Genomic DNA, 72,089 nt, shown 5'->3' on the forward strand with positions numbered 1-72,089 from the left:
TTTGGCATCAGATCACGTGTGCCACATGTTGGTGAGTAGTCATACATATTATGTCCTAATATTTGATATAAAGTATTTTCTGCTTGTCGTTATCGATCATGTTCAGTCACTGCATTGTATCTGTCATCATCTCCACTGAGGCTTTGCATTTCTTTGCTTTCTAAATAAACACACCTTGCTAATAGGGTAATTTAACACTGTCACGTGACGTGCTATAGACCTTTAAACAGTTGTTAATATTTAATAATAATTACTAGTGTAGTTCCAACGTGGCATTTGTAGTAGAAGCACAATAAAAAAAATAAAAAAACAACACTTGCCATGCGTTTACCACAGTATTGTTAGTTTTAATGTGATATTTGTTGTAAATAAACAGTAGCCACAACAATTACCATGCTTTAAATGCATTTGAATGTAAAATCCAAATAATGTTATTTAAATAGTATACTTTATAATGCTATATATTATATATTATGACTTTTTTCTCTCTTTCTTTTTTTTTTTTTTTTACCTGAAAAGACCAAAAGAGCCTCTCGGACTCAGTCAACCCATTCTTGTTTGTGGAGAAGTAACGGAGAAAACCGAAAGCTGCAACAGCAAATATTTGTAATGGTATGTATGAGTTGGTTTGAACCCTTTATCAAACATTTTATTTAGCATTTGTTGTTACTTATTCTTACAAATCCTATAGCTCAATCAGTAAGAACATATTCCCAAAGTCTTAATAATTCACAAGATTTAACAAGTTGTCAAATTCGTATGATTCTCGTACATATAGCTCTGAAAAAAATTAAGAGACCACTTAACATGGATTTCTAAATGTTAAGTGGTCTCTTAATTTTTTTTTCCAGAGCTGTATTTGTATATGAAGAGTTCAGATGCAAAAGCCTCAAAAAGCCACTTCGGTCACATGACATCAGATATTTGATTATTTTTTCTTAATCAGATCAGTTGCAATGTTTATAACGTCCCGTTTGCATGTAAATAATTTATGTGATCACAAAATCAAGTGAGTTATCTACATTTTCAAACAAATTCATATGATATAGCTTGCTATTATATACTTTTAATAATGGGAATGCACACATATCTGTGAACTTACTAAATAAATGTATTTAACATTTAATTATGCAACGTTTTTTACAGAAATAAATCCTACAGTTATGTATAAACTGAAAACATCATCATCATGTCCTGTCCTGGGCACATTGGGCAACATGTGTCCTCCAACATATTCGATCTGTGGCCACATTTTCACATCTTCTCATGGAACACCGGCATTGAGGTCTTCGTGAAACATCTGTCTCATATCTTCCTTGGTTTTCCCTATCTCGTGCGTCCTCCTGGTGGTGTCCACTTCATAAGTGTTTTTGGGTGTTGTTGTTTGGGCATACATGGAACATGTCCAGTGAAGTGCACCCTTTGCTCTGTCACAGTGTCTCAAATTCTTCACGTGGAGTCTGTAGAGTCTTATGATCTCTTTGATATATGCAGAACCAATATTCATAAACTGTTCTTGATGTCTGCCTATGCCTTTATCATCAGGAGTTTTAGTGAAGGACATATCTATTGCCATCCACTGGTTCTAGTCATGCATTGACTTCATGATGCTATAGTCCAATGTATATTTCTGCATTTGTTGTTTGTTTGAACAAATGAAGATAGTGAGAGTTAATACCTTTTGAAATCAATAATTATTCATTAAAACTTTTATTACAATGGTCACTAAAGTACATGTCCACCATAACTACCTCTATCATTATATCACTACCTTGTTAATGTAACTGTAACATGAATGTACTTTATAGAAGTATTTTCTTACTGAAAATGGTTAACATTTACAATAATCATCAACTATTTTAATTGGCATTTAATTTAGTTACAATAAAAGTGAACAATAATCGCAAATATATAGTATTAAAGTTTAGAATGTAAAATGTTCTTTTTTTGCCTATATATATATATATATATATATATATATATATATATATATATATATATATATATATATATATATATATATATATATGGGCACTACATTTGTATTTAAACTGTTTGACATTAAATATTGGAATATGCTTACAAAATTGTGTGCATTCATTGTGCTTTTGTTATATTTGTTTTAATTCCAAGAGTTCAGATTGTAAAGGATGGCTTAAAGAAGTTTATGCTTGTAGACCATTGCATAGAAAAAGGTTTCTCTTTCAAATATATTTATTATGCATCAGTTTAACCACACAAAGAAGACTTTCGTTTTAAAATGTGAGTTTTATTATTTAATTAGAATAAATAAATATTTAGCAGCCTAAATATTAAATATTTAAGGAATCTACCCCTTCAGTTGAACCGGATGAGATGTGATATAATTTACCATAAATGGACAAGGAAGTGTGACGCCTCTGTTCAGCTGGGTTGTCATTGGCTGTGACTTTATCGCAGAACGCGCTGTGATTGGACTATCTGTTTTAACCATATAAAACGGCGTTTCATGTTACAAAGTATGTTTTGGTGTTATTATTACGTCAGTTATACGTTAAGCTAACTATAAAGTGTCGCTATGTTGTGAGAAATGACTCCTTTACTGAGAACCCAACCCTAACGGCCGTTTCACACCGCAAGCGTGAGCGGCGCGTGAGCAGCGCGTATTTTTTTCGGCGCCCATGCTAATCAATGAGTGCATTCACACCGGGAGCAGGAGCAGCACGTGAGCGTCAAGCAGGAGCGTCGCGTGAGCAGCAGTGAAGCGGGGGTTTCGGCTGCGAGCCTATTTTTGCTGCGCTGCTGACGCTTCTGACGCTCAATTAAAGTGAAAGCACACTTTTGAAGGACAAAATAAATGTGATTTCACACAAAAAGTGCCTAAAATGCACGCAGGAAGCACGTGTAGTGTATTTGAACAAAAACTGGAGTATGTCAGAGAAGAACACGAAGAATAAAAATATCTGTGGAAGATTTTAGCAATTTAAACTTGTTTTGATAATTCAGTTTGGGTGAAAGTATGGTTATGATTATAAAAAATAAAGTAAACTAGCCAGAAAATGAAACAAACTTTTGTTTAGTTTAGTATTTAATATTCAGACAGGTAAAGGCTCTCGGTCTGCAGTTGCAGTCACGGGTGTAAAGCGAAAGCACACTTTTGATGGACAAAATAAATATAATACCACAAAAGCGCTCAAAATGCAGAAAAAGAAAACGAAGAATAAAAATCATCTGTAGAAGATTTACCCATTTAAATTTGTTTTAATTATTCAGTTTGGGTGAAAGTATTATAAAAAGTAAAGTAAACTAGCCAGAAAATATAATAATTTATTTTAGTTTAGTATTTAATACTCAGACAGCTATAGGCTCTATCATTGTGGGAGCCGCTGCTGTGACGCTGCACCAACGCTTCCAGTGTGAATACACTCGCGCGTCTGCAGCTGCAGTCACGGTGTAGTTACGCTGAAGTGCTGCTCACGCGCTGCTCACGCTTGCGGTGTGAAACAGGCGTAACCCTAAGCATTTCAGCACACTTCTATGAACTACAGCGCCATGTTTCCCATTGCATTGATACAATGACAGATATATGGGTAATGTAGTTTAAAAGGTTTCATAATGAAACAATAAATGTTAAGTAAATTACATATTTAATGGACATCTGGATATTAAAATATGTTCATTGTGTAAACCTTTAGGACATATATGAGGGCCAAGCTGAAATTGTATATTTTACTGTGAGCACTTTTAAATAAACCTTTATGGCAGCTTTCCATATATGTCTGAAAACTGTGGCCAACATTATTTAGTAAACATTGCATATGCAGTTGTCCTGCCAATTTTCTCTGTGATACGCTAACCAGACTTTGAGTTAAAGCCATTTGAAATATGCTTTTTTTTTGCTCTTCCAGGGGCCACTACTGGGTCCCTGGAGGTGTAAGGGCAGTACAACATACACAGATCTATTCTCCTCATCACGTACAACAAACTTTGAGTCACATTTAAATATCAGAGTATTTTGTCTTTTCTATTCTAACGTCATGCTTGTGTATAGGTTTTGATATTGTAAGACCATCTGATGAAATACAGAAATATTTGAAAGAAATGTTTTAAAATAATAATTATTAAGTTTTCTTTTCTTTTATGGATAAACACTAATAAATATAATGGATGAACCTGCAACAACTTGCCATTATCCACTTTCCAGAGTAAACAAAAACAATTTATATTATTTACACTTCATTATTACTATTAAATATAGGACCATGCACCATTAAGTAAAATAACAAGAGACATTGTCACAATTTCATCTACACCCTCTTCACGTACCTGGCATCGAAAATGTGCATGCTTTAATTCTTATTGCAGTAGTAGATGTACCAGAATGATCAACATGGATCATCTTCAGTTAAGCTTGAAGTGTTTGTAATCCTTCCCTTTATTTCACTAAAAACTGACATACTTGTCACAGCATGCAAGTATATACAACTTTTTGGAGCATTGTACCAAATATAATATAACCAGATAAAAAATGTTTACTTCTCAAGTAAAATATTCTTGGTAATTAATAAGATAACCTAAATAAACTGGTTGAATGTGTATTTACTGTACCAAACACCATACACATGTAGCGCCCCCTACCTGTCTCTAAGTAGAACAGCACTCCAGATTCATTAACTAAATGCCTACAGATGTTGTAGTTAGGCCCCTCTGAAGTCACAGTAAAATACTATCCTTTAAGAAAGTTACTCAAAATTAAACTCTACACGCCCTCCAGAATAACTAGTAACTATAGAAAGAATAAACTCTGGTAAAAGTACCAAAAATAGAAGTGATTTAATTAGAAAAATGGAAATTCAAGGATTGATCAAAAAGAAGGAATGTCAGGAAGTGAGTAATTCACACAATCACATATTCATGAATCATCAATACACACAATATCCCCCTAATAAGCAAGGATATAAGGAAATAATCACTAAAGTGGTCAATAAGTCACAAAACCCCACTTAAACTGTATCAACAGGGTTAATGCTAGGAATTAAATGCAGAAAAATTACTCTTTGTGTATCAAAACGTTACTCTGAATATTACCCATTTATCAGTGCACTGAATAAACTAAAATGAACCAATATTAAATGTTGTGGGCCCACACTCACACACAAAGCAGAAATACACACAGCAGTGTAACCCAACCCGTTGCAGGCCTGAATCGTTGCTTGTGTTCGTTGTGGCCGGGAAAATGAAAATGGCCTCTTCACTCTCCTGAGCACAAACAAAATCAACACAGATACCTAGATTTCCTCGCGCAGATCCTCCCTCTCTCTCTCTCTCGGCCTCGCGCCGCTCCGCTCTTTCTCTCTTGGCCTTGTCAGCGGACGAAACTCACCTCCCTCGCAGCCAGAGGAACCCCAAACAACGCGGGTATTTGGGGCGCTATCTGGTCCTCAAGGTCTCCCTCGTTGTGAAGGAAAACCACAACGTGAACAGTCTTTGGTCTATAGACCGTTATATATATATAACGTCCGCGATCGTCACCGCTAACCATATATAAAATGGCCGCGACCGACTGAAGCAAGACCGCGGTATAAAACAAACATACACTGAGAACCGAGTTATAAAACAACAACAATCAACACTTTGGTGTCTCACACAGGTCACTATATACAAATTAAGTGTTTCAATCTGATGAGTTATCGACTAAACACTTTTTCATTACCGCAATCTATCAGCGTCACTCTCCACAACCGCTGCACTTCTCACTCCTCTCTCTTGTCTCTCCCGCGCACCCCCTGTCCATCAACACCGCGTCATAGAGGCGGGACTTCAACTCTCACTGACCAATAAAATAAAGGAATACCTAACTTGTAGGTTAAAACCACGCTTTTCTATCTTATTTTACATGTGTGTATCCCAATCAAACTTGCTATATATGATTGCGTCCTTAAAGGCATACATACACATACAATCTCAATGTGAAATTCACTCACATATGATCTGGATTAAAACCATATGAAACCAAATAAATATGAAATAAACCCATTAACTGTAAAACTGTATTCTACTGGGTTACATGCTTCCCCTTCTAGACATCTCATGACCCCATGAGATTACTTCTCAAACTTTAAAGCTGACTTTAGGCTCAGTATTAAGTGTTTTCTTTAGCACACTGAGTACACTGTGCCATAGGGTGACACCACACTGTGTTACAGGGTTTCTTCTCTGACTCTTCCCCACCCTCAACATTTACGACCATCCCTCTACGAACCAGAGTTAAAGGTCGGTTAGTGGGCCGTCCTAGACTATCATAGCTCAGTCTGACTACTGGGCGTATGTCTCTTTTGGGTCGAGAATGGACAATCTCTACTACCTCTTTGGTAGAATTAGCTATGCTAGACTCTTCCCCTTCTAAATCAGGATCTCCCATTTCATCTGGACTTTGATCTGACAGTTCTCCATGGCCTTCCTCAGTGAACATTGGCTCTGCCATTTCTTCACGGGGTCCATCCATTTCACCTCCACAGCCAATAGTTTCCTCCTCCATCGCAGATTCCTCCAGTGGGATACACTCTGGTCTGTGCTGTCTCTCAACCCTTTGTGGGCAGTAATACCACAGGTCCTCCTCTTCACTTTCAGACTCATTGCTCAATTCACTTCTTGTTACGACCACATTCCTTTCTCCTAATCCTCGTCTCCGTTTTTTCTCCACAGATCTGGTCCTAATTTCTGGTGGTGCAGCAACTTTCTTTGGTTCCTCCGTGTCAGACAACCTCACATGGTCCCCAACTGGTAAGAGATGGTCGCGGTGTAATGTCCTTACACTTCCCATTCCCTTTTCAGGTTTCATGCGATACACAGGTAAGTTCTTTAGCTTTTCCACCACCAGGTAAGGAACAGAATTCCACTTGTCGCCCAGCTTGTTCTTTCCCGTCAAAGCCAGATTTCTTATCAGCACACGATCTCCCACAGTCAAATTCTGCTGTTTTACTCGCTTGTCATACAACCGTTTGTTCCGCTGCTGACTTTTCTGAGCAGTCTCATTGGCTAACTGATAGGCTCTCTCTAACTCTGATTTCATTCTTTCCACATACTGTTGATGGCTACCAGGTCCCTTTCCATCAGGGGAAGTCCCAAAACACACATCCACTGGCAGACGAGCCTCTCTTCCAAACAGAAGATAATACGGTGAGTACCCTGTTGCCTCGTTCTTGGTACAGTTGTAGGCGTGTACTAATCTGTTAATGTGCTGGCTCCATCTGTTTTTCTCCGCAGGATTCAGGGTTCCGAGCATGGAAAGCAGCGTTCGATTGAACCTTTCGGGCTGGGGGTCCCCTTGTGGATGATATGGCGATGTTCTGGATTTCTTGATTCCCAGCATACTCAGGAGCTCTTTTATGAGACCACTCTCAAAATCTCGTCCCTGATCTGAATGGATGCGGGAAGGTAAACCATAGTGAACGAAGAATTTGTCACACAGTATCTTGGCCACAGTCAGAGATTTCTGGTCTTTGGCATTGAACGCTTGGGCATAACGTGTGAAATGGTCAGTTATGACGAGAACATTGCCAATTCCTTGAGAGTCAGGCTCAATTGACAGGAAATCAATGCACACTAAGTCGAATGGCCCACTGCTGGTCATGTGATTCAGTGGTGCAACCTTCTTGGGTAACGTCTTTCTCGTTACGCACCGGCCACAATTCTTAACATACTGTTCTATGTATGTAGACATTCTGGGCCAATAGAAACGATCTTTCAAGAGTTCAGTCGTTTTCTCTACTCCCAAATGACCAGAGTCATCATGCAAGGAGTGCAGTACTTCAGACCAGTACCTCTCAGGTAAGACGAGCTGCATTTTTTCTCTACCACAGGAACTTTGGGTTACTCTGTACAGAAGTTGCCTCTTGATCTTTAACTTGGGCCCCTGTCGCTGTAACAGAGCAATGGTAGTATTGGAACTCCTCGCCGCTGTAAGTACTTTTCCTGACTCCACTTCGCGCTTCACTACACCAATCACAGGGTCCTCCTCTTGAGCTTTTCTTAACTCTGCATTAGTCAGCTGTTCCATGTGACCCAGACCCAACGCCGTGGGACAAGAGAATGCCTCTGGGATACTCTGAGGGGAAATGCCTAATTGCTCCACCAGTCTGGACGATGGCTCCTCACTTTCAGCAGTCACAGCTAACTGACAGATGGCTCTTACTCCTGACTTTGGAATTTCCTCCCATTCCGAGCAAGCAGTGGAGTCAAAGGGGTAGCGAGATAGTACATCTGCGTCAATGTTGTGACTTCCTGGCTTGTATTGTAAACTGAAGTTATAAGTAGCTAGGGCAGCTAACCAACGGTGACCAGTCGCACTCAACTTGGCACTTGACAACACATATGTAAGTGGATTGTTGTCGGTTTTCACCACAAACTGGGCCCCATATAGATAGTCATGGAACTTGTCCACAACTGCCCACTTGAGCGCCAAAAACTCTAGCTGATGAATGGGGTAACGGTGCTCAGATGCACTCAACTTCCTGCTTGCATAGGCCACGGGCCGCAGTCCACCAGAATGCTCCTGGTTCAGCACAGCTCCAAGTCCGCTCAGACTGGCATCTACATGCAGTACATATGATTTGTTGGGATCAGCGAAAGCGAGTACTGGGGCATGAGTGAGACAGTAAATGATTTTATGGAAAGCTGCTGTACAGATGTCATCCCAACGCTCTCCAAATGGCTCAGATGTTTTGTAGAATTTCTTGCCATCTGTCGTGTGTTTGTTTTGCCCAGATGTTGGTGGGTAACCCTTAGTGAGTTCTGTCAAAGGCCTCACAATGGTAGAGTAATCTTTTATGAATCGCCTGTAAAATCCACAAAACCCCAGAAATGACCTCAATGATTTTAGGTCGGTGGGCCTTTTCCAGCTGGTTACTGCTTCAATTTTGGCTGGGTCTGGTGATACTCCAGCAGCTGACACAATGTGCCCCACATACCTAACCTGAGACTGGCAAAACTGACACTTGTCAATTGATACTTTCAGGCCACACTCTCTCAGACGGTCTAGGACTTTCAACAGCCTCTCTTCATGCTCTTCAAGTGTGCGGCCGAACACGATGATGTCATCGAGGTATACGATGACTTGGAGGAGATGCATGTCACCAACGGCTTTCTCCATTAGCCGCTGGAATGTGGCTGGAGCTCCAGAAATTCCTTGAGGCATACGTTCAAACTGATAGAATCCCAGGGGACAGATAAATGCTGTCTTCTCTTTATCTTCCTCTGCCATGGCTATCTGATAATATCCACTACGTAGGTCCAGGACAGAAAACCATTTACTACCAGCCAAACAGTCCAGGGCATCATCAATCCTGGGAGTGGTGTACTGATCGGGGATGGTACGAGCATTTAGAGTTCGGTAATCGATGCACATCCTGATTGCCCCACTCTTCTTCCTTGCTATTACAATGGGCGACGCATACGGACTCCTTGACTCTTTAATGATTCCAGCCGCTAATAGTTCTTTGATATGACGTCGTACATCCTCGATGTCAGCAGGCGCGATGCGTCTGGAACGTTCTCTGAATGGTTTGATGTCAGTCATTCTAATAGGATGCTCAACCCCTCGAGCTAATCCCACATCCCATTCGTTGGTAGAAAACACATCACCTCTGGTGGATAATTTCTGACGCAGTCTCCTTTCCCAGGCCTCAGGAATGGATGACTCACCAAAATTAAACAAGCTAGGGTCTATTTCTTGGGAGGTCTGTTCTCCAGTAGATACGGTGACAGTGTCGGTGGGATACACATTGGCAATTACTGTGCCAGCAGGAATGGAAATGTCTTTAGATGTTTCATTATGGAGCAGAATTTTGATCTGTTGGCCTACAGCTGAAGATGGGAGTACCACTGGGGTTATGAATGTTCCAGCTGGAAGACAATCCTCCTCTGGCGTGTCTACCACAAATATCTCTCTTTGCAAAGGCAGGTCAGTCTCCACTTTACAGACAACACACCACTCTCCCCTTGGTGGAACTACACAATCACCAGGCCCTATCCATCTGATTTTTCCTTCAGGTTTGTCAGAACGAGTGTCTGTCTCTTGCTGTTGAGGCAGATAGATGGCAGAGTGTTGAGTCTGGATTCTCAAAGCACGTGCAACACCGGATTCATCAGTGTCATGGCTAAGAGCAGCAAGGCGTCTGAAGAAACTGGCATTGGTGCCAATAATAACTGGCAATTGGGAAGGGCCTTGGGGTTCAGGACATACAAGGGCCAAGATGGATATTGGCTCCTCCACACCCATGACAGAGGCTGGGAAAGTGACATCAACTATTATATATCCCTTATAAGGGTAACTGGAAGAACTGAGGCCCCATATGGACAATCCAGTCAAGGGATGAATGGGCACATCAGGCAGGTTCTTGGAATACCAGCTGTCAAACACAATGGTCACTTGTGATCCGCTGTCTAACAGTGCCTGACATTCTCGGCCATTCAGCTTCACTTCAACAGTCGATGCAGGTCCTACTAGTCCCTTTGGAAGACTGTTGGGCGTACAGATGTTTGTCTGGCTCCTTTTGGAAAAACAGGTGTGGTCTGGAACAGTTCTATTTTCATCTGTCTCATGCTTTCCACTCTTTGCCTGCCTCAAAGAGCGAATCAGCTTCTGAATCACTTGATCAGAATTTGGGGGATTTTGACACTTGGTGGCAATATGGCCATCTTCTCCACACCGGTAGCAGAAGTATTCGTCTCTGGATCTGGTTGACTGGTATCTCGATGTGGAAAGAGATCGTGAAGGTTTTGACCGCTGCTCTGGAACATGAGGTGGGCCTTGAGTGGAACTGACACTCAGAACTGCTAACTGCTGTTGTAAGTGTTGGACCTGTCTCTTTAACTCATGTATTTCTGAATTCTCTGTGTTTTCAATCTTCTTAAATGGTTTTTCTTTAGTTTTAATCACTAATGAAGAAGACAAGGCTTTGGGCTCACCTCCACTTATTTGGGCTCTCAATTCTTGAAGCTCCGCCTTGAGTTCCTGGAAGACAGAAATGCTGGTTTCTTCCTCTTTATGGAATTGTATGGCTTTTGCTTTAGCTGACATTCTGTGCCGGGATGCTTCACTCTCTTCTGCGTCACGTATTTCCTTTAACAGACTCAGAAAAGACGGTGGGTGACTTTTTCTTTCTCTCAGCCTCAGTTGGAGCAACATCATGTCGGAATTCACAGCCCCTCTAATCAGCTGTTCCACTCGTACTTTATCTACCAGTCTGCGGGACAGTCCATCTCTTTCCACTACTTTGCTGAGGGTCTTCTCCATCCTTCTTAGGAATTCAGACAGCGCCTCCCCTGTGCCCTGGCGCATAAGTCGAAAATTGAAATATAAATCCTCCCCAGACTCAGATGATCCAAAAGTGTCCTCCAATGCTTCCAAGCACTGCAAAGCACTCACTTCAGGATCGGAGAATCTGACCGCTCTTACAATGTCCAATGCAGGACCCTTGAGGCTTTCCACAATTCTGCGGCGTTTTTCCTTTTCGGAGCAGTCACACTCAGTTATCATCAGCCTGGCTTGATCAATCCAGTTTTCCAGGTTCTCCTCTCCCAGGGGGGTTGGAACTACAGCTGAAAAAGTGCGCAAACGTCTGTATGCATTGCTATCACTTGGGAGTTTTACCGTTTTTTCCAGGACTTCACCCATGGCACGTATTATGGATTCAGGGGAACAGTCAGCAGCACTGTGTGGAGAAAACAAAGCTTGAACATCACTGAGAGACTTTCCTTCTTCCTTCAGGAATTTTGTGAACTTGGCAGTGAAACCTCCAGCCGCTGTTTCAGATGCCGATCCCTGTGTCTGGATAACAATGACTGGCCATGGCTCTTTCTTTTCTCCCCATAACATTTCAGGAGGTATGCGCTTAGAGTCAATAGCGTGTCTGCACTCACACAACACCAGCAGAGACGTTGAGGTAGGTCCTTCTCTCGTGTCTCGTACACGAACTCTTCCTAGCGCTTTTACCGCTTCCATCACCTCTTCAATTTCGGCCACTTCTGTGTGAACAGGTACATTTAATAGCATTAAAGCATGAGTCTCATCAATGGCAACATCTTTGCACCAGCGGGTCAACTCTGCTTGGAGACAAGGGTCATTCGCTAGAGCCATGCTAACTCTTTATGTGGTTCACAATCACTTCGAATGAAAAGAGTGGTTATGTGAGCTTAACTTTTTCTTCTTTAGGATACGTATTTATGACTTGCCAGAGGGAGATCCCGGACGAGCCCCCACTTTATGTAGCGCCCCCTACCTGTCTCTAAGTAGAACAGCACTCCAGATTCATTAACTAAATGCCTACAGATGTTGTAGTTAGGCCCCTCTGAAGTCACAGTAAAATACTATCCTTTAAGAAAGTTACTCAAAATTAAACTCTACACGCCCTCCAGAATAACTAGTAACTATAGAAAGAATAAACTCTGGTAAAAGTACCAAAAATAGAAGTGATTTAATTAGAAAAATGGAAATTCAAGGATTGATCAAAAAGAAGGAATGTCAGGAAGTGAGTAATTCACACAATCACATATTCATGAATCATCAATACACACAATATCCCCCTAATAAGCAAGGATATAAGGAAATAATCACTAAAGTGGTCAATAAGTCACAAAACCCCACTTAAACTGTATCAACAGGGTTAATGCTAGGAATTAAATGCAGAAAAATTACTCTTTGTGTATCAAAACGTTACTCTGAATATTACCCATTTATCAGTGCACTGAATAAACTAAAATGAACCAATATTAAATGTTGTGGGCCCACACTCACACACAAAGCAGAAATACACACAGCAGTGTAACCCAACCCGTTGCAGGCCTGAATCGTTGCTTGTGTTCGTTGTGGCCGGGAAAATGAAAATGGCCTCTTCACTCTCCTGAGCACAAACAAAATCAACACAGATACCTAGATTTCCTCGCGCAGATCCTCCCTCTCTCTCTCTCTCGGCCTCGCGCCGCTCCGCTCTTTCTCTCTTGGCCTTGTCAGCGGACGAAACACACCTCCCTCGCAGCCAGAGGAACCCCAAACAACGCGGGTATTTGGGGCGCTATCTGGTCCTCAAGGTCTCCCTCGTTGTGAAGGAAAACCACAACGTGAACAGTCTTTGGTCTATAGACCGTTATATATATATAACGTCCGCGATCGTCACCGCTAACCATATATAAAATGGCCGCGACCGACTGAAGCAAGACCGCGGTATAAAACAAACATACACTGAGAACCGAGTTATAAAACAACAACAATCAACACTTTGGTGTCTCACACAGGTCACTATATACAAATTAAGTGTTTCAATCTGATGAGTTATCGACTAAACACTTTTTCATTACCGCAATCTATCAGCGTCACTCTCCACAACCGCTGCACTTCTCACTCCTCTCTCTCGTCTCTCCCGCGCACCCCCTGTCCATCAACACCGCGTCATAGAGGCGGGACTTCAACTCTCACTGACCAATAAAATAAAGGAATACCTAACTTGTAGGTTAAAACCACGCTTTTCTATCTTATTTTACATGTGTGTATCCCAATCAAACTTGCTATATATGATTGCGTCCTTAAAGGCATACATACACATACAATCTCAATGTGAAATTCACTCACATATGATCTGGATTAAAACCATATGAAACCAAATAAATATGAAATAAACCCATTAACTGTAAAACTGTATTCTACTGGGTTACACACAATACTCACCAAACTTTATCACTCAACACTTTATTGGAGGATACAGTATACAGTTAATAAAGTAGAATAAAGTCAAATAAGATTCAAGATAAATAAAAATGGGTTTTAAAAAACACATTAACATCATATTAATCCATTCACAGCTGCTGAAGCCACACAAATGAGTGCCACATAATCCCATCCAGTCAACTATGATACAGAAAACAGATTTGATATAGTGTTGGAAAATAATGATTCATTATTACAACTAGACTGGTTTCTGTCTCTTCCCTCTATCATGTTCATGTTCTTCTTCTTCTAAACAGTTCGCCCACTTGTACCCTACAGTATAATCAATGTACAGATGATGTGATCACTGATGTTGTGTAGCCTTTTCTCAACCAGAGGAAGAAGTCGTATAATCCGGCGTTCTCCAGTCCTGGTCTAAAAGTAAAACAACAAACACAATTCAGATTAAGTTTAATGTACAGTCAGGTTAACCTATGTTCTTCAGTAAACTCTCCACCTCAAAATGGGCAGAAATGCCAATTCCTGATTTAAATTTACAAAGCAGCAGTCAGTACATAAAATAATATACACATTGAAGCATTATGTATAATATTGCAGCCCATAATATTAGCCAAGTCCTGAACAAAAACTAATTTACCCATATCAACAGCAACCTTTTAAACAGTAGATCTTTTAGAAAGGCATGGTCTCTTCTGAGCCTTTGTCAGTGATGCTAGATTTCTTTAGTTACTTGTTTCAAGAGCATCACTTGTGATAGCCTTTACAATATAAAATTGTTCAAATACTGCAATGCAACTTTCATGGACAGAATTAAGAAATAGGTACCCAGGCACCAGACTTACCATGCTTATGAAGCACCCATGGCCATGTATAGTTCTCAGAGTTTTTGCCTCTTGTATTCCTCCTTGGCAGCACATCTTTTTCCTGTAGAATTTGTGCCTTCTCTTGCTATCCATCTTAAAACACAAATGCAATGTGTTTAGTCTGTGGAGTATAAGGCCTTGTTTCAAGCCAAAGAACTAACCAGATATTACACATAATTCAAAGAACATTTACTATTTGATTCCTAATATGTCCCAACTCATTATCTTCTAAAGCTACCCAGAACCATCCATGGTCTACAAAACAATGGAGAAATACATGGAGTTTATAACAACTAAATGCTTTTTCCCACACTTGTCTACTTTTATCTAAGACAAAAAGACGGTGCAGTTTTTAAGAACTGAAGGCCAAAAGTGTAATAATAATTGTATCAAAAAGGGAAAACAAATATTTACCATTTTAAATAAATCCAAGATACAGAACCTCATTTGCTTATTTTAGGAGTTATTAAAAGATTTAGACATGAATAATGGTACGTATTTTATCAGAGTAGAAAGAATGATCACTGTTGAAATGAATAGTCCTTTGAGAGATCAACATCAAATTTTGTACTACATATTACAGCATTGCTTCAATACAAGACATACCAATGGACTTGCGCACTTTTCTGTCTTCTTCGGGCACAAGATGTCCATCTTCCTTCCTCACCCTAAACAAATGACTTATTTTCTTAGCTTGCTTCGATATAAGGTCTGGTCTTTATTCTCTTCTGTAAAACAAGAAAGTCTCACTTACTCTGTGCAAATACTATTGTTTTTAAAACATATAAATTAAGACAGTTACAATAAAGTTAATTTACCATAAGATTAAGGTGAGCATTAAAAACTGTATATACTTTAGTATATATACTGATACTGATAATATTCAACTTTACCTGTGAAGGGCTGATTACGGCAAGATTAGCTGAGAATCACTAGAAGCTCTTGTGAGGGTTGACTCTTAAAAGAGCTGTTGAGTTTGATATTGTAGAGATCTTTTAAACAAAAATAAATAAATAAAAGTAATCTGCAAGTAATCCTGCAAGACAGAAAGAAAGAGGAAATTGTATTACATTGCATGCAAGTTGTGAGTTCATACATAACTGTTTCTTGCTGTAAAAAAAACGTTGCATAATTAAATGTTAAATACATTTATGTAATAAGTTCACAGATATGTGTGCATTCCCATTATTAAAAGTATATAATAGCAAGCTATATCATATGAATTTGTTTGAAAATGTAGATAACTCACTTGATTTTGTGATCACATAAATTATTTACATGCAAACGGGACGTTATAAACATTGCAACTGATCTGATTAAGAAAAAATAATCAAATATCTGATGTCATGTGACCGAAGTGGCTTTTTGAGGCTTTTGCATCTGAACTCTTCATATACAAATACAGCTCTGGAAAAAAAAATTAAGAGACCACTTAACATTTAGAAATCCATGTTAAGTGGTCTCTTAATTTTTTTCAGAGCTATATGTACGAGAATCATACGAATTTGACAACTTGTTAAATCTTGTGAATTATTAAGACTTTGGGAATATGTTCTTACTGATTGAGCTATAGGATTTGTAAGAATAAGTAACAACAAATGCTAAATAAAATGTTTGATAAAGGGTTCAAACCAACTCATACATACCATTACAAATATTTGCTGTTGCAGCTTTCGGTTTTCTCCGTTACTTCTCCACAAACAAGAATGGGTTGACTGAGTCCGAGAGGCTCTTTTGGTCTTTTCAGGTAAAAAAAAAAAAAAAAAGAAAGAGAGAAAAAAGTCATAATATATAATATATAGCATTATAAAGTATACTATTTAAATAACAATATTTGGATTTTACATTAAAATGCATTTAAAGCATGGTAATTGTTGTGGCTACTGTGTATTTACAACAAATATCACATTAAAACTACCAATACTGTGGTAAACGCATGGCAAGTGTTGTTTTTTTTATTTTTTTTATTGTGCTTCTACTACAAATGCCACGTTGGAACTACACTAGTAATTATTATTAAATATTAACAACTGTTTAAAGGTCTATAGCACGTCACGTGACAGTGTTAAATTACCCTATTAGCAAGGTGTGTTTATTTAGAAAGCAAAGAAATGCAAAGCCTCAGTGGAGATGATGACAGATACAATGCAGTGACTGAACATGATCGATAACGACAAGCAGAAAATACTTTATATCAAATATTAGGACATAATATGTATGACTACTCACCAACATGTGGCACACGTGATCTGATGCCAAACATCGCGATGTGTTCTGAATGAGACTTCTTCAGCGCGATTTCATACCGATAGAATTGCCGTCTAATGTTGACGCCAAAGGTTTCCCACTGAAAGCAATTGGGTTCCCAGTTCGTCCATCGCGTGACGCCGAGGGGTCTACCTGTGGCGTCTTCAGTGTGACGCACGGGCGCGGGCCGCGCGCCGCGCGCCGCGGATAGAGACGGTGATTGCTTTTGGGTCTTTTCTTCGCACAATTCAATCGTTTGGCCTCGGAATAGTTGGACTTTTTCAATAAAGTGTGCCTGTTGTCTGTTACAGCCTGTGTTTTATATCATATAATACGCAAATGGGTAGGTTTAGGGCGGGGTGGGGTTTGACTACTGTTTCAAACGTGTATCATAGCGTAAATAAATGTAAATACAATTGTGCTGGCTGATTAAATTGAGAATCACACTCCAACATGTCATAATGGAAAAATTATAACCCAATAAATTCCATCATGACGATAACATGCACATGCCCAACACGTCTGTTTATGACGTCCTAGGTTTCTCATTGAAATCAGTGGATTACCCAGTACGTCGAAAAATGGCGATTTAGGGGTACCCTGTGCGTCAACAGCTGACGTCAGGGTCCCTTGACCGTTCGGCAACATTTGACGAGTAGGGGTGAGACTGTGTTGGCCCACCTTACCGTGACCATGATGCGGTCACCCAGAATTTTAATGTGACTATATTGTATTGCAATAGGAAGCACTTCAAAATCAATACCAAATCAAAACTGGTTAGCAAATCATTTATAATTGAAAGAATTTAATGACAAAATCCGGTTATGGTTACAATAGTTACAAAATAGATGAATGAGATGATAAAAACTTATACCATTAATTGTACCCAGCATTTATATAATGTATCTGAGAGAGAAAGAGACAGAGAGAGAGAGAGAGAGAGAGAGAGAGAGAGAGAGAGAGAGAGAGAGAGAGAGAGAGAGAGAGAGAGAGAGAGAGAGAAAGAGACCAAGAGAGAAAGAGAGAAAGAGACCAAGAGAGAGAGAGAGAGAGAGAGAGAGAGAGAGAGAGAGAGAGAGAGAGAGAGAGAGAGAGAGAGAGAGAACAAAGGGAAAGCCCCTAGAAGAGACCGCCAGAGAAAAAGAGCGCAAGCAACAGTTGCAATCTTCTTTTTTCTATCCCTTGACCATGTGACGGAAACCCTGAGACATTTAAACTGACCAATCAGACCAAACTTCCCCCACTGTACTACAGGTGTGGCACCATTTGGCCTACAGGCCCTCATTATCTCTTTGTCTTTAGGAATCCCAAATGGCTCCACTGTTAAGAGAGAGGGGTGGAAAACAGTAAAACAGATGTCTTTGTTCAATTTCAAATATCAAATATCTTTGATTATTTTGGATTCTTACACTCTTTTATGGACGAGTCTCAATAAGAACAAAAAAATAATAATAAGATCACCAACAGTATTTCAGTATTACTTTGACTATATATTTTTATTTTACTGCTAGCACTAAAAATACAGCCATTTGAGAAAGCAACCAATAATCTGGTAACATTTATGACAACCATTCTGTAGAGGTTTTCTTGCGGTTAATTAAAAAAAGGTTGTACATTAACAATTCTTGAGTTTTTTCTTTTCAAGACAGATTCATTGTACTGCTTTTATTTCAATAGATATTTTTTTTCTTTTTCTTTTTCTGTTTAAAGAATACTCTTAAAATCAGAATAGAGTAACTTACCATTTTCCCCACATTATTTTTGCTTGCAAAAAAAAACAAAAAAACAAAAACAAAATATATATATATTTTTTTTTTACATATATATATGTAAATATATATATATTTATACCCATCTGTTCCGACCGGGACTCAAACCCGGGTCCGCCAGCATGAGAGTCAGATGCTCTAACAAGGAGACTAAAGGCTGCAACCTCTAGCGTCAGTCGCTAGAGCGTCTCTTGAAGTCAGAGGAGTGAGGTTTACTCGCACAGCAACTACTACTAGCTGGCCTCTGTTACACTCACCCCATAAACCTCACTCCCATCCGGGTCATGGCACCAATGTAACCCCGTCTGCCGGCAGGAGAGTCGGATGCTCTAACAAGGAGGCTAAAGGCTGCAACCTCTAGCATCAGTCGAGGTCAGAGGAGTCAGGTTTACTTGCATAGCAACTACTACTATCTGGCCTCTGTTACATATATATTAAATATAAATATGATGTTTTATTTGCTACATAAACTAAAATTTTAAATTGACATGTGTGAACACATACATATGAACTTCAATGCTGACAGAAATCAGGTTTATTTTTCTATATGTTAAACAAAATAGTAGTGATGATTGGGCCTATAATGCACTTTGAAGCCTGCCAAACAATCAAGCTGAAGTGAAGTGTTTCCAGCAGATGGCACCGCAAACTTGTGCAGCACTAACAGAATACGGACCGTGTGCGTTTATTAGAAAATGTAATATTCTGTGGTCAATTTTTAGTAATTGTTTAAGGCAATTTGATGATTTCAGTCATCATACAGTAGCCAGCACTTTCATAAAGCATGCGCATCCCTCTCACTCTCACACTGGTCGCTATAGTTGATTTGACGAGAGTCACGCGTGTGACGCAAGGATATGCAGGACTGATTATCCATCTTAACCAATCACGTTGACAGGAAAATAAATAAACATAATGTAGTGATGGCAGGTTTAGGCAAAATAGTGCAGTAAAAGTACCGATACATCACTTAAAATGTACTCAAGTAAAAGTACACTGTTTTTAAACTACTTAAAAAAAAATACAATTTCTGAGAAAAACTACTCAATTACAGTAAAGAGAGTAATTTGTTACTTTACACCACTGCAGATGGCAAACACCTGTCTCAGATTGCAGTAAAAGAGAGAGAGAGAGAGAGAGAGAGAGAGAGAGAGAGAGAGAGAATTTTTTTTTTGAATTTGGCAATCCATTTATTACAAAATTCTCAAACTCCAGTCACAAAATCAAATATATAAAGAAAATACAATTAAAAAATTAAAAATAAGATTAAAAAATAATACATAAATAATTCCATCAACACTTCTGAAATGGCAATTACATTATCAACTAATGCACATAGCACATTTTCACAGCACCACTCAATTTCAAAAACATTCAACGCACCCATTAATTTATAAAAGTTAAACTCAATTACAAGTCGGGATTTTACCATTTTTTTAAAAACTGGTACAAGTTCTTTGTCCCCTTTCTGTTCGATTTTATTCCTCCTAGTTATATAGATGGCTAATTTTGCAATACCAACAATAAAATTTAGCAATTGACATTTCATTTTTTCCTTCATACTATACCTACAACCAAGAATAAAATCCTGCCTTGTAAAACATACTTCAAAAGATTCAAAAAGAAGCTCTAAAAGGTTAAACAAAACAGGAAGTCTCTTACAAAACATAAAACAATGAAACACAGTCTCCCTTTCATTGCAAAAAGGACAATTCTCACTTACATTTGGGTTCAACATTGCCACAAAAGAATTAACCGCTACAGCTCCATGGAGTATCCTCCATTGAAGATCACCAACTCTTTTAGGTAAGGGAGGTTTATAAAGAACCCTCCACACTGGTTTTGTTGTTTCAGTCATTTCTAACATGTCTCTCCATACAGTATCACTTCTGTTCTTTAACCACTTAATATTTGTCACCTTCACAATACTTCTGTACAATATTTTGCCTTTCGCTGCAAAAAAGTCTATTTGCTCATCAAATTCCTTTAACAAGGGATTTGTGTAATTTGATGAAATAAAATCAGGTACAATACTTATATCTGGGAAAAAATCTTCACAGTCTGGAAATATACCTTTCTTATTATACTCCTCAAGTAAAGATCTTTCTTGTACATTCATGGCCCCCTGCAGTTTATCTAAAAAGCGTTTAATAAAACGTGCAGATTTTACCTTTAAAAAGGCTGAAACTGCATCTACATCTTTGAAATCAGGACCTGCATTATTTATGATGTGTTTCAGTTGTAAAGATCCATTTCTGTACAGCAAATCTTTAAGACCAGGTATTTCTTCACCAGATACATCGAGCCGTGCTCCACACACGATAGGCTCTTCAAGTAGCCAGTATAGGGACGTTAATGGTTCCATCCACTGATGTTTAAACAGACTCCATACTTTAAAGAGACTTCGATAAAAAACAGGAACTCCTCTAAAATCAAGTTTTTTGGAATCCATTAAAAACAAAGCAGTGTCCAGGCCAAGTCCACTTATTCTACGTAAAATGCATTGAGCCACTGGTCTCCATACCAGTCTTTCAGATCCCAGCAGAAACTTCTGCAGAAACTGAAGACGATAAGCAGCACATCTACTTGTCAAATGTACTAAACCTTGGCCTCCATCTTCTTTAGCAAGGAACAAGACACTTTGAGGGATCCAATGTAAATTGTCCCAAAAGAAGTCCACCATTTCTGCTTGAATTTTAGATAAAAAACCAACAGGAGGGTCAACGCATGCAAGTCTATGCCACAGGGAGGAAGCCGCAAGATTGTTGATAACAAGTGTGCGTCCTTTAAAAGACAATTGAGGAAGCAGCCATTTCCATTTTTTCAAACGTCCTGTTACTTTATCTGCCATCCCTTCCCAGTTCTTCTGTATGAAAGAGTCATTGCCTAAGAAAACACCAAGGTATTTTAACCCATCTTTTCGCCATAGTAAACCTCCAGGTAGAATGGGATTTCCTCCCTCCCAATTCCCAAGCAATAAAGCATCGCTTTTTCCCCAATTTACAATTGCTGATGAAATATCTTTAAAATCATTAACAGTTTGTTGTAAAATTTGAACATCATCACTGTCATTTATAAAAACAATAACATCATCAGCATATGCAGACAAGTAAAAAGCAGTGTTACACAGTGGCAATGTCAAACCCTTTAACTTGCTTCGTAACATAAAAAGCAGGGGTTCTATAGCCAGCACATATAATAGCCCAGACATGGCACAACCCTGTCTGACCCCTCTCTGTACTTTAAAAGGGGTACACAGACCACCATTGATTTTGATCACACTCTCAATGTCACAGTACATTGTTCTGATCATATCAATAAAATTTGAATTAAAACCAAAGGCTTGTAATGTATGCCACACATAAAAGTGTTCAACGCGATCAAAAGCCTTCTCTTGATCCAAAGATATAAGGCCAGTATTAATTCCAAAAAGTTTTGAAACCTCTATTACATCTCTGATTAGAGTTATGTTATCAAAAATTGATCTATTTGGTATGCAATATGTTTGATCGTATTGTATCACCTTCCCAATTACTTTACTTAGTCTTGTAGCCAAAGTTTTAGACAGGATTTTGTACTCCGAGCACAAGAGGGAAACAGGCCTCCAATTTTTTATATTCTGGAGATCACCTTTTTTGGGCAATAGAGTGATAACTGCCCTTCTGCAACTTAGAGGAAGAAAACCTTTACTCAGGCTTTCATCAAACACTGTTAAAAGATCTGCACCTATGATGGGCCAGAAAGTTTTATAGAATTCAATGGGTAAACCATCAATTCCAGGAGATTTCCCATTCTCCATGCTCATCATTGCTGTATAAAGTTCTTGTACCGTCAAAGGTAATTTCAAACTTTCGTTGCTCTCTTCATCAAGTTTTGGCAGACCTTCAAAAAAACTAACAGTCATTTGTTCATTTGTTAAATCAGCTGTATATAATTTTTCATAAAACTGCACAGCAACCTCTCTTATCTCTGAAGTTTCAATCACTTCCTGTCCTGTGTCAGAAAACAAAGAATGAATTATTCTGCTTTGACTATTTTTTTTCTCCATACTGAAGAAAAATTTGGAAGGTGCATCCATTTGTGTAACTTTCTGGAAGCGTGAGCGAACTAACGCTCCCTGTGCCTTAATGTCCAACAAGTTTGACAATAAAGTTTTCTTTACTGTCAGAGCTTCAATATATTCTTTTTTGCCTGTAGATGCAGACAAACTGTACAGATCAACTATCTCAGCCTCCAATGTATTTAATGATCGTGTTATTTCTCTTGTAACATTAAGAGTGTATTGCTGGCAAAAACTTTTAATTTGTATTTTCCCGCAATCCCACCACTGTTGTAGAGAGCTATATAAATGCTTTTGTTGCTTAAAAACGTCCCAAAAATAAATAAAAGAATCTTTAAAATTTTTATCATCAAGCAAAGATGTGTTAAAATGCCAATAGGCACTATTTGACTTAACATTTCTCACTAATACAGAGGAAAGAACCGCACTATGGTCAGAAAATCCGACAGGATTAATCTTACAAGATTTAAAAATATTATACTGGTGCTTGAAGGTATAAAAGCGATCAAGACGTGCCAAAGACAATAAGTTATCCTTACAGTGAACCCATGTGTATTGTCTTAACTTTTTATGCATATTTCTCCAAATATCACAGAGATCAAAAGTTTCCACTAATTGCTTAATAACCCTTTGAGATGCAACATGTGGTTCCAAATGATTTCGATCTACTTTATCATTCTCCGTACAATTAAAAACTCCACCTAAAACTAAGAACTCTTCTGTATTCAGGTTTTTCAGAGTAGTGTTGATTAAATTTAAAAACAAAACTCTTTCTGCTCCACTATTAGGAGCATAAATATTTAAAAACACCATAACAATCTTTTCAAATTTAACAACAACTTTTAAAAAACGACCTTTTTCAATTTCCTCAAAATCATAAGAAACTGGAGTCACATTTTTAGAAAATAAAATTGCCACGCCTCCACTAATAGAGGATTTATGACTAAGGAAAAGTTGACCTCCCCACTCTCTTTTCCAGTCCACCTCATTTCTTTGATCGCTATGCGTTTCCTGTATGAACATAATATCAACAGACTTCTGATTGATAAACTCATACACCATCATCCTTTTCCGAACATCTCTAGCTCCATTTATATTTAAAGTTCCCATTCTTAGCTCACTCATTGTATTATTAAAGTTCAACAAGAAGCTAAGAGGGAAAAGAGCTGAGATCAAAAACACCAAACTCGGGAAATTAAACCATAGCGTTCTTCTCATCTCTAAAAATTTGTTTTTTTACCTTGTTTACAAACTTTCTTAAACGATACACTTCAAGATCAGAAAAAGCCCCTTCTTTAATCAAATATCTGGTGTCCTTCACAAACTGAGCACGGTTAGGAAAGTAATCCTCAACCTGTACACCTTTTAGCCCCTTCGTTTCCTGAAGAAAAGCACTAATATCTTCAGCTTTATACAAAAGGGTCACATTTTCAGTTTGAGAACAAGCAGAAAACTCTGAACAAACAGAAGCACTAGAGTCCGAATCATCATCAACCGAACTATGATCATTACCACATTTTTTTACTTGTTTACTGTTTTTATCATTTCGACCTTTTTTCCTTTTAATAGGAGTTTTAAAAGTCGATTCAACTTCCATGTCCAGTTCACAGTCATTCAATCTGAAGTCTGCAGTTATAACTTCACTGTCTTGTTCTTCAAGTACAGATACCGCATTACTCAAGCCCAACGCGATCTCTGCCGCCACGCACTCGGACTCAACCACCACACCTCCATCAACCGCAGCAGCAGCAGCAAACACCGGCGGCAACCCCGCATTACTCGCTCCCGCGAGCGGCTCGTCTAACGGTATAGCTGCGCTAGCTTCGACCTCTAGCGGAGCGGCCGCGGATGCGCTAGTCTCACCGACAGCGCTCCCCGCTTTATCTGCGTCAACCTGCCCTGTGTTTTTGTTAACTTTATCAGGGCAGCTACGAATGAGGTGCCCGATCTTTCCACAGCCAAAACATTTGATCGTCGTATCAGATGATGCAAAAACGGCATAATCAAACCCATCTATTTTGAATTTAAAAACCAGCTCAAGTTCATCTTCGCCATTTTTTAAAATCATAAACACCTGTCTCCTAAAAGACACGAGATGTTTTACCAAAGGCGATTTACACCCGAGCGGAATTTTTTTGATAGGGGAAACAATCTTTCCATATCGTGACAATTCCTGCACGATAATCTCATCTTTTACAAAAGGAGGAACGTTTGAAAGTATTATCTTCTTGGCTGGAGTACTCAGAGGAAACACCGGCGTGAGTGAACCTTTGATTACAACACCATGTTGTACTATTTCATTGGCCTTCTCGATCGTGCTAAAAAAAAGCACAAGCGCATTGTTCATTCGCGAAGCTGACACGATAGCTTCATGACCCACAACGTCCCCTACGGCCAAACAAACATCTTCCACGTTGGCATTAGAATCTATTTTCACTCCATGACGCCGAGTTAAATGTTCAAAACCCATTATGTTTGGAGTCGTCATGCTTCCCAGCAAGAAGCGGGAAGCAGACTATCCTCACAAGGTTTAACCAACAAAAAAACAAACAAAGACAAACAAAACACTTACAAAGAAAAAAAGTTTGAGAACTCACTCTTACCAGCCACAGACGACTACCACTCTCACCCACACTCACTACGCTCCGCCCACACACTCCCAGCATGCACGCGAGAGAGAGAGAGAGAGAGAGAGAGACAGAGAGAGAGAGAGAGAGAGAGAGAGAGAGAGAGAGAGAGAGAGAGAGAGAGAGAGAGAGAGAGAGAGAGAGAGAGAGAGAGAGGACAGAGGAGAGAGAGTTGGACTGTGACTTCAATCATGCTTCTGGGGAAAAGAGAAAAAAGACTGAGATCAACAGCGTGAACTGGAAAATCCATATTGTGCGTTTTGAGTTTATGTGCCCACGTGAACCAAGTAGTTTTATTACTACAAAAGCCCTATTCGGACTGGATTAGTTTAACATGGGGACATGGGGGTAAAGTCAGTTTACCTCAGGACATCTGTAATATTAATGGCCAATTCGTACGGGATAAGACATCTCGGTAAAACGAGCAAAAGTGGGAGGAGTAACTCGCTTTACGCACCTCCTTGACGTCATGTGCGTATGACGTTGCCGTTATCACGTGAGCAAACACAACCTGAGCGCCAGTCTCAACTCCGTCTCCAATATATATGTGTTTTAATAAACAGTTAGGTCCAGTCTAACGATTATGATTGGATTATGTTGGTAATAGACACTTTCCTAGAGCTAAAATGTGTTGAGCCTCTAATAAGTGCTTTTGATCTTCTTTTTGCATTAAATGATATGCGGAAAATACTGGACATTTTCCACAGATTTGTCCCACCACCTACAACGCAACCGAATGCTTCAAGCGCCTCCATGGTCGCAAAAAGTACTCTTTTTTAACTTTTAAACAGGAAATGACGGAATTTTACCATACATTTTTACAGCAGGTCTATTCGAACGGGATTAGTATTACCTGAGGTAATTTTTCCGGATCTTTTTACAGAAGGTAAAAGTCTCGGTAATCTTTACTGACATTCTCCGTAATGATTACAGAGATGGCACATTCGGACGGGACTAAAATCACCGAGAACCTCTGGTAATAATTACTTTACCCCCACGTCCCCATGTTAAACTAATCCAGTCCGAATAGGGCTTTAAAGTGTCAATTAAAGAGTTGCGACTCCCAGTCAAGCCGACCTCGTCTTCTTCCTTCCTTCACACGTACGAACCTCATTTCATTCATTTCATTTATTCATTTATTCCAGGCAATGGCACAAAAAGTCCAAAGTAGACAAATCCAATAGTGTCTCAACACCACAGGTTGCCAGTTGGCAGAAAACATAGCACATTGCTGCCATGAAAGCCAGCAAACAAACTGGGTCAGAGATTGCAGATTCTACCTGACCTAAACGGCCTTGGAATCTATCTAAAATCCATATGAGCGGGAGCACATTAAAATGCAGATAAATTAACTTACAGTGTGTACATCTCATCACCGTCCATTGTAAATTGCACTAGTTTCTATTGAGCGTCCTTAAACTGGCAACCTGCATGAGAATCAAGTCTAAAGAGGGGATGTGGCAAATAATATTTAGAATTTGTACAGCAGTACCCATTTTTAAACAATATCTATCATTCTTACATATAACACCATTAAGTAGACAAAATGGTAACGTCTGATAGATCAAAACCACCTCAATGATTGTTCCTGAATACCAATTTAATTGTGTATTTGATCTAAGAGTATGTTATGAACTACTGAACCAGTACTAAGAAAAAGTAATACAGACTTGGCCTGAAGCTAGTAAGTCATTTTAATTTTAACGAGTGCAGTTACTGTGCGGTGATAGGGCCTGAATCTGGTCTGAAATTTTTCAAGTATAATTTTTTGCAGTTACGTGCACAATTGAGCAGACAACTTCTTTTTGTGTTATAGACATAAATTGAATATTTGAAATGGGTCTGTAATTTGCCAATTCATTTGGATCTAGTTTTCTAGGTTTCTTAATGAGAGGCTTAATAACTGCCAGCTTGAATGGTCTTGGGACATGACCTAAAGATAGAGAAAATTAATATTAAGAGGAGGCTCTTCTGCTACAGGTACAGGTTCTTCAATTTCAGTAGTACAGTAGTAACATGATGATAGTTTCGATGCAATGATAAGTTTAGTTAGCTCTTGCTTTCCTAAAAAAAACTTCTTCTTCTTTTTTGAGGCTGAGTCATAAAACATTGTCCGCTTGTACTGTTCACTCAATAATATAAAAAATAATAATAAAAATAATAATAATAATAAAAAAAATAGATTTGTTCTTGACCTAAAGTGTCATGGCAACCAACTTTGTAGTTGTATGTGCAATGAAAAAGCTCCTTTCTTTCATACAACCCAGTCCAGCCTAGTCATCCTCCTTACTCAGTCAACCAGTACAAGACAGCTAAACACAAACCTTGACACAAACTCTCCACTGCCATTTATTTTTACAAAATCAAATAAAGTTCTTGTTTCCTTGATTGTTTTCAGTATTCTGTGCCCATGCAAATGCCTCCTTCAAAATACTGCATGCTTTAATTTTGTAGCTGACATTTAACATAAAAAATGTTTTCCTTAAATACACCCTTCATTGATTTGCACATACTACGTGCCTGTGCTTGACATTTTTTTAAATATCCTTTTACTTCTCTCTCTCACTCACTCAGTCACTCACTCACTCAGAAGCAAAACAGGTTAGAACACTGAATCACTGATGCATTTTTCTGTTGTGAATAAGTGTTTTTTTCTCTGTCAGCATGTATATACTTTTAACCCAGATAATTATAGCCCTTGAAAGATTGCAGAGACAGAAGATCATTTCAGCACAGACGATTTATATATATATATATATATATATATATATATATATATATATATATATATATATATATATATATATATATATATAATTAAAAGAGGAGGAATATTACAAATTACATTTGTAATATTCCTATATTATTAAAAATACAAAAAGGTGGGAAATGATGCACAATGAGATTAGAAATATGTATTAAATTAGTAAACTTTGATTTCCTGCTGACATGGTATGGCTACATTTATCTGTGTGTGTGCATTTGACTTGATCCCCGCCTATGTCTTGTGTTGGACTCCTTTGCCTGCCATGATAGTTTCTATAGTTACCTTTATTTGTCTCCATAGCAACCCTAGCTAGTTTTTATGACAATTAATCACCTTCACCTGTCCTGTGTTAGTCCCTTGCTATCGTGTGTAATTAAACCCCATTGTTTTCCTATGTTCTTTATCTGCGACCTATTGCACAAAACTAGGATAAGGGATTAAGCTGGATATCTTGGTTATCTTGTCATCTGTATGCAAAATTTAGTACACCGCTATCGTGTAAATGTACCCTGAAGGGACACTCACACCAAGAATGATAACGATAACACAATATAACTGTATATTAGCGGATAAATTGAGCCAGGATCACCAAGATATCCCGGCTTAATCCCTTATCCTAGTTTTGTGCAACAGGCCCCTGGTGTTGCTCACATGGATGTACCTTGTTTTCATTTCTGTTTTCCCTATGTCTGGATTATCTTGTTCTTTGCATGTATTCTTTGGTTCGCATTCAGTCAGTCACATTCAACATTAGGTCGATACTAATGTAGTGGGGTCTAGCTTGGGAGCCCTCACCTTAAGTGGTAACTAAACAAGCCAAAGGACATTAGCCAACGAGATTTGCATGCTGAGCCACTCCTGCCCAAAATATAGGAATAAATACGGCCGAGTAGTTAGTTTGAAACGAAGCGATTGCTCATTCCAGTCATTCCTTAGAAAAAGTCAGAGAAAAGCTATTTTAATTGCATTAAAGAGTACTATGCAGTCTAGATATCTCCTGCTGATGTGAGGGCGCATCCAGCATCCTGTGATTTGTGTCCTCAGAGAGCTGTTCATGAAGAAGTGCAGCGTTTCACCCCTCAGCGCATCGGCGTGTCAGGGCAGATTTCCTAAAAGAGAAAGCATGGGCAGCGAGCATTTTTAATGTAACTAGTTCCTGGATTCATCTGACGACCACAATTACTGTCTCACATGTCTGGACCGAGAGTAAGTCCATGTTGGCATTGCGGTCACGACTCCCTATTGAGGTACCCTCTGTTGTTTCTTACTCTGCCACCGTTTCTCATAGCAAAGCCGCAGGTCTTGTTTACACTTTAAGAGACCTGAGGGTTGCAGTGAGAGCCTTTCTGCTGGGCAATCCATGCCATGTGCTGTCGAGCTTCCGAGTTATGGCACTGGTTCCTCTCGTAGGGCGCCTTGTGCCTAATTTGGCGCTCTGGATGAGGACCAGATGTCAATCGCTGCATCGGCGAGTGGCCTATTTTCCTTTTGAGACGATGAAGAATCTGAGCTTCTGGTGGTTGCTCACACTGAATTTGATTCAGAGTTGATGGAGCACTCACATTTGGATGAATGGTTCCTAGGTGTGGTGCGCAGTTCACAGCTAAACCCTCAAAGTGTCTATCTTAGCAACGCCTTGCTTCCTCACACCCAGCCATCTCTTCCTTCGCCACGGGCAGGGGGTTTGCATTTCAAGCATGCGCTGCTTTCTCACTCCTCCCTAGCCAGTCCCTCATGGGAACTGAATACAAACACATTAAAGGGGTCATGCATTGAGAAATCAACTTTTCATTCAGCCTTTGATATATAAAAGGTCATCGTCATTATGTTTCGGAGCTGAAAACTTCCTTGTTAGTCAAATAAAAGCTTGTATTGACACCAGGCCCAGCAAACAAGAGATCTCAGAATGTGCCAAGCTGTGACATCAGAGTGTGGTGAAATGCCGCCTCAACAGTCAAGTCAAGTGAAGTCACCTTTATTTATATAGTGTCAATTTTTTCAAAGCAGCTTTACAGTGTTAACAGGAAAATAATGCAACATAATTTGATTTGGTTCAGCTCTGGTGAAAAATGGCGATGTTATCCAGCTAATTTCAGTTGTCATATAGTGTCAATGTGGGAAGATCAGTCATATAGTTGAAATGCAAGTCTCCCCAAATTAGCAAACCAAAAGTAATGGTCACAAGGAACCAAACGTCTTTCAGGGCCAGAATGGAGAAAGAAAAAGAAAAAAAACTTGGGAGAAACCAGGCTCAGCCAGGGTGTCAGTTCTCCTCTGGTCAACAAACAAACAGTGTGTGATTATGATTCTGGCAACATTACAGGTCAGAAGTCATATTAGATCAAGAGATACACATAAGGTTATTTAAAAGATTGGAGTCGTTACGGTGGAGACGATTTTATTATATTCAGACTTTCATTTTCTTTAAGACACAAAATAATGTGACAACATCAGAAAAGGTTTTTGTACACAAAATCAAAGACAAACTGGCAATTAACCATGTCATGACTGCAGATATGCAGCTGAAACATGGTTGTTTTCCCTCCTACCTCTTATTCGTCTGATTGTGCTTGTGTTTTTATGATGGCTTGACTATCCAAAAGCAACCACAAATTCCTTAGCATCCTTGAAAATTTGAGCTGAAAAAAAACTAGTTTTGACCTTTCCAATCAGGTTTTATTAACAACAACAGCACATCAGTGATTTACTCCCTTACTTGCTTATATCTCACTCTTTTCACAGGCCAGTGGGGAAAAGCAGCAGACTGAGGCATGTTGACACAGTTTTGATTAAAAGGCAATTCAGAGACTCCACCGTGCAAATGAAAAGCCTTTATTAATGGGTCAATAAAAATGATTAGCCATTAAGAGGACAAGTTTAATAAAATTGTCTTGTAAATAAGACAAGAGACAAGGTACAGCTCCTCTCCAATGCCCACACCATATTGTCATCCTGTATTACACTTGTTTTTGTTTTTATTTTTTGGGGGAGAGGGGGGTTATTTATTTATTTATTTATTTAAAGTGGAGGTGTTATATGTCACCTTGATTTTTATATGTTTTTTTTTTATTATGTGAATACAGAATATATAAGCAGACACATGAAATGGATGAATGGATGGATGGATCATATTTAGTACAATTTTTTTTCTTCTTCAAGTAGTTTAAATACACTTTTGTAGTGATTTCTCAACCACAAATGTTTGTAGATTTAGCTCATATAAAGAGGAGTTGAGTCTCAACCATGTGTCAACCAAGTTGTCTCCTGGGGGAAAAAACAACAAACAAATAAACCATAAAACTCCCATAGGAGGGTTTCTACAAAGAGGGCCACATCCCTCTGGAAAATCTCTATTTGAATTGCATCAATGTGTTTTTTATTTTTATATACAAACAGCTGAGCTGACTGTGACAGAAATTATGACTTCAAGCTATAAAGACAAAGTGTAAAGACCAGACCAGGACAACAATGCAAATGTGTAATGGTTAATTAGTATTGTGTGGAGAAGAAGGTGTAAAGCACAATGTGTCTCACTGAGCTATACTGTCATAATTCACTCACCCTCGTGTCGCTATACAACCTGCATCACTTTCTTTCTTCTGGAGAAAAAACAAACAAAAAAGAAAAGAAAAGAAAAAAAGAAAAGAAAAGAAAAAATAAATAAATGTCACCTTAATGACATTTTTGTCTTGCCAAGGAAAGCTATCCACTTAAACTCCAGGGACATTTTTTGGGGATTTCCACCTGGATTTGACCTACCCAAATTGAAAAGCTTCCCATACACACATACAGTGGCCTAAGTTCAAAATGTTGGTGTAATTTTACAGAAAACACTTTGAAGTCACATAAACTGCTAAACGTAATAAGCATGTAAGTATATGTTGTCTAAGCTGTAATAACCGCCCCAAAAAGGTAGTTAAGTAGTTTTTTTTTTTTTTTTTATAAATTTATTTTTGAAAGTGTGTAACTCATGCCCTCTGTGCTCTAGTACCCTGCAGACAGTGTGGGCTGTTTCCACTAAATTCCAGAAAATAGTGGAAAAAAAAGAAGTTTTGTCATGTTGTATGCCAGATTTATTCAAATGGGTCTGAAGGGATGACCCCCCCCCCTCATTTTTTCCCTTTTTATTTAAAAATTTAGTGTAAATACATTACTTTGTCTAAAACAGATGCCAAAGTGATACATATTTCCAGAAAGTAGAGACTCTAAGCTTTCAAATGTTACCAGATATGACATCATAGCTCCTCCACAGACATTTAAAATTGAAAGTATATACATGACGATGTCATTCTGGACCCTGCAGGGTCCACGGAGTTTAAGTGGTTAAAGGGGTTTGAAACGATGTGAGCAAATAATGACAGATTTTTCAGTTTTATGTGAACTATGCCTTTAACCTTGGCTCTCTGAAATGAAGAGAGCGGCAGACAGTGGCTCTTGGGGCGGCAGTGGCTCAGTGGTTCATGTACCTTGTCTACAAACCGAAAGGTTGGTGGTTCAATCCCCGATTCCACCTGACCAAGTGTCGAAGTGTCCATGAGCAAGATACCTAACTGCAGCTGCTGACGAGCTGGATGGCGCCTTACATGGCTGACATTGTCGTTGGTGTATGAATGTGTATGAAGTGTATAAAAATGTGTGTAAATGTGAGGCAAAAATGTAAAGTGCTTTGGATGGCCATAGAGGGTCTGTTAAAAGAGCTATATAAATGCAGTCCATTTACCATGAATGCTTTTAAGAGGGTTACAGAAAGAGAAAAAAAAAAAATGGTAAGGAATTGATTTGGATCAAATAACTCAAAGGGGTATTGATTTACAGTGAAATGAACCGTGATACATATTAAATGATTCAAAATTAATATTTAACACTTTATCAACTATTCGTCCAGTGATACGTTGAAATTATCAATCCATATTACCCGATATTACCCGTTACAATGGCAATAATGTCAATTTTATGTTCACTGTTTGTGAGCTTAGGTATAACACAATCGATCAGTTTGAGGCAGTAATTTATAAACACATAGCCAGAGACACCTGTATAGATGAAAAAGGTAAACAAAAGTTTATTGAACTATTCTAAACTATACACACACAAACTAACAAAACACATTCATAGTTACTGGGAAAGTGAGGTTTGTTAATGGAAAGGAGTAATGTCCCAATGTTTTCTTAGCCACAACCTGAGATCAATATACTAGCAGGTCGACCTAAGTTTGTTCGCTTAGATACGATTTTTACCAGTTCAGCCAGTCTTGTACTTGCATTTGAATGCTCCTACGAGCATGGGTTCCTCTTAGCATGCCGTTGCTCGTCTGGTGGTCAGTTGTTGTGGTCAGAGGGACAAATAGTTGGTTTTGCGGGGTGAAAAGCCGGATCCTGGATGTCGTTGGCTGACTGGAGTGTGGTGATGATGAAAAGCTCTGGGTAGCTCGGAGGACGCTGCGTGCAGGCAGGAAAAGCCTGCATGATCAAAGCAGAAGTCACCGCAAAACCATGGCAGTTAGTAAAGCGCGAAGCAAAACAAAAAGCAAAGATATCTTGTTGGCCACGGGAGTTTTAAACGGGCCCCAAGGTTCCTCCTTGGGGGCGTCTCCGGCCAATGAGTTATTGTTGTGGGCGGGTGTCCTGCCCACTTCTCCTGTTTATGCATATCATTAGTGTAATGTCTGATTAAACACTTTTAAGAAACCAACTTTCCTATTTAGATCACAGTACATTTTACACAAATTTACCTTGCATCAAAATTATGAGAATCATTTATCCATCACATAGACATCAAACAGCTTGCTATTCCCATGATGTGAGTAGGAGATAGTAAAGATACATATGTGATACATGTCTCGCGTACAGAGAAACTTCACAAGTTACATGAAAATATACATAATACTTTAGTATATGTTTAAGTCGCCATTGGGTGAATTAATTCATTTTATTGAATCTGAGGTTTAAGTTTATTCCTCATGTCTGCATTGGTGTGAGGTCTTTGTGTGATGTTCAAAGAGCCTTTGGAATGCGCGGGTCAAGGAAGGAAAGACAAGGTGTCTGTCTAATGTCGGGCAGCCTTCGAAAAGCTTTTAGCGACTCTGTGTCCCGATAACGATTTGAATTTGTGCCTGTCGGTAATAAATGAGTCCTTTCTTCGTGAGATTCTACCCGCTGTTATGCTTGTAGAACAAAGAGGAAACACGTCATGTGACTCATTTTGTCCTTGTGCTGGTTTTGAGATAACACAGGTAAACAGGGAGAGTTGTTGTCTCTGGGCCAGTTGGGGCATCATTGATTAGTTTTACGATCGGTTCAGGTTTCAGAGAGGGGGTCTCTGGAATGCTTTATTGTGTCGACTCACTGCTGGAATATACATACTACATATTATATGAGACATCATGAATACATTTTTAACGATTATGTGCTACTTGTCTTCTCTCAAAAAAAAATCTCTTATTGATATTTAACTAATATCCAATAAAAGACAGGAAATCAAATTTGTAAAACTATGACTTAATATCTTGATTGATCTCTCCTGACATTGAATATGTATCGTGAGGTAACCTTGCCAAACCTACATACAAAAAATGAATTGAAAATCTTTCATAGCGTGTTTGAGACTCATTTCAATAACACTGAAGTGAACAGGATTTTCAAGGTCAAAAATCACATCAGGTTATGTCTGTAACCATGGTTCCCTGAGAAGATTATGACATGCTGCGTCTGTTTTTTTATTGACACTATGGAAAGGCTCATGCATGATTGCATGTCCAACTAAGTCTAATGTCATTGGTGTAATGTCACAGCATGAAGTGTTACGGTGTACTATGGAAGCTATAAAGGTTTAACACAGCATCAGCTTATGACTGGCTGAAGCAGATTGCTGACAGGTATGCAGGAAGTATGGCAAGGCCACACAGCTTCTCATTCCCTTTTCAAGGAACCATGGATACTGTCATAACCTGAGGCATTCCCTTTTGAGGGAACTCTACACTGTCTGTTTTGATGATACTTTTGGAGTGTTATACCAACTGCGCAATACTGACAAATGTGAATCACTTGAACACATTTTATGATGGTCTAGTCCAAACCCAGATCATAACATCTGCTCAAATCTGCATACATTCTATACTGCTGCTTCACACACCTCCTGGACAGAAACTCCTGACCAATGAATCATATTCCCCCATTCTGGTAGAGTGGGATTTCACAGAGGTGAAGTTGAATAATTGAATAATTATTTTAGTTGAATAACTTAGATCATAATTTTAGTGTCCCCAACTGAGCAAGCCAAGCCAAAGGCGACAGTGGCAACACTCTAAATAATACTGGGTTGTTTTTTAACCCAAAATGCTTTGTTGAGACTGTTGGGTAATTTTTGTTGGTTTATTTGATCACATTTTAAACACCATTGGGTAGTTTCAAATTTCCAGTCGTTGGGTTAAACCTGCTAGGTCGTAATGCTTGGTTCATTCTACCCAGCGCTTTGTTGTTTCACATGCTTCTCGCCTTGATTTGTTTAAATTCGCTCCCAAACTGTCATTTTGAAAGGACAATGCAAAAGACAAAGCCACTGGTTGCAGATGTTTTAAGATAAGTTTATATGTTTTCATTAATAATCATTTGAATTAGCATAAATATAGTTTTTTTTCTTCTTCACGGCAACAATTCTTAAAGGACAACTCCGGTGAGAAATGAACCTAGGTGTAATTAACAAATGGTTACAGAGTAGATCGTTCTCTCGGATGCGTTCTCATTGAAATGAAATCGAATGTAAAGAGTTTTATCTCTAAAAACAGATTAGCTTATAACACTAGTCTATGGGGCAGAGGGAAGTGAAATTAAATCGCTAGTTAATACAACTAACAAGGTTAAAAATAGCATCACACTAACACAGTAGCATAATGAGGGTCCCTACATGCAAACCGAAGCATTGAGAACTTTGTAAGTGTACAAACAGTTTAATAAGAAGATACTTTATAAAGACAGTACATTACGCGTTCACGGACAGGCGCCATCTTGGAAAACAGTCTCGACTCGTCGAGCCACAAGCACTCTGCTAAGTGATGAACTGTGACTTGGAATCTCATTTGGTCCATTGTTTCCGGAAGAAAACACTGAACACAACAGAGAAAACAAAAATACAAATAAAAATGTCCATGTTATTACATTTCACAAACTTAATTCCTATCGACCAGCTCACTTACAGCGTTCCTGGATCGATTCGTCGAGACCAAGATGGTTTTCCAAGATGGCGCCTGTCCGTGAACGCGTTATGCGCTGTGTTTATAAAGTATCTTCTTATTAAACTGTTTGTTGACTTACAAAGTTCTCAATGCTTCGGTTTGCATGTAGGGACCCTCATTATGCTACACTCTTAGAAAAAAAGGTACAGTTCTGTCACTGGGGTGGTAACCTAAGGTACAAAAGTGAAAGGGTACATCTTTGTATCTTACTAACCCCTAAATGGTACGTATTAATACCTTAAAGGTACATATCAGCAGTACTTTAAGATTGCATATAAGTAACTTAAAGGTACATATTGGTACCTTTTTGGTTTTGTACCTTAGGGTACCGCCCCAGTGACAGCAATGTACCTTTTTTTTCTGACAGTGTACCGTGTTAGTGTGAGGCCTTGTTAGTGGTATTAACTAGCGATTTAATTTTACCACCCTGTGCCCCATAGATAAGCGGATCTGTTTTTAGAGATAAAACTCTTTACATTCTATTTTCATGAAAACGCATCCCAGAGAACGATCTACTCGGTAACCATCTGTTAATTACCCCTAGGTTCATTTCTCATCGGACTTGTCCTTTAAGACGTTAAGATGACAAAAGTTTTACCTCTGAATCCGATGCAATGTACTGACTTGCGTTTAGGTAGGCATGTGAGACGATAGATTAATACAGTTTGTAATTACACGGAACGATGATCCCCTACGAAAATTAGCCATGGTTTTATGTAGGGATGTTACAAGTACCGGTACTTCGGTACCAAGTACATAATGAAATTTAAAAAATGTGAAGATAGCCTATCTGTATATAGCATCGACTCACAAGTAGACTATATTCGGTCCCGCAGCTGCGTTCAGTCGCTTCACGCAGGGCTCCAGACAATATATACCAGTGTCTGTGTATATTAAATACTATTTAAATATTACTCTTCCATGTTTTGCGTCTCTGTGTGAATGACGGGGCGCGTACACACGCTCACTGTCTTTTAAGCCTCTGCCGTGTCACTGAGGAGTCGGACATGAGAATTAACCGTTTCATTTGAGAAAACTGTCATATCATGAACACAGACACTCAAGAGTCACGGCAACCCGTCAAAATAAAAGTTTGATTTAAACGTGAATAAATTGACAGAATATATTAGATTTGTAGTTGTCATTGTTGCCAATTTAACACATTTGTGTGTTGTATCATTTGTCAAGCAATAAAAAAATGATTGTTTTAACAGTCTAAACATGCATTCTTCATTTGTTCTTTCATGATTGTCTAGTTTTACAGTAGGCTAATGCACAGGAGAAATTTTAAGAACAACCCAGCAAGAATAACCCAGAATAGCAAATCCATTAATGGTAAAACTTGACTACATTTTGAGTTTTCTCAACTGTCCAGCCTGCTGGGTTAAAATGCCACTGGGTTCATTTAACCCAGCATGTGTTCTGTCCAATATTTACCCAGTGCTGAGTTGCCAATTGGGTTGTTTTTAACCCAGCCATTTTTAGAGTGAAGGAACCAAAACTTCAGCAGGGCATGATAAATTTAAAATAAAATAAAAAAACCTTGGGAGAAACCAGGCTCAGTCGGGGTGCCAGTTCTCCTATTAACAAACAGTATATGATTATTTTTCTGGCATCCTTACAGGTCAGAAATCGATACCAACAGTTGCTCTATTTTACTCCACTGAGCAGTCCTATGAACTGTGTGTGTGTGTGTGTGTGTGTGTGTGTGTGTGTGTGTGTGTGTGTGTGTGTGTGTGTGTGTGTGTGTGTGTTTTCATTGGATTAGTTTGTGTGTATTAAGTATAGTTGTGTGTATTCAGTATAGTGAGTATAGTTCAGTAAAGTCTTGTTTAATTTTTTATACAAGTGTGCTTACAAGTTACTGCCTTAAACTGTTTTTATTTTATTTTATTTTTTACCTTGCTCATAAACAGTGATCATATGTAATGATATTATCACCATTGGCCATACAGTAATATCCAACATGATCTCATGGTCATGCGTATAAATAGTACGAGTTTGCAATCTCGTGGAATGGATACGATAAGATGAGTTTTGGCGTGCGTATGGTACGCGGTTTTTAGTGAGCATATGATACGCACTTTATGGCGTGCATATGACACGCTCTTGGGTAGGTTTAGGGTGGTGGGGTGGGGGGTTCGTATGTACAATACGCTATAATGTGCGTATCATTTGCACGCGAAAAACCGCGTACCATACGCATGCCAAAACTCATTTTGGCGTATACATTCCACGAGATTGCAAACTCGTACAATTTATACGCATTTTCGTGAGATCCGGCTCTAATATCCTGACCAGAATTGGTAAATGCTCTAATCTCAATTTATTGCTGGATGAATAGTTGATAAAGTGTTAAATATAAATTCTGAGTCATTAATATGCAATTTGGTTCTCATTTATATGCAATTTGGTGCTGTTGTAATTAACCTTAAATTCCCTACCACACGTATAGCAGGCCTTAACCATGTACCATGTAGCTATGGCCACCACATAAACCATGGAACGGGATAGACCTTCAGAGATAGGCCAACTCAGGCCAGCCAGAATGGGTCTACTAGTAATAGATGAACCTCATCCTGGGAAAACTTCTTAAAAACTGGGGAAATGCATACAGACAAAGCCTCAACCATGTCTGTCTTATGTGGGAGATATGTGAGAGAGAACCAGAGTGGACAATGCATCATTTCGTCTGATGCGAACAAGTCTATTTCCCGTTTTCTAATCTGCAGGACCAGAACCCACTGAGAAACATTTTAGTGAGCTTGCTGCATCCATGCATTTTGAGCAAACTGGAAGGAGTAGCTCATGTGATTGTGCTCAGACGAGGGGGCGGCGAGAGGTTGGGATGCTGGGATTGGCAGCACGCTGTGCTGAGGTTTGGGAGCTGACCCTTGCATCTTTGAGAATGAGAGCGTGAAAAGGATAAATGCCCTTTTGTTGAAGGTGTTTGTTTTTTTATTTGTTGATCCACCCTGGATTTTGTTCATCTGTTTGCGTCTCTGTTGTTGCATTCCCTTGTAATGGGCCGCAGGCTCAGAGGGTGGTTGTATCTGCTACAGTCTCAGCCTTGCAGGCCAGGATGCAGAACAATGATTGTCTGTTGAAAGGGTACCTTTAGGAGAAGATTGCAATTTGGCGCTTATCCATACAGTGCTGTGATTTTCTGCTGGCATCAGAGGGAAGACACACAGTGTGGCCCACTATTCTTTCCCCTGTGGAACCTATTTGCATAAAAGACACAGTTAGAAGTCTTTAAAGCGTGTTTAAAGATGCATTTCTCACTTTCCATATCATCACCAGAATACTTTTAGCAATATTGTAAACAAATAGAGTCCAAACAAGATGGAAAAAAGATTGAACTTTCATGCATTCATTAATTTGTGCATTAACAGGTAAATGTGTGTAAGATGTTGAACTGCAAATAGCTGTCACTGCAAACAATATTCATTAGAAGTAAAAAATAAATTTGTGGCAGTCTCAAACCAATACCATAGAAATTAGTCTCTATATGAGTGGAAGGCAGAAACTACATGTGGTCTTTTTCTTGCCCTCCAAGTGTCTGTCTGTTGCATTCTGGCACCTTTTTCTGATAGCGTTAGAGAGTTTGTTTATGTTTGTCCACCAAGATCCAATCAAAATGTATCAAACCTTTGTCCACTGTTATGGTCAGAAAGGGGGCCCGACCATAAACTGGGCCCTGGAGTGTGCTGTCACCACAATAATAATTGAAATTATTGTTGAGCACTAAATAAGTATATTAGAAAGATTTCTGAAATATATCATGCACCCCTGCCAGAGGAATAAATTACACTTTGAAGTGTATCAAAATCAGTAGCAACCCCTGTCCATAGTAATTATTGTGAATAATTATTAAAGGTTTTGGATGAATTCCAGTGAGGAAGAGCAAGTCATGTCTATTCACAAACATTAAACAAACACAACATAATTGTATATTTACATAAGCATGTTTAAACTAAAGGATTTATACTTTCATTTATTTTATACGCTACCCCAAATAGGAAGAACAGACATGACAACTGGTTACTGACCTGATGCAGACTAATAGGTAATATATCAAAGTGTCCTTGTTACATATACTGTATACTTACCGGAGCAATAACAGTAACTTATAACTGTATAAGCCTAAATCAAACCCTGTTATTCAATGATGCTCATTACTTAAATTACACCGTAACAAGGACACCTTAAAAACAAAGAGTAACCTAAAAAGTACTTCATAACAATACAGATTTTGCTGGATTTCTGAATAAATAAATGTAGAATTGGTGAGGATAAAGCTTATTTAAAAACACATCAAATTAAAGATTAAAATCATTCAGACCCCACACTTTTGAATAGTGGTATATAAAGGTGCTCTGATACAGTTACAATATTGAATTGTCACAAAGATCCACATAAGATCCATAATTATATTTTATTGTTCATTATATTTTAGCACTTTTAGGTAATAATACTACAACTGTTGTTGTACAACATAGGCTAATTACAATAGTTAATCAAATAAATAGTTTAAAATCAAGATTTCAAATTTCTAAATATATTTTGGTAGATCACCCTGGATGCTCTGGCACAATCGGCAGTATAATATAACAACCTTAACTCTTTCATGTCAAAGCAATCTCCCTTAACTCCTGTGCACACTGTGTTATTATTCGAGTTGCTGTCGCTTGTCTATTTTGTAAAATGTACAGTTGTATTACGATAGCTATGACATTGTTTCCCCCAATACTTTTAACAATTTTCTTAAACTCTTAACACACCTACAGCATATAATTGCTAAAAAGGTTACTTTCCTGTTCAAAGTCACACTTTGTAAACTAAACTCCAACACTAAAACAATACACTATGTCTATACCAAAACACTAACACATGTTGTTTTCCAACAGGAACATTTAGTCAATCATAGCATAATGTTATATAAATATTATACTGTATGTCATGTCTGACCTTACACAACTGACAGTATATTTTTGGACAGTACAGTGTCTTTTGAATCCTCTCCACGCATGCATTTTTGTTTCTTTTGCTGTATAGCTTTAATACAAAGAAAAAAAATGAATGACCCATCTCAGAGTAGCTTTATAGAATGACCTTCAGTTTTATTTCATTGTTAGCAATCCCTTGCTTGACAATAGCAAGTTCCTGTTCGTCATTCAGGAGCTTTCTTTTGCCCTCTGAGGGAGGTAGATTTTGAATCCTTAGATAGATACAATACAGTTACATATTAGAAACCAGAGGCATACAGTCACTGTAATACATGGCAAAAGTATTTACACTTTGCAGCAGGAGAAGCCCTTTTACAACATCCTACCTGTTGTTTTCTCGAAAATTCTGGATAATGGATGCCACTCTGTCCTGGCTGAGATTTGGCTTTACTCATTCACCTGTCTCTCTATATGATAGCTTATTGTTTTTTTAACATGGTCTATAATAGTAGCTCTTACAAATCTTTTATGATCGCTATGACATTTTTTTTTTCAATACTTTAAACTAATTTCCTATACTCTTAATGCACCAACAAAACACACAATTGGCAAAACAGTTAATTTCATGCTCAAAATCACACATTGTAAAATAAACTCAACACTGATTTTCAAAATACAATAATACACTAACACAAAACACGATGTCTACCAAAACACTAACATGTTCTCTTCTGACAGGAACATTTAGTCAAGCATTGCACAATGTCATACAAACACTAACACCAGATGGAATTACATTAATTCTGGCCCTTTCTTCGCCACCATGCATTCTAACTCCTCAACCTTTACTTTGTCCTTGTCCAGGCATTCCTGGTTCTCATCTTCCTCTCCCTCATGCAGGCCTTTTTCGTACTTTATTTGTGTTGCTCTATATTCCTTCTTTTCTACACAAGACTGAAAGAACATCAACACCTGAGCAATTCATAGATGGGAAGATCAGCTGTGTGATTTATATATATTTGCATAACTTCAACCAGCTGTTTTTCAGTAGCAATGGAATAAAATACAGGGGTTATATTTGTATTTCAATTCACAATATGAACAGCTGTTCACTTTGACTTTAGATTATAAGGTTAGGTTTAGTACATTGTGTTAGCTTTTCTGACATAAAGTGTTAAAGTTTTTCTCAATTGATTTGGTACATTTCTCCAAACTCAGGTAACTGCTCTCAAAACATTTAACTCAGTGATGTACACTTTTTAAGTGTCCTAAACAGATAGTAAATTCTCCTTAATTTCATACAAATTACTAGCCTGGATGCCAGCCGAACTTACCCCTGTCCACAAAATGTTTAGGTCAGGCAGTTGGGTCTGGCCTTGCTCCATAGAGGAGTAATTATCCCCGAACAGAAACTGTTCGGACCAATGAAATCATCAGGGCGGGCTTTAGACGATGATGGACAGATAATAAACAGTAACGTAATCATGCACGTCATCAAACGAGCTTGGATTATATTTTTTCGAATCCTAAATGGAGAGCTTGTTTGTATATGCATTCACCTTCATAATTTCTCCCAGAAATGATGATCATGTTGGGTAAGGCTCTGTGTATCATTTAATTATTTTATTTTTTAACAACACCGACAAAGATTGTGTAATTCAGCCTGATTCCAGTGCGTGTGCAGACAGGGTTGCCAAGTTTTTACAACAAAACCCGCCAACTACTAGCCCTAAACAATAGCTTATCGGGGGGTTCTCCGGGGGAAAAATGTCGTTTGGGGGTAAAATGTGTTATTTTGGCAAGGTTGCCTGCTAAAATTCGCACTCATGGGATTTATATATCACATAATAGTCGCTTCAACCCGCGGACATAGAAAACACGCGGCAACACGGTGCAGTTGACATTTGACAATGCGTCACTTCGTTGCTCTGATTGGTTTTACATCTATCCAATTGAGGTCTTTCCCCATAATCACAGCCCAATGGAGCAGTTTCAGACTCATATTCTGACTAGAATTCAGTATGACCATGTCAGGCTAACAAATTACAATTCAAAAGCATAATTTTCTCAAAACACTGTGCACAAAATTCCCTAATGTTATCACAGCAGTTCATACAGCCAACCAAATATTTAATATATCAGGAAAAACTTGTATGTCCTCAGTTAACCCCAAATTAATAATGTTACACCACAGCTATCTCAATTGCAAAAAAAAAAAAAAAAAGAATTGGAAGAGGAATAGGTGTAAACGTTAGAGGTTTTGGAGAGAATAAATGAAGGGTAATATTGAGAGGGAGAATAACAGTGGAATAGGTAAAAAGAGATTAGGGGACGGGAATAGTTGGTATAGGAAGAGGATGGAGCAAGAAGTGCTGTGGATGTAGGAGACGCAAGAATAGCTGAGGATGTAGGGAGAGGAGTAGAGGGAGAAGAAATGGTAGAGTGGAAGGCAATGGCATTAGTGGAAAGAGCAAGACAATAAAATATAAGAAGACATTGACTGAGGGGAAGGAGAGATCAAAATGTAACAGGAGAGAGGAGAGGTAGAAGGATTGAGTTCAGACTGGTTTCAAATGAAATCAGAGCCACCCTAACTGACCATGTCATAAATTGTTTTCTTTAATTGAGAGAAGCTGGACAGAAAGTTCAGCCCAATATAAACATCATGCCACAGTCAATGTCCCTGGAAAACAAGTGCTGCAATCCACTGGTGTTGTGGCACCCTCAATTAAATTCTCTTTCCGCAGGGTGATCAGGAGCAAATTGAGCGAAATTGTGTAGTTGTATGGGACAATATCCAATTTAACCTTTCAGCACTGGTGCAAGAGCTGTTCACACATAACCAATATTCAGGATGATGTTCTTTCCAGCATATTCTCCTCTTGGAGATAAAAATATTGCAACCCTTACAACCAAGTAAGTCTTCTTCAAGCAATGGAAAATGCCTGTGGAGAAGTTAAAGTGCAAGGATGGATTCAGAATTCTCACAATGCATGACTGTCACGCTTACAACAAAGGAAAACTGGTGCAAGGATTCAAGAGCAAAAAGAGGATATTTACTAACAAATAAAATAACTCAAAACAAAACCCACGAGGAGGAAAAAACACATAATCAGAATAATAGCATACAAACTAACAAAGCAACAGAGATCCCGGGGAACTGGGAGACAGAGACAATACAACGATCCGACAAAGACTGATAAATACAAGGAGCTTATAAAAGGGGACAAATAAAGCAGGAATGATGGAACACAGGTGGGGCAAATGAACCCAGTAATAAGATAAAAAGGGGGGAGCGATCAATTAATGACAGGAGCACATGGCCACAATAACAAAACCCACATGTGCTCACAAGAAAGGACAGGCATGTGACATTACCCCCTCCTTAAGGAGCAAATACCAGACGATCCACTAGGGACACGGTGGACAGACCAGGGCAGGACAGAAAAGGAAGGGACAGACAAGGGAAGGGTAAACAAGGGAGGAACAGGGAACACAAAACATTCAGGAGGCCTGCAGAGTTTCTGAGGCCAGGGCTGTCCGCAGAGTTCAGGCGGCCAGAGCAGCCTGCAGAGTTCAGGCAGCCAGGGCGGCGAGGGTATAGCAGAACGCCTGGGCAGAGTGGTCAGAGCATGGCGTCTGGGCAGCACGGGTAGAGTAGCGTGCCTGGGCGGCGCAGTTAGAGCATGGCATCTGGGCGGCGTGGGTAGAGCAGGGCTCCTGGGCGGTGCGGTCAGAGCAGTGCACCTATGTGGCACATCTGGAATGGTTGGGACCACTGGAACTGGGACCACCGGAGCAGGGATCATGGGAACACCATCTATTCATTCATTCATTCATTCATTCATTCATTCATTTGGTCATTTTTTTGGAAGAAAACTCAAAAATTAAAGAACATATTTTTTTTCATTCATGTATTTGTGTATCTACAGCTGTTTTATTATTTTTATTAAATCAACAGAGAACACACTTAGTTTTAATGTTAGTATTTATTTTTGATAAATGCATTAATGGAAAAAACTGCAGTGCTTCATTATTCAGTGAATACTGAACTGTTCTGTCAACATAAGAGTGTGTTTAGTTTGCTGTGTTAATAGTTTTTTAGAGCAACTACATTCATTTGGAGAAATGTGTCAAATTGATTGAGAAAAACTGTAAAGCATTGGTAAACTTGGCAGTAAAAATCCATTGTTTTGGTCTTGGTTGAGCTTGAAGTTCAAGCATTTTAAATTTGTCTTAAATATCTGCCTTTGGGGTAAAAGCAACAACACGTGTTAATTGTATAGCCTACACAGACAGACGTTGTGCTAACTGCATTAAGTGTTTAGGACAATTGTTAAAAGTATTACAAAAACAAAAAACTGATCATAGTGATCGTAACAAACTGTATTTTGCAAATCAATCAAATCGCTCTGTTTTGGCTTAATTATGTTTTCTTGGTGATATTTTGTTATACATTTTTTTAGTGGTAAGATGTCCAAAGGTTACCTGTCGTGACAGACAAAACTGCAAGCATGTAGTACTTTAATGTCTTCCAAAACTCCTGTACTCTACCACAGGATGAGCCCCTTGCCATGGCACAATTCTCACGCTGCTGTCTCAGTTTGACTCCAAAATTATAAATGTAACTATTATTTATCTAAATTTGCTTTAATAAGTTTTTACACATTTCACCCAGTGAGAAGAATGGATTCAGATGAACAGATACCACACTGTTGTGGTAATTTGTTTTTTCTCGCCATGATGTCTGATAGCAGATATTGTAATCTTATCTAATCTCAACCATTATCAGGTAGGAAAAAAAAAAAATGTAACTACATAGAGGACACCCAGATATTGACAGATACTTTCTCACATCTGATGAGTGTGAGACTGTCCATTAAGATAAGAGATGAGGAATCAGGAATCTAATATTTTTGCTCCTTACAATTTGACATAGACCTTCTTAGTACAAATACATTTATTTGCAGGTAATCATGCTTCTTCTTCTTCTTCTTCTTCTTCTTCTTCTTCTTCTTCTTCTTCTTCTTCTTCTTCTTCTTCTTCTTCTTCTTCTTCTTCTTCTTCTTCTTCTTCTTCTTTTTCTTCTTCTTCTGAACTCACAATCTAATTAAACTTCACTCCCAGCTGATCTTATAGAGCCAATCACATCCATTTCAGTGTAAGTTGTATTCAGAAACAACTATGCTCATTTGTCTCTGTGGATACATCTCATCAGTCTCCACAACACAGTTTTTGACCTCAAGCTATACTTTTTATTTATTTATTATTTATTTATTTATTTATTTATTTATTTATTTATTTATTTATTTATTTATTTATTTTTACTTTGAATTGAGCTGTTTTTGATTTTGTAAATATTTATGGTATTATAGAAATATATAAAAAATATATATAGAAAATATTTTAAAAATTAAAGATTCTGAAATCATTTAATGAGATGCAATGATACCTGAATACAGTACTAACATTACATTTTATTTTATGAAATTATATGATTAATATCATATTTTTCAATATGATAGTTTCAAAATAAATATGGTGATTATGTCTAAGGTAGACACTGAACTTTAACCATGTCATGTCAACAAATGGAATAGTCAGCTGGCTGATTATTAAGAAGACCTTTGCCTAAAAATATATTCAATCATTTTAATAGGGCTGTCCTCGACTAAGGATTTAGACAATCAAATCAGAATAGTCGAATCTCTCTATGGTCGACTGATAGTCGAATCATCAATGTGTGTGTGAATGGGTTGGGAGGGGCACAACACTGTCAGAAGGGTAAAACTATTTTTATTTTCCTTTACACACTGCACACAGCAACAACTTTTAATAAAGCGACCAAAACTGCCTGCCAACTGACAGACGAACTGACGGCTTTCTTATTTAGGTTTAAATCGCCTAAAAGGTAATGTGGTGGATAAACATTCATAAACCGTTTTCTCATAACATGTTAAAGCCGCGATCGAAATACAGAACATCATACAAATATGTAAAAGAACATTTTAATAAATAAAAAAAAATACCTGCCTGGAGAGGAAAAGAACACTTTGAGTGCATTTACATGCACGTTCTGAAGCCAATTGTGCCTAAAGCGGGTGAAGACGTACGCGAAGCTCAGCCCCGCGTGCCTCAGGATCTCACTCACACCGACACCTGACGCGCACATTATATACACGTGAGCTCAATTTTGAATTGACTGACAGATGAGCTGCACGAAAGCGCTCTGTGGTGCAGCAGGATTTTAAACAACTTCCTGAGTGGCCATGGACAGGCGCTGAATGCTGCCGCCGGTGTGTACACTCATTGAACGTGTTCTAATTTTAAAGGCGCGGTGCCGATGCTCAGCTCAGCTCAGCGCCGCGACACGTCTTTAAAATATTGAGCACCCCCATATTGCCAAAATGGTATGATCCTCGTTTTATAACACCCGCGAAGATTCGACATTGAGATCGGTGGTCGAATCAGGCTCCGCAAATCGATGCATAGAATCTTCGTCTATTCGGGGTCACCCCTACATTTTAGAAATTCTCATTTTCTACTTAAATCTACACACAAAAAACAAAACAAAAACAAAACCCCAAAAAAACACATGAACTATTAAATGAAATTTGTGCAGAATCAAATTTGCGCTGTGCAACACTGGAAAGTGAAGTGCAGCCCTCGGTCAACCAAAATGTGATCAATTCCCATGCGCAGATTGAAAAGTGAATGTTTTGGAAAGTGTTACTGTAAGGTTTTTTTTTTTTTTTTTTTTTTTTTTTTCATTGAATGATTTAGAGGAAAATAAAAAGGCGTAATTTCCCTCGAGAGTCTTTAGCTCTGTTGTACCCTATACTTTTGATACAGTAGCCATACTCTAACTTAAGTGTAATATCTTAGAAGATGAGGTCTGGTGAAAATAATGCTGAATTAGTTGAGAAGGGATGAACTCTTTGAATGTTCATTGTTTACTTTTTATCCATCAAACTTTGAAATGAATCACACAAGTGCCCCCTGCTCTCTCGTATGCTTTGACACTCTTGCTGAATACATATACCTCTCAATATAGCCTGATGTCTTACTCCACTGCTCCAGACTGACAAACCCTTAGCATTAGCAAGCGCACTACAGATGGGGGCCGTCATGCTCTGGCTCCTTCATTTCACACAGTCTGCAGGGCAGAGAGTTGCTTTGGAGTTTCAAGTTCCATCCACACCCTCTCTAGGCCTAAAATAACTCAGGCACATCACCAATCATAATGATTGGATAATTATATTAGGAGATGACTATGGCCCTTTGCTTTGCTGCCTGACTGACCCCAGGCTTCGTTTTTCTCCACTCTTCTCCTAACATCCTATGGGCAGTGTCAAATGACTAGAGAAGTAAAAAATGGCTCCTGTCAGACAGTGTCTGTCTGGGAGGCCACATTTATATTCAGTCTTCCCTCTCTCTTGCCCTGTGTTTCTACGGCTCATGAGGAATACTGGACTTCTCGGAACTCCCATGGAACTTTAATTATCTGTGAGCGAAATACGCTATGGAGCATAGCCATGTGGTTGAATGTGTGCATCTGAGAAATGTTTGCTCTCATTTTTACTCTCTTTTTCCTCTTTTCCCTCTCTCTATTCTGCCTTCTACCTTGGTCAGACACTGTGTGACCTGAATGGGCAAAAATGCAGGCTAAATGGAATTGTCCAGGGAGATGGTCGCCCAGTCTGTCGGCAAGCTGAGATTCATCACATGCACTCATTCTCTAGTCTCATCTCCCTAACTAAACTTGAAAATGAATGTGTATTTAATTATTTGATAATATATAATGTGTATATATTTCCGAAGAGTTATGTGATATATATATATATATATATATATATATATATATATATATATATATATATATATATATATATATATATATATATATATATATATATACATATATACAAACACACACACACACACACACACACACACACACACACACACACATACACACACACACACACACACACACACACACACACACACACACACACACACACACACACACACACAGACACTCACTAACCTAAAGGATTATTAGGAACACCATACTAATACAGTGTTTGCCTTAATTTTACGTGGCATTGATTCAACAAGGTGCTGAAAGCATTATTTAGAAACATTGGCCCATGTTGATAGCATCTTGCAGTTGATGGAGATTTCTGGGATGCACATCCAGGGCATGAAGCTCCCGTTCCACCACATCCCAAAGATGCTCTATTGGGTTCAGATCTGATGACAGTGGGGGCCATTTTAATACAGTGAACTCATGGTCATGTTCAAGAAATGGTCAGAAACAATGTTCAGTTAGGCAGTGGCATTTACACAATGCTCAATTGGTACTATAAGGGGCCTAAAGTGTGTCAAGAATACATCTCCCACCCCATTACACCACCAGCATCAGCCTGCACAGTGGTAAATGTGTGTGACTGGATTGAGATCTGGGAAATTTGGAGGCTAATTCAATACCTCAAACATGTTGTGCTCCTCAAACCATTCTTGAAGCATTTTTGCTTAGTGGAAGGGCGCATTATCCTGCTGAAAGAGGCCACAGTCACCAGGAATACCATTTCAATGAAAGGCTGCACATGGTCTGCAACAATTCTTAGGTAGGTGGTATGTCATTCTTCAGATTAGGCAACTTGCTTACATGATATATCCATACATGATAGCCATACCATGGTTAAGTTCAGATGCTTGCATGCCTACTGTTGGCACTTTCAGTGGTGGACAGGGGTCAACATGGGCATCCTGACTGATAACAAATATGCAACAATGCAACAAACTGCAATGCACTGTGTATGATGACATCTTTTTATCAGAACCAGCCTTAATTTCTTGAGCAATTTAAGCTTAGGTAGCTCATCTGTTTGACTGGACCACATGGGCCAGCCTTCGCTCCCCTTGTGCATCAGTGAGCCTTTACCGCCCGTGCATCACTGTTCCATCCTTGGACCTCTTTTGATAGATACTGACAGCCACAAGAGATGCAGTTTTGGAGATTATCTGACCAAGTTGTCTAGCCATTACAATTTGGCCTTTGTCAAACTCGTTTAAATCCTTACACATGTCCATTTTTCCTGAACCAATCATAAAACTGATCAAGGATGAGACAGGCCAGAGACAACATCTCTACCCCTTTACCTGTGTTATCTCAAAAGCAGCACAAGGACAAGATAAGTCACATGACGTGTTTCCTTTTTGTTCTACAAGTGTAACAGTGGGTACAATCTCATGAAGAAGGGACTCATTTATTACAGACAGACATACATTTAAATCGTTATCAGGACACAGAGTTGCTAAAAGCTTTATGGCGGGCCCGTAGTCAACACACATTAGACAGATATAATTTCGTCCCCCTCCTTCCTTGACCCGCACATTCAAAAGTCTCTTTGAACATCATACAAAGACTTTATAGCATTGGAGACACAAGGAATAAACTTAAACCTCAGATTCAATAAATTGAATTAATCCACCCAACGGCGCCTTAAACATATACTAAGGTATTATGTATATTTTCATGTAATTGTAAAGTTTCTCTGTACACTAGACATGTATCACATATTAATCTTTACTATCTTCTACTCCCATCATGGGAATAGAAAACTGTTTGATGTCTATGTGATGGATAAATGATTCTCATCATTTTGATTTTGTAAAATTAACTGATCACAATAGGAAAGTTGGTTTCTTAAAAGTGTTTAATCAGACATTACACTAATGATATGCATGAACAGGAGAAGTGGGCAGGACACCCGCCCACAACAATATCTCATTAGCCGGAGACGCCCCCAAGGAGGGACCTTGGGGCCTGTTTAAAACTCCTGGGCAAACAAAATATATTTTCTTTCTGTTTTGCTTCATGCTTACTGACTGCCATGGTTTTGTGGTGACTTCTGCTTTGATCGTGCGGGCCTTTCCTGCCTGCATGCAGCGGCCTCCGAACTACTCAGAGCTCTTTACCACACTTCAAAACTCTGTCTGAACCTTGCCAAAGAAAACTTCCTGGAGTCCTTGCAGCCATGCTACAGAGACGCCCGTCACGTAGCAATCAGCCAACGCCATCCAGGATTCGGCTTTCATCCCACAAAACCAACTATTCTTCCCTCTGACCACACCAACTGACGAGCAACGCCGTGCTAAGAGGAACCCATGCTCGTAGGAGCATTCAAATGCAAGTACATGACTCTTCATTCTGGCTGAACTGGTAAAAATCATATCTAAGCGAACAAACTAAGGTTGACCTGCTAGCATATTGATTCTTAGGTTGTGGCTAAGAAATCATTGGGACTTTTTTCCATTAACAAACCTCCCTTTCCCAGTAACTGTATGAATGTGTGATTTTGTTAGTTTGTGTGTGTTTAGAATAGTTCAATAAACTTTTATTTACGTTTTTCATCTATACAGGTGTCTTCGGCTATGTGTTTATAAGTTACTGCCTCAAACTGATCAATTCTGTTACCTAAGCTCACAAACAGTAAACATAAAATTGATATTATTGCTATTGTAACGGGTAATATCCCGATTCAAGATTGATAAGTTCAATGTATCGCTGGACTAATAGTTGATAAAGTGTTAAATATTAATTTTGAATAATTTTATATGTATTACAGTTCCTTTCATTGTAATTCAATACCCCTTTGAGTTATTTGATCCGAATCAATTCCTTACAATACATACATACATACATACATTAATAAGCACCTTAATAAAAGCTCCATTTTTTAACATCAACAGATTCAGTGTCATATGCATCTCTACACACACAGGTTTAGAAACAGAACTAGTTGTTAAAAATGTCTGGCAAATTTTCATTAAAAAGGTCAGATTGAATGCATTTGTATTATATTCACAATGCTACTCATGCCAGAGGGAAAAGGAGAAAACCTCTGGCTAAGTCGGGTCAGCTAATATCTGGCTGGATAAGCTCATGTGATCTCTTCGCTCACTCTCTGGCTCTAAGCAGTGCACTGTGAAGGACCACTCACATGCACGTTTGCCTCTCTATAGACACTATTCTTAATATCCTTTGGCTCGCTTCCACGAACAGGACTCACAGCATCTATAGTTAATATAAAATATAAACTACATTAATATTTCAGCATCCCTGAAGCTTAATATAATATTTGCTTGCATAGCAAAAAAATAGACCAGTATTGCATCACAATGGGCATGTATAAATGTAACTAAGCAAAAAGTGCAAAGAGGATTACAAAGATAAAACAGCACTGCGTCCAGATTAAAGAAGACATCTGTGAGGTTCCTGCCGCCAACTCCACTGATGAAAATGAAAGTTTGTTTGGTTACCTCATGTGTAAATGGATTTCACCAACTGCCTCAGTTAATTTCAACATGATAATGTCACACTGATTTCTGGCTTGACAGCCTGCAATTACAAAAACAATTAACTGTTATCCAGACCCCAGCCATGTTGCGGGACAATAATACATGCATACTGTGATACTGGAGTGGTGTTTCCTGTATCTGTTGTGCTATGGTCTCAAAGCTGTTGTGCTGTTTCAGAACCTAAGTCTTTTATGCTTCGATAACATCTTTACTTTGTACTTTTAGAGTCAAACACACATTAAAGGAGCAAGTCTGTGTTTGACATTACACGTAGCTCCCACCTGCTAGGAGTCCCGTCAAGGTATAATGTCATTTTTTTAGGGTAATATTCTTGTTTGTATGTAGATAGGGAATGCTTTGACAATGACTGTCTGATAAGTCTAAATGATTATTTAGCCTTAACAGACACATGTCTGATAAGGCTAAATGATTGTCATTATCTTGCAGAACTAATTCTATATACCTGATATATTCTTCCTTCATTTATTTTCTTAAATAAAAAAAAAAATATATATATATATATATATATAAATTATTGCGATATTATATATTATTTATAGAAAGGACCGGTAATGTCTAAAGTGATTCATGAATAGTTGTAGTTTGAAATATTTTTCATTCAATTATTGAAAGTACCAGAAATTGTATGGAAATTGTACACACACCATATGAACATTTTATTTATTTTTTTAGGCTAAAGGGTATTGTAAATTATAGTTCTGTAATTGATCCATGCAGCTTTTTTTGTACAAAGTGTTACTTTTGAATTACGCTTTACAGAGCTTTACAAATGGCATACACACATTTGTCTATGTTCTAGTGCCACAACAAACACAAACGTATAACAGCTCATTCAAGCAAATATAACTATGAAAAGCATAGTTAAAATGATTTGCTGGACGCATTAACTGGAAAATATATAATGATCCCCATTTAGGGGCAGAGCAAGCGGATGTGGGCAAGTATGACAATAACTTTTTGGAAAAATAAATGGTAACACTTTAAAATGATGGTCTGTCATTAAACCTTTGACATGTACGATCACACTGGTGTGATCAGTCTAGCTTGGTCCCTGGAGCGTACAATCACACTGGTGTGATTAGAACAATCAGTTCTAACCTGCTAAATTAAAAAAAAGACTTTCGGTAACACTTTACAATAAGGGTGCACTAATATAGTCATGTGCCCCAACAAGTAAAGTCATAACATCATGATACCTTTATAAATCATTAGCTAATGATTCATTAAAGCAGACAACAGGAAGTTAAATGCATGGCTTTGAATTACCCTGCTGGTAATTAACACGTTAATTTACATTATTAGTTAATATAATACGTTATTAAGGAATTAAATAAGCACTAGGTAACTTTTCAACCTTCATAATATATTTTGAAGACTCTTGTGATAATACATCGACTTACAATATGTTGAATGGCACGTCTGCCATAGCTTGACGTGGTCTGTATCGTTTTTAATCATACTTTTAAACTTGAAAAGTAAAAAGAACTACAAAATTCGACTGCTTTACGGCATATACGTCACTTCCACCAACACCCACACTTCCTTAAATTTTGACGTGCGAGCCCAACTTTGTTCGTCGGATAATATAGTCATGTCCGAAGCAGCACAGACAAATAAGAAAGAAAAGGTTTTGTTGGAGGAAAGCAATAAGAGGAAATGAAAAAGTGATCGGATTAAAGGCAGGACGAAGATCAACATTGGACCAGCATTTGCTCGTTGGCGTGAGCTGAAGGAGGCGTGCCCGACCGATGCTGTCATGCTTGTTATGGTGATTACCTACCACTCAAACATTGAATTGAAGTATCATATAGATTCTGTAAAACGGTAACCAATAGACTACTATAATGACGCTGGCTTGTAAACGTGAGCATCGTGATTATTTGGCGTTTGAAAAAAATAAACTCATGAAATTATATTCCCGCCCCGCACCCGCGACCATTAAATAGACATACGGGGTCCGCAGGTTATTTGACGAACCACGCATCACTAGTTCAGCGCTATCAGGGTTGTCATGTCAACAAATGCATGCGCGATGGCATCCCCTGTTGTAGGATGACATATCTTACGACAGTAGTTGAGGACATTATTTTTTCCCAACTGTAGGGGGACCCCGAGAGCAAAATTTGCCAAGTGCTGCTTTAATACTTTATGACATATTTAACTAGTAATAATTTAATGATTACTTAATCTATTAATCATGTAGAATCTTCATTAGTTGCTGATGCAGTAATCATTAATAAATGGGTTAGTTCACCATTAGTAATAAATTAACAGTGCATTGATGATTATCTGTGCATTAGTTAAGCATGAATTAATGCATATTAGTGCACCCTTATTGTAAAGTGTTACCAGACTTTCAGTAGTCATGTAAAAGCAGCATCCTATCATCTCAAAATATTGCAAGGGGTCCATTGAGGGGTCGGAGGGACACTGGGAAGTATCATTGAGATGTATCTCGACGCGTATAGAGAAAATGCATACGTTTTACGGGGATTTCGTCCTCGAGTCTGTGGTCTTTCATCTCGAGGGATGCCAAATAAGCCAAATATGTTGTAGACGGATCGTATCTCGCGTTTGCTGAGGCAGCGTGTAGGTGACGATTCCGTATGTATAAATATATAAAAACAGTATCGTCTGGTGATTATGGCTGATTTAATTCTGAGGAATTAAAATTAATATAATCTGACTTTGAGGAGATAGATATGTTCTTTCAGTCTATCATTCGGACCATGTTCATTGATGGGTGATTATGGCTTCAATTCTGAGGAATTAAAGGGTTTATCTGACTTTGAGAAGCTAGATATTATCAGCCTATCTTCCATATGGTAAAGATGGTCATTAAATGTCACGGGTTTTAAAAGAAAAGGGAATTAAAACACTATGGCAAAGACCTGGTCATAAAGAGAGGCATTTTCTTGTTACGAGCTCCTCGCATGTGGCGCAACTAAAACAGAGAAGTTTCCGAGAAATGTGTTGTTCTAAAGACGCCTTTCTCCCTAGAAGTATAGAAGATTTACAAGCTCTCTCGGTGGCACCCTAGTGTCTGGAATTTGTGCCCGGTATGGCCAAGGCCTTCTTGTACCCTAGGCCGGGCTATGTTCCTAAGGCTCCTCGAACCTTTGTGCTGCAAACCTTTGTACTCCATCTCAGGTGACGTCGGACCAGGACATCTTATCTGCTCATGCACTGTTTGTGCCCAGACACTTATGTCCACATAGCTGCCCAGTGAGGAGAACAGTACAGTTATTTGTCTGTTTTGGACCTTCCTCAGGGGGTGGGGGGGGGGGGGTGATGCAGCAGGGCGGTCTTCACCTCATACCTTTGTCAGATTCTACGAACTAGACATAAATTCTACTCCTGGGGCTCGGGTGCTCGCTCCTTAGACAATTCAACAGGCGAGCACCCGGCTCGTATGGGGATGTGGGTATCCTCGTTCCCATAGCGGTGATGCAGCTCGAGTTCCTTGAACAGGAACGTCCTGTTTACGAATGTAACCTTAGTTCCCAGAATAGGAACGAGATGCTGCGTCACCGGCCCGTACTCCCTGCATGCCCTCTAGCGGCTTGTTTCAGGCCTTCTCAGAAGCTGGGGGCGTGTGTTTGCCGGCAGGCTTTATAGTTTCCGGGTCGATGACGTCACCCGCCTGTGATGTTCTGTCTCTCCATTGGACTGATTACATAAGTGCTTCACAACGCAATCACGCAGAGGCGTTCCCATAGCGGTGACGCAGCGTCTCGTTCCTATTCCGGGAACTAAGGTTACAGACATAACCGGGACGATTTCTTTATCCTCATCCTGAACTGAGAATGAGCAGAAATAAAAAGTTTCAGTACAACCGTGACAAGGGTTGAACATTGTTAAAAAGGCAAGCTTTTAATTATATTTGTATCATTACACTTGCAAGAGTTAGAAAAACAGAACACCTTTAGATAAATATGCCCTAATAATCAACACATTATTGGGGGAAAATACACATTTAGAGAAAGAGATTCATTAGATTCAATTTAGACAAAAACGTCAGATAGAACCTTATAATTCCAAGGGGAAGAGTTGCGAAGCAGATAACTTAAGTAATTTACTATCCATTTCATCCAGCGTCGCTTTCCACACAGGCAATATTATGGCCACTCACTGTACAGACTCATGTAAGTCACGTTTGCATTTTTTTTTTTTTTTTTTGCCGTTTCACAGTCCTCTTTCTCCGTGACCCGTGGTTCGTATCTTAGCTCGCACTACACTTGCATCCCATTTCATCACTTACTCGCTGCTCTGTTGCCTGCACCTACTTTTTTCTTCCTCCCAAAATCTGTCACAACCAAGCAGAAAAAACAGTTTTATGTTGCCCCCTCAGACGATGAACACAACAGTCTTTTATTTTCTGTTGATTTATTTGTTATATTAGGGCAAATGACCTACAATAAACAAAAACCTTAAAACAAATCAAATAATTTGTTGAGGTCATTACATGTGTGTGGAACAGGAAACCTGATGCAAGCACATGGCCATTGGGATAGCAGGTCCTCAAGCCATGTGCAATCTCCTCAACCTCAACAAAGATAAAATAACCCTGCAAGCTCAAAATTTCTTCTGCAGATGCGAGTAATGTACACTATACATTGTTGTGTAGTTAGTAAAACTGTAAAGCCCTTTGCTCCGAAAAAGGAGCTTATCAGTGGTGGTTTCTCCCAGGTGTCTCCATAAGTTTCATCCATCTGCTCTAACATGGTTTTTCATCCATTTTAACATTGCCTCTTGCTGTGGATGTGTATGTATGTGTTGTTAGTTAGTCTGTGATTTATTTAATAATATTTGTGCACAATATACAGCATGTGTGGTTCTGTCTCCATGCTTGCAAAAAATGTCACTTAAATGATCGATCTTGTTAAGCGCTCTAAACGTCACGATCCATGTGTGCAGGATGGAAACAGGAAAGCGGACTTTAAATAAAGACGGTCTTTAATAAACTCAGGAACAATCTCACAATAATTATATGTAACATAAACGTTGGTATAACAGCATAATATAACAAAGAACAGACAAGGAATAAATGAACAAGGGGAACTTAAATACAAACACAGATGACTCAATAAACGAAGGGAACGGGTGATACAGATGACAATAAACTAAACACAGCTGAACAGAACTAGACTAATGAGGGTAACCAAGGGGACAAACAAGTGGCGGGAAACAGAGACAAAAGAACATGACACGAGCAAACAACACAACAGAAACAGACCGACATGTGACAAAGTGCTTACAAAGGAAGATTTTTTTTTTTTCTGTGGCCAAGAAATATATAATTTTCTTAGAATGAATTAATAATCAATGCTGAGTGTTCACAGGACGAACTGCTTGATTTATTGTAATGTTAATGTAAATTAATCTCATTAACTGATTAAAATAATCCTAATTAATCATAAAGTATAATCCTAATGAGTTATTAATAATTATTTATATTTATTTTTTTATATTTATGTATTATATTTATTTACAACAAATAACGTCAAATGTATGTTCTTTGATAGTATATATTCATGTTACTTATCAAGTCAACACAACCCTAGTAACTTTACTGATTGCTTGGAACTTGAAATGTGCAATACACAGACATAACATCTTTATTCATATTTATTTCATGCTTGTAAATAATTCTAGAAACTTCAAAATCAACAAAAAACGAAATCAACAAAATTCAAATGTACTCACCAATTGTCACGTGGCTGATGCAAGGGAGATGCAAAGTGCCGTGTGCAAGTAAAATTTAAAGCAGTGGAAAAAAATAGCAACATAAACATGTCAACTATAGTGTGTACATGTTAACAATGTGAGAGTTTTTAAATTAAATAAAAAATAAAGAAAATCTTTCATAAAGTGCTCTCCTGCATGTAGTCATCAATCATGCATGCCATTCTGCGAAATGTCACTTGTCAAGGTTGATGCGTTACCATGGAAATTAGAACGTATGTCATTGTACAGTAACAGTCATATTACAAAACTCAGGACAGGCTGCCAGTCTGAATATTTAGAACATACATGCGAAAGGGTAAATAAGTAACTATGTAGGAAGTACATGCAGTACTAATGAGACTCTACTATCTAATGACGCTACTACTATTAACTAAAGAAGCAAGCTTAACTAATCAGTACGTAATATAAAATATAGGGAGTTAGTTCCTTGTTAAGTAATCAATAATTACTGAATAATATTAGCCTCATCAATAACAAACTAACTGAAAAATAGAGGGTATGCATCGACGTCTCTTTCCCGCCGGAACATGCCCCTTCAGCCGGGGCTGAGTGGCAGAAGAGCACTGCGTGACTGGAGCTAATAGAGGAAAACGCTATCAGTTTAAACTAAAGGTTTGGCTCTACAGTGGGGCCTTACAACTCTCCAAACATGTCTGTGAATGGCTACATTACTCACCGAAGCAAAAACACGTTGGAAATTTAATCATTTGATGAGTTCAAATACATATACACACTGGGTCTTTTGCTAGCTCCTTTTCGGTAATATTATGCTATTATTATGAATTCTTACGAGTATTACGAGGATAACCGATCATAGAGAAGCAGTTACGGGCAGCTTTTCCCTGTGGCAATGGTTTGAGGTTGAAAATTTCTCTCTTCTTTGGGTGGTCTCCCCCCACCCCCACACCCAATTATGATTTTATGATAACATATAGTTCACTTTTAAAATAATGGTCCAGGTTACTAGTAGTTCCTGCAGAGTGACTAGGTAACACTAGTATTTTATGATCACGTTAATGACACATCTCAGATACGGCATTGTGATTCATTATTAATTCTTTATAATTTGTTATAATTACCTATTCTTTCTAAGTGATGCCAAATCTCCTTCAGTAATAGTTCCTTATTAGATAATCAATTATCTTAGTTCTAAATTCAAAATTAATCACTGATTAGTTCAGCTTGTTTCTATATTAGTTAATAGTATTAGCTGAAGAGTGAATGCAGTACTACATTAGTCCTGCATTACTTTCTGTTTCTGCATAGTTACCTATTAACGACGGACCATTATTCTAAAGTGCTATCTCTTCTTGTTGTTCTTTTTTTCCGGCTGTTCCCTTCAGGGGTCGCCACAGCGAATCATCTGCCTCCATCTATTCCTATCCTCTGTATCCTCTTCTCTCAGACAAACTACCTTCATGTCCTCCTTCACTACATCCATAAACCTCCTCTTTGGTCTTCCTCTTGACCTCCTGCCTGGCAGCTCAAACTCAGCATCCTTTTACCATTATATTCACTCTCCCTCTTCTGAACATGTCCAAACCATCTCAACCTGGCCTCTTTAACTTTGTCTCCAAAAAATCTCATGTGCTGTCCCTCTGAGTTACTCATTCCTGATCCTATCCATCCTCGTCACTCCCAAAGAGAACCTCAACATCTTCAGCTTTGCTACCTCTAGCTCTTCCTCCTGTCTTTTCCTCAGTGCAATTGTCTCCAAACCATTAGACATCACTGATCTCACTACTGTCCTGTACACCTTTCCTTTCCTTTCATTCTTGCTGGTACTCTTTAATCACACAACAGCCCTGACACTGTTCTCCACCCATTCCAACCTGCCTGCACATGCTTCTTCACCACTTTTCCACACTCCCTATTGCTCCTTAAGTGCTACCAAAAAAAAAAAAAAATGCAAGGAAAGATTTGCTTGTGTTCATCCCCTGGTTTAGATTATTTTTTTTACACGTTATTTTGATAGTCCACTTTAGACATTCTACTAACAATAACTGTGCAAGTACTGTAAATGTAAACTAACTCTCATTAGAATATTAGTAGACTGTTAGGTAAGGGATAGAATAATTTGACATTTGAAGTACAGTCTAAAGCCGTATTCGGACAATATTTTTTTCTCATGTGGATGTCTGTAAAAATAAATTTGCATGCCACCTCAATGATAAAACTTGTGCTTTCAGATGGTGATTTTTTTTTTACTGTTGATGAGCAAGTTTTCTGATCCTGTGCACATGGGAACACTGTGTATGTGGTCAGTCGAATGATTGTCTGCTGTAAAAAATGTCATATGCTTGGAATAATAAGAATAAAATAATGTTTAATTTAATAATTGGACATTATTAATTATTTAAATCTCCTATTTAAAAATGTAATTTAAAAAATGTGGAAATGAGTGGAAATAAGTTAATATAATGCTGCATTTTTAATATAACGTTACTGCCATAATAACGCATCATTACATGTTTTTCTTCTCTTTCTCTTTTGAGCGGTGATGAAAGATTATTCTTCTAAATACTTTCCAGAATTTCAGTAATAAGGTTAGATCTTTAAAATGCATTCAAAATTCAAGGAAACGCAATGATAGCCTACGGTGCTCTGCAGTGGTCAAAGAGAATAAACAGTTAATTTTTAAGCACTCTTTTCTCTATAATTTGCTCTATAACAGGCCAAACTGACCTTGAAAAATGTAGCCTTTTGAATTGAGAGGAAACAACTGCATTTTAATCACAATCCAAACAAAGGTACACCCATGTAGCATGGGCAGTTTATTTTTTATTTTATTTTAATTTCAATTAGATTGCCTAATTTAATTGACTTTAGCTTTGTGAAATTGTTACACAGACACCTGCTCAAAACAAAAACAGATGGACTGAATAAAAATGCAAATTCTCTCTATAACAGTAGGTGGTGCTTATGGAAAAAAATGTTTCTTTTAGTAGCCTACCGCTGTAAAAGTGCCATCGAAACTATTCTGAAGGCAGTCAGTTTCATTCAGAGATACGTTCATTTAACCACTCTTCCCTTCCCTTCCCTCCCCAAATCAATATTTTCTTTCTATATTGCAAGTATCAGTGATCTTGCTTATACATGGTCTTGCCTACTAAGCCATAAGATTGGTACCATTTACATTTGGTCACATAAATGTGTCTCTGCAAAACGGATATAAATCCGATCTTCAATTCCAGAGAGAGAGAGAGAGAGAGAGAGAGAGAGAGAGAGAGAGAGAGAGAGAGAGAGAGAGAGAGAGAGAGAGAGAGCGGAGAGAGAGAGAGAGAGAGAGAGAGAGAGAGAGAGAGAGAGAGAGAGAGAGAGAGAGAGAGAGAGAGAGAGAGAGGGGTATAAGCACTGGTTAGATCATTTCATTTCTTTACTTTTAATGACGATTCGTTTGTAAATTTCACTTTAATTTCCGGCAGTTTGATGAAGACATTCAGCTACTCGTCTACAACAACGCGTGATGCAGTTGCGCGGTCATAACTATAACATGACAGCCTATAACACGCTCTCACACATTTATTTATTAGCATTGTTGGGAGGTGCAAATGCAACAGATGCATTTACATTTGTTCAGTTTCACCTGGAATGTGTCAGACACTGTGTCTGATATTTTCTCTGCGGCATGTCTGCACTCTCCTCTTCGGTCTTCAGTGCTTGTGTCCAATCTCTGGGCTGTGTTAACGTCCTCTTAACAGACTTTGTAATATTTTCACACAAATGACATTCGGGAAATTATACGTACTATTTAAATGCAATGTATATGTACTAAATGGCACCTGTTGTGTGATGTAAAGGCTGTGGTTTTTCAAAAATACACACAGCATATATTTAGCTCTTAAATAGCCTGAAACTGTCCACTTTATATTAGCCCTTGACATGTTTACAAGAGTAATTCACTGAAAAATCTCCAATTTTTCTGCCCTGCCGTAAACAAAGGAAGGTACAAAGCATAATATTAACTATTTTAATATTTCGAAGGTTTCCACTCCATTTACTGCCCAGCATTGCACACACTTATTTCATCCGTGAGATGAGGTAGAAGATTAATGAGCTCATTCTAAAAATGGAAACAACGGGATCTGTAACTATTAATATTGTTGTAGACGACCAGGTTATTTTTATAGAGCATTTCTTACACTAAATGCATACCGTTATTCCAGAGTAAAGAAGAGCCAATATGAAATACAGAGAAAGAGAGGGATTATGAGAGAAGGAGAAGACAGTTACTCATGAGTTAGGCATTACAGATAAAGTCATCATAGGTCTCCGTGATCATGAATTTGACAAGCAGGTCTGAATAATTGAGCATGAGGACATCCAATACCTGATAAATGTGACCCTGTGCAAATGGAAGCCAGATAGCACCTGATGAAATATTCATACCTGAGCTGATGACCTCAGTGCATGGAGCTCTCCTACCTACACAACAGCATAAAGAGTATGAGGAGGCTCATGCCACTGTTTGTGCTGATCCATTTGAGCCCGCTTCAAAGACAAAATCATATTGTGCAATATATTATTAATAATCTCTGAGGCTCATCCTGTGTCTGTCAAAGGTGAGATGTGTGAGTTGGAAACTATGGCACTGGAGGCTGTGGTCCCCAGTGATACAACACATACAGCACATTCTTTTTTTGAATAGCCTGAATCTGTCCACATTATAATAGCTTTTGGCATGTTTACAAGAGTAATTCACTGAAAGGTCTTCAATTGCACTGCCCTGCTTTAAACAAAGGAACAAATATTGCATGAAAAAGCATAACATTAACAATTGTAATGTTCTAAGTGTTCCGCCCCAGTACTGCCCTGCATAGTCCTTACTTCCTCCATAATAAGACTATTGTGAGAGAGAGAGAGAGAGAGAGAGAGAGAGAGAGAGAGAGAGACTTTTAAATTCTTCAATAAATTTACAATAATTAGTCTACTTAAACATCAACAGAAAACACAACAATTGTAAAAAAAAAAACTTCAAAGAAACAAATTTAAAAAGCCATCATCATTAACCTCACAAATACAATTATTAATACCCCACTTGAATGCAAATATCTCCAAATTCTCAATCAATTTATAATAACCAAACTCAATCTTTAGACGAGATTTGATTAGTCTAACCAAAATCATGACAACATCATTTGACTCCTCACTATTCAATTTTCTTTTGTGTGATAACCAAATTGCTAATTTTGCTTGACCAAATAAAAAATTCAATAAAATGAGAATGTCTTTCTTATTTGTTTGGTATTTAGGACCATATATAAAACTTGTCCCAGTCTGTGACACCATCTGTCCAGTGTATTAAAAAGTGGAATCAATCTTTCACAAAAAAAAAAAAAAAAATGACACTCCTGGTTCCCATTCAGTCGGTCACTCTCGACGCCACGTCGGAGTACCGACGAATAGGAATCTCGCTTGCGAGAGCCAATCTACTTCGAGTCTAACTAAACGAGCCAATGCACATTGGCATGCAATGATTGCACCAGGTGCTCATGCCACGCCACGCGGGTATAAATGAGACACAGGTGATTGCATCAAATTATCCTTTTGCTTCGGAGCCGAGTGGTATAGGGTTATGCCAGATATCACTCCTCACTTCGCAGTTCGACTGAGAAAGAGCCTGCCTTTTGGAAGAGATCTCTTCGGTCGGTGTTGGTGTGACAACACAGCAGCGGGTCGTGTGTTCTTCGGATCTTCTCTCTTCGTTGTCTATAAGAGCAACCACAAGGGCTGTTTTCACAGCTGGTACGGTGCGCTAGGTGGAGAGCGCTAAAAAGCCGTTCTCACGGCTGTTGAAGGCGTCCTGTGAGAGAGAGCGCGCACGACAGGCTGCACTACATTCCTGTCTGTGTCGCCGCGGCCCCACCCCCTGCGTGTTTCAGCACCAAGGAGAGCATCATTCTAAAATAGCAACACAGATAGAGCTTGCTGGGTTTCTGGGTGTTTCTGGGTGCGGTGGTTTCATTTCACCGCGGGATGGTCATCAGCGCTGTATCTCGTGTTTGGGCGTGCAGCACGCTGAGGCAGCGCTGATGGATGACTCATGTTCTTACTGCGGGAACATGACCATCTCGGAGTTGCGGTCGCGGCTCCGTCTTGCAAAAGGCGGAGTCCCCGTGCCTCTGCCGCGATCTAACCCTCCACAGAGGGTTACTTTTGAGGGGCCGATTTGAGGGTGACGGTGAGCGCGCTTCCTCCAGGGAACCAACTCGCAGGGAATCCTCACTCCTCCCGCGCTCCGCAGCCAGTAGAGCTGCCGTTGGAACGAGGTGGGCCGTCCTCGAGATGCGCACCACCCGTATCCTTCGGGGCTCCCCGCGATGACGAAATGTCCATCGCTGCATCGGAGGGAGGGTCAGAGTTGTCTGGAGATGACGTGTCGGCGCAGGGGGCTCCTTCGGGAAGACCCGCTGTGCCCGATACCGATCCGGAGATGATGACCATGCTTTCCCGGGCCGCCAACAGGGTCGGGCTCGTGTGGAACCCTCCACCGTGTCCCGAGCCATCGAGGTTGGACGATTGGTTTCTCGGGGTGGCCCGTGCTGGTTCTCAGTGCCCCACCCCGGTTCCTTTCTTCCCGGAGGTGCACGAGGAGCTCACTAGGTCATGGACGGCACCTTTTACTGCCCGAAACCGGCCCAGTGGGTCCTCCTCCCTCACCACCCTTGATGGCGGACCTGCAAAGGGTTACACGCAGGTTCCTCCCGTGGAACGGGCCGTTGCTATGCAACTGTGCCCTAACTCCACATCAAGGGGGAACCCCTGTCTCCCCTCCCGGGCTTGTAGGTACTCCTCCGATCTGATCGGGAAGGCCTACCAGGCTTGTGGAGAGGCAGGCTCCGCCCTACACGCTATGGCGTTGTTGCAGGTTCATCAGGCCCAGGCACTGAAGGACCTGCACGAGGGTGGTCACGATCCCGCGGTTCTACAAGAGCTGAGGGCGGCGACGGACCTCGCGCTTCATGCGACGAAGGTTACGGCGCGTGCCGTGGGACGTGCGTCCACTATGGTGGTCCAGGAGCGCCATCTCTGGCTGTGTCTGGCGGACATGAGGGATACCGACAAGATCAGGTTCCTTAATGCCCCCGTGTCCCAGACTGGCCTCTTCGGCGACGCGGTGCAGAACTTCGCCCAGCAGTTCTCGGCCGCACAGAAGCAGACTGAGGCCATCAGTCACATCATGCCGCGGCGGTCAGCTGCTGCCTCCACCCCGCCGCTGGCAGCGCCTCAGCCAGCTCGTCGCCGAGGGCGGCCGTCTGCGTCTGCCTCCGCTCCCGCGTTGCAGCAGCAGCCTCCACCCAAGCTGCGTCGTGGAGCCAGGTGCAAGCCAGCCGTCCCGCCCGTCCAGGCAGCCCCGAAGAGGGGCAAAGGCAAGGGGAAGCGGTCCTGAGACGGGCGACCCGGAGATGAGGAGGTCTGCTCTCCAGGAGACGGTGACCGCACCGCTCCATCCCCCGGAGGAGGGCCGGGTGGAGAATCTTGTGTTCCGTTTTGTTTCTGTTCCGCCGGAGGTAGTGGGGTAGTGGGGGTACCCAAATTTTCAATAAAAGAGCAGTTTCCTTCATCTCCGGGTCCCCAGGGGGCTCGGAGAGTTGTGGCCGGTCAAACGCTGGACCACACTCATCCTCCTCCTGTGTCGCCAGTGGGCAGCAGCGGACGATGCACGGACACCCCACTACCTCCGTGCGGACCCTCTGCCCAGCCGTGGAATCAGGTAGGTGTCGCACGGCACACTCACACCTCGCTGCGGGCCGCCTCCACGAGACAGCCGCCCCAGACCGGTGCCTGTATTCCACCTCGCTGCCCCTCGGTGGGTACGCCGGTGGTCCCGATGATCCCGCTTGTTCGGTCTCTGCGAGCCTCGTTAGAGCTTCCCAGTCCGTCTCACTGGCTCATTCGGACCATCAGGCTCGGCTATGCGATTCAGTTCGCCCGGCGTCCCCCCAGGTTCACGGACGTCCGCTTCACTTCGGTGAAAGCTGCAGACGTCCGTGTCCTGTGTGCGGAAATCGCAGTCCTACTGGCGAAGGACGCGATAGAGCCGGTCCCTCCAGCCGATATGAGGACAGGCTTCTACAGCCCGTACTTCATTGTACCCAAGAAAACCGGTGGGTTACGGCCAATCTTGGACCTGCGAGTACTGAATCGGAGCCTTCACAAGCTACCGTTCAAGATGCTCACGCAGAAATGCATTTTCGAGTGCATCCTTTCCCAAGATTGGTTTGCAGCGATCGATCTGAAGGACGCGTACTTTCATGTCTCGATTCTCCCCCGACACAGGCCGTTCCTGCGCTTTGCGTTCGAGGGGCGAGCATATCAGTACAAAGTCCTACCCTTCGGGCTGGCCCTGTCCCCCCGTGTCTTTACGAAGGTCACGGAGGGGGCCCTTGTGCCCATGAGAGAACAGGGCGTTTGCATCCTAAACTATTTCGACGACTGGCTCATCCTTGCACAGTCCCGGGAGCAGTTGTGCGAACACAGGGACTTGGTGCTCAGACACCTCAGCCAGTTGGGTCTTCAGGTCAACTGGGAAAAGAGCAAACTCGCCCCCGTGCAGAGGATCTCTTTTCTCGGTATGGAGTTGGATTCTGCGGCGGCAGTAACACCGCTCGGCCTGCTTCATATGAGACCGCTTCAGCATTGGCTTCACGGCCGAGTCCCGAGATGGGCGTGGACACGCGGCACGTATCGGGTGAGCATCACTCCGTCCTGCCGCAAATCCTTCAGCCCGTGGTCAGATCCTGGGTTCCTTCGGGCCGGAGTGCCGTTGGAACAGGTATCCAGGCATGCTGTGGTCTTCACGGATGCCTCATCCATGGGCTGGGGTGCCACATACAACGGGCATGCAGTGTCAGGAGTTTGGACGGGCCCGCACCTGCAGTGGCATATCAATTGCCTCGAGTTGCTAGCAGTACATCGTGCACTGAGCCGCCTCAAGGGCCGGTTATGGGGCAAAGATGTACTAGTCCGTACAGACAACACGGCGACCGTTGCGTACATCAACCATCAAGGTGGTCTACGCTCACGTCGCATGTCGCAACTCGCCCGCCATCTCCTCCTCTGGAGTCAGAAGTGTCTGAGGTCGCTTCGGGCCATTCATGTCCCTGGGGTGCGCAACCGGGCGGCCGACGAGCTGTCACAAGCTGCGCTTCCGGGAGAATGGCGGCTCCACCCCCAGGTGGTCCGGCTGATCTGGGTTCAGTTCGGGGTGGCACAGGTCGACCTGTTTGCCTCCCCAGAAACGTCCCACTGCCAGTGGTTTTATTCGCTGACCGAGGGCACACTCGGCACGGATGCACTTGCGCACAGCTGGCCCCAGAGCCTACGCAAATATGCGTTTCCCCCAGTGAGCCTACTTGCACAGACACTGTGCAAGGCCAGGGAGGACCAGGAGCAGGTCCTGTTGGTGGCCCCGTATAGGCCCTATCGGACTTGGTTCCCAGAACTCATGCTCCTCGCGACAGCCCCTCCTTGGCCGATTCCTCTGAGGAAGGATCTTCTAACTCAGAGACGGGGCACCCTCTGGCACCCGCGTCCAGACCTCTGGAAACTTCATGTCTGGTCCCTGGACGGGACGCGGAGGTTCTAGGTGACTTACCTCAAGAGGTAGTTAACACCATCACTTCAGATAGAGCACCGTCTACGAGACGGGCCTATGCCTTGAAGTGGAACCTGTTCGTCGATTGGTGTTCTCTCCGCCGGGAGGACCCCCGAAGATGTTCGATCGCGTCAGTGCTTTCCTTCCTGCAGCAGGGGTTGGAGCGGAGGCTGTCGCCCTCCACCCTCAAGGTTTACGTTGCTGCTATTTCTGCCCATCATGACCATGTAGAGGGTAAGTCGGTGGGGAAGCACGACCTGGTCGTCAGGTTCCTTAGGGGGGCGAGACGGTTAAATCCTCCTCGTCCTCCCTCCATACCCTCTTGGGATCTTGCTCTGGTGCTCTGAGCACTGCAGAATGCCCCATTTGAGCCTTTGCAGTCAGCAGAGCTGAAGATTCTGTCCATGAAAACTTTGCTGTTGGCTGCATTGGCCTCCATCAAGAGGGTAGGGGACCTGCAGGCATTTTCGGTCGACGAATCGTGCCTGGAGTTCGGGCCGGGTGACACCCACATGGTACCGAGACCCCGGCCTGGCTACGTGCCCAAGGTTCCCACCACTCCCTTCAGGGACCAGGTGGTGAACCTGCAAGCGCTGCCCCTGGAGGAGGCAGACCCAGCCCTAGCTTTGCTCTGTCCCGTCCGCGCTCTGCGGATCTACGTGGACAGAACCCAAAGCTTCAGGACCTCAGATCAGCTCTTTGTCTGTCACGGAGGCCAGCAGAAGGGAAAGGCTGTCTCCAAGCAGAGGATGGCCCACTGGATAGTGGATGCCATCACCTTGGCTTATCAGGCACAAGGCGTGCCCTGCCGCTCAGGCTGCGAGCACACTCTACTAGAAGTGTTGCATCCTCCTGGGCGCTGGCACGTGGCGCCTCGCTGTCAGACATCTGTAGAGCTGCGGGCTGGGCGACACCTAACACGTTAGCTAGGTTTTATAGCCTACGTGTAGAGCCGGTCTCCTCCTGTGTTCTCACCTCAAACGGGTAGAAGCACTGAGAGGCCCGGCTCTTGTCGGCTTGCTGTGGCTCGGCGCTTAATTCTCCGGAAGCAAACTCTGTGAGTCCTCCACCGCCCTCGGTGCCGGGCGTGGCGGAGCGTCCGGCATCAGGCCCTTTACCGCTGAATCCTGGAGAACCGGTAATTGGCTGGGGCCATGTGAGTGACCCTACGGGGATCCCACACTTCTTCCACGGTTGCTCCTCTCGGAAGCCCGTGTCTTCCCTTGGGAGAGCCCTCCATTTTAGGGATGGAGCCCCCCTCACGGCGGCGGGCTACGGCTCAGCTCGGTCCCCACATAACTCCCGTGGTATGATGTGGTTCCGCAGCTGCCCCCCATTGGGCACGCTTTCCCAGTGTTATCCAATAGTCACTGAGCGGGTCATGCAGAACAGCAGTGATGGACTTCTCGGTGTGAGCCCCGTCTCCACAGGTAAGAGGGCTCAGGAGGCTCACACAGGGCACTGGAAGGGGGCAGAGTCCATGGCGCTTTGGTAGAGATTCCTATTCGTCGGTGCTCCGACGTGGCGTCGAGAGTGACCGACTGAATGGGGACGTCTCGGTTACGTATGTAACCCTCGTTCCCTGAAGGAGGGAACGGAGACGCCACGTCCCGTCGCCATGTCCTCTGTCCCTGCCGGGGCGCCAGTCTACCTACTCGGCTCCTCAGCAAAAAAGATAATTTGATGCAATCACCTTTGTCTCATTTATACCCGCGTGGCGTGGCATGAGCACCTGGTGCAATCATTGCATGCCAATGTGCATTGGCTCGTTTAGTTAGACTCAAAGTAGATTGGCTCTCGCAAGCGAGATTCCTATTTGTCGGTACTCTGACGTGGCGTCTCCGTTCCCTCCTTCAGGGAACGAGGGTTACATACGTAACCGAGATGTTTCCTTGTGGATCAAGGTGTGCTCTGTGTCTGTTTGTAGCTATTATACCATGCACAACCCGCCACTGTAGATCACCAGTTCTCTTTTCAATGGGGAGCTTGTACAAGGTCCTCCAGATGCCTTTCGGGGAAGCATCTGACCCAAGCTCTTCATGCCACTTTGAATCTTTAAGATTTTCCAGAGATTTGAGATGTAATACTTTAACAGATATAATATAATTTGAGATGTAATACTCCTAAGACAAAATAATCACTATCTTGTTGTTGAGTTAGAAACTGTTTTAATTTGTTAAAAACATTAATTCTATCATTCCCTTTATTAGGAGCATAAACGTTCACAAAAACAAAAACTAGGTTACAAATTTCTACTCTCACTACAAGTAATCTTCCTGGCTCCACTTCAATTTTTGATAAAAGTTTTGCCTTTATAGTAGTTGAAAAAAGTATTGCAACTCCTGCACTAGTATTAGACCCATGGCTTAAGCAGCTTTCCCCCTCCCACCATAAACCCCAGTCTACCTCATTCCTATAATCACTATGAGTCTCTTGCAACATGTCTACATTAATATTTTTTAATTAACTTAATACGTTCTAACAATACATCATTCTTTGTCTTATCTCTCAAACCATTAACATTAAGAGATCCTACCCTTAAGACGCCCATGAGAAGAGATAAGAAAGAAAACCAGTAAAGAAGAAAAGATACAAGCCATAGTGATTTATTTACTTTCCCCCCTCGTTAGCCTTGCTTTGCTTGACTTTTGTCTTATTGCAGTTATGTGCTTTTTGAGGTGGAAACGTTTCTGATATTTCTTTGTAAGTGCAGCTTTTTCTTAGCCTGGTCACGGAAGCTACAAACTTCCCTAAGTCTGGAAAAAACATCCCTACTTCAACTCCCACTTACCCTTTTGTGTCATCCAGAAATCTATTAATTGCATCAACAGTATAAAAGTCCTTTGTCACATCCAAACCATCTAACCATTGCTCATCATCTCTTGAGCCCTCATCCGTGCATTGAGAAAGTACTTCCAAATCATCACCTTTATCTTCTCCCAACTCCTCCTCTGCCTGATCCATACACTTTGCATCCTGTCCAACAATCTCAGCAGTGTTTAGAGCCTTATCTAATTCACCACTCAGGTCTACATCAGCATTCTCAACATAACTACAACTTCGTTTTTTCACTTCTTATATTATTGCAATTTACATCTGCAGTCTTCACACTCTTTGCTTCAGGTTGCTTTGAACTTTTATTATTTTCCGTATCTCCACTTTAGTTTGTTTGTTCTGATGGCGGCAGCAGCTGATCGTTAATTTGTTTATGCGGACAAGAAAGACGTTTATGCCCCAAATCTCCGCAATCAAAGCACCTTAGATTATCAGTGCTTGCATAAACCATATATGAACTCTCACCATGACTAACACAGAAAGAGATTTCCAATGATTTATCTGGTGTTGTCAAGAACATATAGATCGGTCTTCTAAAAGACAATTTTTTTTCCAAATTTTATGAGTTCTTTCAATTCATTAGGCACGAAAGGCGGTACATTAGAGAGGGTGATCTTTTTCGCAGGAGCCGATAACGGAGTCACAGAAACAAACATTTCTTTCACCAAAATGCCATTCATGGTTACCCTTACGAAACAAAAATATATTGCAATATACTAGAATTTATATTGCAATACATTAGAAAATATATTTCAATGTATCAGAAACTTCCTCATATATTTGAAAATATATAGCAATATATGGATGGACAACCTATTGCTATATATTGATTCATATATTAAAATACATTGATATACAAACAAAACTGAATTATTTCATGTATGTTTATTGAAACAAAGTATTTTTTATGAGTTAAGCAAGCTCCTGCATATGTTTACAGAGGTTGATTAACAATAGCCCAAATCAGATGGTGCATGACATTCAATATATTTTCTATATTTAGAAAATATTTCTATTAGTGCCAGGACTTTAATTACGCAATAAAAAAAAATATATATATAAAAAAAAAAAAAAAAAAAAATATATATATATATTTACCACACTTATTTTTGCACCGCGGAACGTTTTTCAATGAATGAGTTTCGACGGACCAATTATACTGGAACACCAACTAGCGCTCCGGAGTCACGACAACAACAAACCATGTGAACAGGAACGATGCTATGGAAGGAAGAAGCTGATGAGACCGATTTGCTTGGCCCCGTGGATGGGAAATTTTGTTTTAAAAAACGAAAGAATGGAA

General features: G+C 40.1%; 1 protein-coding gene and 2 long non-coding RNA genes across 3 annotated transcripts; all 3 read right to left on the bottom strand.

Annotated features, from left to right (window-relative positions):
- Positions 1–4,601: 4,601 nt before the first annotated feature.
- LOC137070544 (uncharacterized) lies at positions 4,602–13,687 on the bottom strand. The gene has a single exon (XM_067437791.1). The coding sequence runs from the start codon at positions 12,116–12,118 to the stop codon at positions 6,122–6,124; it is 5,997 nt and encodes a 1,998-aa protein (XP_067293892.1). The 5' UTR covers positions 12,119–13,687; the 3' UTR covers positions 4,602–6,121.
- A 48-nt stretch (positions 13,688–13,735) lies between these two features.
- On the bottom strand, positions 13,736–15,285 carry LOC137084046 (uncharacterized). The gene is made up of 3 exons (XR_010906684.1): positions 15,172–15,285; positions 14,545–14,658; positions 13,736–14,116 (listed from the first exon to the last, which is right to left on the bottom strand). It is a non-coding gene; the product is annotated as an uncharacterized lncRNA (long non-coding RNA).
- A 216-nt stretch (positions 15,286–15,501) lies between these two features.
- Positions 15,502–17,476, bottom strand: LOC137084048 (uncharacterized). Its single transcript, XR_010906685.1, has 3 exons — positions 16,795–17,476; positions 16,212–16,304; positions 15,502–15,601 (listed from the first exon to the last, which is right to left on the bottom strand). It is a non-coding gene; the product is annotated as an uncharacterized lncRNA (long non-coding RNA).
- Positions 17,477–72,089: the final 54,613 nt, after the last annotated feature.

The sequence above is a fragment of the Pseudorasbora parva genome, chromosome 1, assembly GCF_024679245.1.
Source record: "Pseudorasbora parva isolate DD20220531a chromosome 1, ASM2467924v1, whole genome shotgun sequence".
Lineage (NCBI taxonomy): Eukaryota > Metazoa > Chordata > Actinopteri > Cypriniformes > Gobionidae > Pseudorasbora > Pseudorasbora parva.

Coding starts and splice junctions, on each gene's coding strand:
- LOC137070544 (XM_067437791.1), bottom strand. CDS start 12,118: ATGGCTCTAGCGAATGACCCTTGTCTCCAAGCAGAGTTGACCCGCTGG.